This window comes from Telopea speciosissima, chromosome 9 (assembly GCF_018873765.1).
Source record: "Telopea speciosissima isolate NSW1024214 ecotype Mountain lineage chromosome 9, Tspe_v1, whole genome shotgun sequence".
In the NCBI taxonomy this organism is placed as follows: Eukaryota; Viridiplantae; Streptophyta; class Magnoliopsida; order Proteales; family Proteaceae; genus Telopea; species Telopea speciosissima.
Window position 1 is genome coordinate 413,247 of NC_057924.1, and position 56,594 is coordinate 469,840.

At 41.7% G+C, this 56,594-nt stretch overlaps 4 protein-coding genes and 1 pseudogene across 6 annotated transcripts; 4 read left to right on the plus strand and 1 right to left on the minus strand.

Annotated features, from left to right (window-relative positions):
- The first annotated feature begins 411 nt into the window (after positions 1-411).
- On the plus strand, positions 412-31,850 carry LOC122639412 (pre-mRNA-splicing factor CWC25 homolog). Of its 2 annotated transcripts, none has more exons than XM_043832265.1 (7): positions 412-694; positions 940-1,069; positions 21,452-21,616; positions 22,511-23,381; positions 23,918-23,924; positions 27,794-27,809; positions 31,840-31,850. In XM_043832265.1, the coding sequence occupies exons 1-4, from the start codon at positions 507-509 to the stop codon at positions 23,363-23,365; spliced, it is 1,338 nt and encodes a 445-aa protein (XP_043688200.1). In that variant the 5' UTR covers positions 412-506; the 3' UTR covers positions 23,366-23,381; positions 23,918-23,924; positions 27,794-27,809; positions 31,840-31,850. The 2 variants fall into 2 exon arrangements, with proteins under 2 accessions (XP_043688200.1, XP_043688201.1); XM_043832266.1 differs by having other exon boundaries at positions 21,455-21,616.
- LOC122640186 (PRA1 family protein G2) lies at positions 29,250-29,911 on the plus strand. The gene has a single exon (XM_043833340.1). The coding sequence runs from the start codon at positions 29,250-29,252 to the stop codon at positions 29,829-29,831; it is 582 nt and encodes a 193-aa protein (XP_043689275.1). The 3' UTR covers positions 29,832-29,911.
- Positions 31,438-34,653, minus strand: LOC122639410. Of its 2 annotated transcripts, none has more exons than XM_043832262.1 (2): positions 31,578-34,653; positions 31,438-31,543 (listed from the first exon to the last, which is right to left on the minus strand). In XM_043832262.1, the coding sequence occupies exon 1, from the start codon at positions 34,643-34,645 to the stop codon at positions 31,610-31,612; it is 3,036 nt and encodes a 1,011-aa protein (XP_043688197.1). In that variant the 5' UTR covers positions 34,646-34,653; the 3' UTR covers positions 31,438-31,543; positions 31,578-31,609. The 2 variants fall into 2 exon arrangements, with proteins under 2 accessions (XP_043688197.1, XP_043688198.1); XM_043832263.1 differs by having other exon boundaries at positions 31,443-31,541; positions 31,573-34,653.
- Positions 34,654-35,361: 708 nt separating this feature from the next.
- LOC122640187 lies at positions 35,362-41,276 on the plus strand (annotated as a pseudogene).
- A 3,947-nt stretch (positions 41,277-45,223) lies between these two features.
- LOC122639411 (WPP domain-interacting protein 1-like) lies at positions 45,224-56,035 on the plus strand. Its single transcript, XM_043832264.1, has 2 exons — positions 45,224-46,548; positions 55,305-56,035. The coding sequence occupies exons 1-2, from the start codon at positions 45,288-45,290 to the stop codon at positions 55,955-55,957; spliced, it is 1,914 nt and encodes a 637-aa protein (XP_043688199.1). The 5' UTR covers positions 45,224-45,287; the 3' UTR covers positions 55,958-56,035.
- The last annotated feature ends 559 nt before the right edge of the window (positions 56,036-56,594 follow it).

Sequence of the window (56,594 nt, forward strand, 5' to 3'; positions counted from 1 at the left end):
TCAACAGGACCCCACAAGGAGGCGATGAGGGGACCCACAAGGGGTCAAATATGGTACCCAAAGGCTCCACTTCTTGGAAAGCAATTAAATGTGGACTAGGTGTTGCTAAGAAGACTTAAACCACCGAACAAGCACCTGACGCAACTCTCCCAAAGGAGTAGCATGCCCTGGATCGACAAACACCACTTGTTAATCGTTATGTGAAATGGTAAGATATCTCTTCATTTCTTTTTATTTATCTTTTTCTCTAAGCTGTGGTCTGTGTGTCAGGCTGATCTAAAACGGTGAAATCTGAACCCGGCCGGGTCAAAGCTTGTCACTCGCTTTTACTTATAAAGTCTAAAGGTATCTCGCAGGCCAAAATTCCAATTGGAATGGTGAACAAGTGATATCCCTGAATCCCTGTGCCTCACTTCCTTTTACGAAGAATCTATCCATCGCCATCGCGACCAGCTTCTCTATCTCAAGTCTCAACCTTCCGTGTCTGTGCGAGCTGTTGAGGCAAAATGGCTTTGAAGTTTCTGAACAAAAAGGGATGGCACACGGGAAGCCTTCGCAATATAGAGAACGTGTGGAAGGCGGAGCAGAACCGCGACGCGGAACAGAAGAAGTTGGAAGAGCTCCGCAAGCAGATCCAGGAGGAGAGAGAGCGCTCTGAATTTCGGCTTCTCCAGGAACAAGCAGGCCTCGTTCCGTAATTTTATTTCCCGATCTCTGACCTTCCTCTTCTTCTTTCAACCCTCCCTTTCTCTCTTTACACTAAAATTAGGGTTATTTTTTTTAATTATCTCTTACTTTAGGCATGCTTTATCTCTTTTCCCCTAATGATCATGTAAATAAGCAGATGTCCTGTGCATGTCTGTTATGCTTCTCGTCTTTCAACAAAATTCGATCCAAAACAATTTGTTCTCTAATTTTTTATTTTGTTCTATTCTGCAGAAAGCAGGAGCGATTGGATTTCTTGTACGACTCTGGATTGGCTGTGGGCAAAGGTCACTCTGATGGATTCAAGGCGCTTGAAGCTTTGCCTAAGACTCAGACGGATACAACTTCCTGCTCTTCCTCCAAGGTATAAGTTTTTAATTTTCATGTAATCGAACGAGGAAACAAGAATTGTTGGTCTCTCTCTTTTCCTGTTGGGGGTGGGGGTGGGATGGACTGCGCAATTTTAGTGTACTTTTTCTGTTTTTTGATAGGTAATATCAAAAAACAACTAATTGCCTCGATTGGACAACAACCAAGAGAGCAAGAACAAGAAACCTTAGGACACTAGAGCAACCCTGTTGACAAGATAACATTCAATGAGTCCATAGGGGCTGCGTTCCAGTTCTCCACCAAATATATGTTCCGGTGTGAGTTCTTCCACTTTAAGGGCATATAACATAAAAGATTCACCACATCAGATTTTATATCCTCAATGATAGTGGGATATGGCCTTGTTTTGCTTTCAGAAAAGTCTGAAGTTTCTCTCCTTCCCAAGTCCAAATATGAGAGATGGTTGAGCAGAAGGCTAGCTTCCCAATAGGCCCTAAGACACCCCCAAAGGTGAAAGATATCTTCCCAAATTCGAAATGTAAAACTGTACTCAAAGAATAGGTGATCTCTAGATTTTTAGATTCCAATCCAGCCCAATAGAAGCAACAGAAGGGAGAAACTTGGATCTTTCTCTTGTGGAGTTGATCCACCATTGGCAGTTCGTCGACCATACACCTCCAAGGGGTATAAGAATGCCTAGGAATGTTATATTAGAACTAAACAGCTGTAGGGCACTCCGCTTTAGGATTGTGACGTCAAAGGAGGTCCCACGCGGATTTAGTTGTGAAAAGGCTAATGGAGGGAGGTTGTCCATAGAAAAGAATCCGAGGCTGAAGAAGCCACTCTTTTGATATTCCCAAGTTGACCCCATACCTTAAGAAGCTCCATGGAAGTAGACGGACTGGGTTACGAATCTCCATCCTTGAGAATGGAATGCACAACTGATGATCGGTCAGATCTTGCATTATATCGAATGCGATCCTTGTATCTGCTGAGAAGAACCCCTTCCGGGTGCCAAGGATCTAGCCATAGCCTCCCCATGTCAGATGATATGTTGGATCACTGCCTCGACTCAAATTCTGTACTCGAGGATTTTCCTTTAAACAAAAGAGCAGTTCTTCAGGGGCTTTAGTGTCCAAAGCGAGTTTTCAAATACCAGTGTTGCACCTATCTAACCCCCAAGCTGTCTTTTTGAGGAGCTATCCACCATATTTGCTTCATGATGCTTGCCAAATTTATATCTTCGATCCTCTTCACCCCAAACCTCCTGCTTTAGGCTTGCAAATGGCATTTCAAGCGATATTGTGAATTTTTTCTCCATTCTGGGTCCAAACCATAAGAAATTGGAGAACATGGACTCCAACTTGGTTATAACTTTTTCTGGCATCCCAAACAACCCGGTCCAATTAATGTACCCTCCTTAGAGCACATAACTAATAAGTTAGAGTTTCCCTGCAACAGTTAAAAAATGTAGTTTTTCACCCTTCTAACCTCTTCCTCACCATTTCAAATAAATGGGCACAACACTCAGCCTTGAGCTTGCCAGAGATCAGAGGAATCTCAAGGTACTGGATAAAAAGCTCCGAATCAGTATTGTCTGTCAAGCTCATTAGCTGTTCATGACCCTGTTGAGATACATCCCCCAGAATTATTAAAGACTTAGACTGATTTAGATGGAGCCCAGAGCACAAAGAAAAGGAAGCCAAGGTGATGCAGCTCCAAGAAGGAAGAAGAAGAAGAAGAAACCCTGAACTTAGGGTTTGAATAGGGAGCCGTATGTCACGGCCTTAGACCTTACTAAGCAACCGCGCCGGCACTTAGCACTCACACTAGCACTAAGTCAGCCTTTCCACAACTCTAGCAAGGGACTTGGGAAGAGAACTTAGAGAACACAAGAGAGTTTGAGTGAATGGAACTTGTATTGCACTAGAAAGCTTGAGTACAAAGCTTGAATACTAACTTGCTTGATGCCTTGGCCAAATGAGGCCACCTCTATTTATAGGCAACCAAGCCTATGATGAATGGCTATGATATTTACATGTGTCCTCCATCCAACGGTGGAGAACCTTCTAGAATAGAGTCTAGAATAATCCTAGATATTTACAAGAATGCTCTAGAAGCTTGCTAGATCTTTCCTAGCTTCTAGAGGTTCCTCAATACTTCTAGAATGAGTCTAGCCTCTTCCAGTATGGAGAGTTCTAGACCTTGGTTCTTCCTTGGCCCAAGGTCCATGTCAATGGGCCTTGCAAGTCTTAGCCTTGGGCCATAATTAGGCGGGCTGTGACATTCTCCCCCACCTAAGTTGGCGACGTCCTCGTCGCGTCCTCCTCGTGGAACCTTCGTATTTGCTCCTGAAACTGCCATAGAGAGTCCGCATGTTCCCAACTTGCTTCGCTCTCCGGTAGCTCTTTCCACTTGACTAAGTACTCCCTACTAGGAGGTACTCCTCGCTTCCGCACAACTCGGTCTGCGATCATGTACTCAGCCTCCTTATCGTAGGAAGTTGTGACACTCATTGGTGCCCTCGTTGACGTTCCACGGCTTGGGTCTTCCATGTCTCCATGATAAGGCTTTAGCATGCTTGCATGAAAGACTGGATGGATCTTGAGCTTAGGAGGTAGGCTCACCTCATAAGACACCTTGCCTACCTTCCTTGTGATTTCAAATGGGCCCTCGTACCGACGAACCAGCCCCTTGTGTACCTTCCGTAGGGACTTGAATTGTTGAGGTAGAAGCTTCACAAGTACCATGTCCCCAACCTCAAACCTTGCTGGCCGTCGTGCTTGTCGCCCACTTCTTCATCTTCTTAGTGGCTTTGTCTAAGTATGACTTGGCCACATCCACCTTCTCTTGCCACTCCTTGGCAAACTTGAACGCCGATGGGCTCTTCCCTATGTAGCCTGTCATCACCGTATGTGGCGTTAAGGGTTGCTGTCCTGTGGCAATCTCAAATGGACTTTGATTGGTTGCCTCGCTCCTTTGGAGATTGTAGGAGAATTGGGCTACATCAAGCAACTTAGCCCAATCTCGTTGGTTAGCACTCACGAAATGCCTCAAGTAAAGCTCCAACAAACTGTTGATGCGCTCCGTCTGTCCATCGGTTTGTGGATGGAAGCTTGTAGAGAAGTGTAGTGCCGACCCCATCAACTTGAACAGCTCCGTCCAAAACCTCCCTGTGAAGCGAGGATCTCGATCGCTGATGATCGATCGTGGCACACCCCAATACTTGACGACGTGCTTCAAGAATAGTCTTTCTTGCCTCTTCCGCCGTGCGATCTCTTGGTGCCGCCACAAACGTGCCATACTTAGAAAATCTATCCACAACCACCATGATTGACCCACACCCTCTCGACTTGGGTAGGGCGATGAAGTCCATGGAGACACTCTCCCATGCTCTCTCGGGTATTGGGAGTGGCTCCAACAATCCCCTAGGTGGTTCTTGCTCCACCTTATCTTGTTGGCACACAAGACAAGTCTTCACATAGGCCTCTATGTCATCACGCATCCGAGGCCAATAGTACGCGCTTCCAACAATGCTCGCGCGCGCCGTTGCTTCTGGGTGACCAGCCCATTTGGTGTCGTGGCATTCCCGAACCAAATTTCTCCTCAAGTTGTTCCATTTAGGAACATATAGTCTTCTCTTCTTGGCGTAGAGCAAACCATCTTGCTCCCAAAACCTCCGTGTCTTGCCTTCTTTGGCAAGTGCAAGTAAGCTCTTAGCCACCGGGTCATGTTGTAGACCTTCCTTGATCAAGCCCATGAGCTCTCCTTCCGGTTGGCTAAGGGAAGCTAACTCCGCCTTTCTACTTAGCGCATCAGCCACCTCGTTGGCCTTGCCCGGCTTGTACTCGAAGACGAAGTCAAATTCCGCCAAGAAGTCTTGCCATCTAGCCTGCTTGGGACTTAGCTTCTTCTGGGTCTGAAAGTAGCTAGTGGCAACATTGTCCGTCTTTACCACGAACCTCGACCCCAACAAGTAGTGTCGCCATGTTCTTAGGCAATGCACCACCGCGGTCATTTCCTTCTCGTGGACGGTGTATCGCCGCTCCGTGTCATTGAGCTTGCGGCTCTCATATGCAATGGGGTGTCTTTCTTGCATCAATACCCCTCCAATTGCAAAGTCGGATGCATCCGTATGCACCTCGAATGGCTTGCCATAGTCTGGCAAGGCAAGCACTGGTTTCTCCATGACGGCCTTCTTCATATCATCAAAGGCATCCTGGCATGAGTCTGACCATTCCCATGCCTTGTTCTTCTTTAGAAGATCGGTGAGTGGAGCTGCCCTCTTTGAATACCCTTGAATGAACCGCCTATAGTAGTTCACCAGGCCAAGAAAAGACCTCAGTTCAGTAACCTTTGTAGGTGCCTCCCACTCCTGTATAGCCTGCACCTTACTCTCGTCCATCCTTAGTGTTCCACCCCCAATCTTATGCCCTAAGAACATCACCTCCTCTTGGGCAAAAGAACATTTCTCCTTTTTAACATATAACTGATTGCCCTTCAGCACCTTGAAGACAATCCTCAGATGTTGCACATGTTCCTCTAGGGTGTTACTATAGACCACGATGTCGTCTAAGTACACCACCACGAACTTGTCGAGGTAGGGATGGAAGACCTTGTTCATCAATGTGCAAAATGTGGCTGGTGCATTGGTGAGGCCAAAGGGCATAACCAAGAACTCATATGAGCCATACCGTGTCACACATGTGGTTTTGGCTTCATCTCCCTCAGCGATGCGGACTTGGTAGTAGCCCGACCGCAAGTCTAGCTTAGTAAAGTACCTTGCCCCACCAAGTCTATCAAATAGATCAGCTATCAAAGGAATGGGGTATTTGTTCTTGATGGTTACCTTGTTTAGCGCCTAGATAGTCGATGCATAATCAGTGACCCATCATGCTTCCGTTGAAAGAGAACCGGGCGCCATATGGAGCTTTGGACGGGCGGACGAACCCAGCATCAAGTAAGTCCTTTAGCTGCTTCCTTAGTTCCTCTAACTCTGGCGGCGACATTCGATAAGGTGCCATGGCTGGTGGCTTGGCACCGGGCTCCAACTCGATCGCATGATCCACCTCCCTCCTAGGTGGAAGTCTCTTTGGCGACTACGGTGGCATGACATCCTTGAACTCCTCGAGGACCTTCTCCATTGGCTTGGGCAACACCTCCGTGGGGCTATTCTCCTTTTCCTCAAGTAATGCCGCAAGGTAGGTGTCTTCCCCCTTTTTGACCCCTTTCTCCAAGCCGCATAGCGAGAGTAGCTTGGGGCCTTCTTTGGTCCCTTGACCTTGTTGGGACCATGCATGGTGCACCTTCTTCCATGATGCACACGGTCTTTGATGAATGGCATGGGTATAGCCTTAACCCTCCTTAAGAACTCCATACCCAACACCACTTGAAAATCATCCATAGGCACCACCGACAAGTCTACGGTGCCTTTCCACGTCCCGATGCTCATCTCGACCCCTCGAGCGACACCTTCAATGGGACGAGCTTGGGAGTTAACCGCCTTGAGCCATCCTCCCTCCTTGGACACCTTTAGTCCAAGCTTCTTTGCCTCCTCCATTGAGACAAAGTTGTGTGTGGCGCCTGTGTCGACCATAGCTCGCGAGGGCTTCCCGTTGATGTGCACCTCCACATACATAAGCCCCTTCTGAGAGGTAGTGGCCTTGACCTCCGTCGCCTTGGCCTTGATAGCACCCAGTTGTTGTAGAGACCCCATGTGTGCTTCCTCTTTACCCTTCTCCAATAGGGCATTGAGAGCTTTCCTCTTGGGGCAATCCCTAGCCCAGTGTGGCCCGTCACACAAGAAGCACTTGTCCCTTGGAGTGAACTTATCCTTCTTGTCAAACTTGGCCTTACCCTCCTTGCTTGTGGTAGCCTTACTATTTCCTTCCTTGGGAGGGTATTTCTTGGGACCTTTCTCTCCCCCACCATTTCCTCCATTGCTCTTCTTGGCCTTAGCAGTATCTTCTCTCCTGAACTCCACCAATGACTCCGCTGCTGCTATGGCCGAAGCAAGATCTTGCACGCCTCGGCGTTGTAGTTCTTGCGCGGCCCAACCTTGGAGACCATCCATGAAGTTGAAGAGAAGTTCTTCATCGGTCATACTAGGGACCTCAAGCATAAGTGTTGAGAATTCCTTGACATAATCCCTAATAGACCCAGTGTGTTTCAGCCTTTTAAGGCTCTTTCTAGCCAAGTAAGCAGCATTTTCTGGGTAGAATTGCTTCTTTAATTCCTTCTTGAACTCATCCCAGGTGTCTATGGTGCATGTACCTCTTTCTATGTCGGCATGCCTCCTTCGCCACCATAGAGTTGCTGTATCGGTGAGGTAAAGTGTTGCGGTCCGCACCTTAGTCGCCTCGTCCTCGAGTGCCATCGCCTCGAAGTACCTCTCCATATGCCACACAAAGTTGTCGACTTCCCGCGCATCTCTCTTCCCATCAAATGGCTTGGGCTTTGGTACCTCCACCCTAGGTACCTCACGCGAGGTAGTGGCTCCCCCGGCCGCTGCCCTCCTACACATTGCCCAATCCGCTTGTACCTCATCGATGCGAGCATCCATCTTGGCCAATGCTTCCCATACTTGAGCCTTGAAGCTGGCAAACTCTTCCTGTTGGGCGTGCACTATGGTGTTGAGAGTGGTTTGTAGGGACTCCTTGAGCTCCCCCATTTGGCTCACTAGCTCCTCCTTGAGCTCCATCATGTGGCCTTCGAGCTCCTCCCCACTTTGCTCTACAACATCGAGGCGCTCCTTCACCTCGGCCGTTGCTAGCTCCACCCGAGCTAGGCGTGGCTCCATAGCTCCACTAACGTCCACAGACTTGTCCTTGCCTCTTCGCCTCTCCTTGGTGGGAATGGCCTCCCTCCCACGGGCATGCTCACTCACCATCATGTCTAGCACTTCCGATTCGTTAGCCATGATGTCGAATCTACAAATATCCTCCCTCGCAACCGAAGCTTTGATACCACACTTGTCACGGCCTTAGACCTTACTAAGCAACCGCGCCGGCACTTAGCACTCACACTAGCACTAAGTCAGCCTTTCCACAACTCTAGCAAGGGACTTGGGAAGAGAACTTAGAGAACACAAGAGAGTTTGAGTGAATGGAACTTGTATTGCACTAGAAAGCTTGAGTACAAAGCTTGAATACTAACTTGCTTGATGCCTTGGCCAAATGAGGCCACCTCTATTTATAGGCAACCAAGCCTATGATGAATGGCTATGATATTTACATGTGTCCTCCATCCAACGGTGGAGAACCTTCTAGAATAGAGTCTAGAATAATCCTAGATATTTACAAGAATGCTCTAGAAGCTTGCTAGATCTTTCCTAGCTTCTAGAGGTTCCTCAATACTTCTAGAATGAGTCTAGCCTCTTCCAGTATGGAGAGTTCTAGACCTTGGTTCTTCCTTGGCCCAAGGTCCATGTCAATGGGCCTTGCAAGTCTTAGCCTTGGGCCATAATTAGGCGGGCTGTGACACGTAGCCTAGGAGTTATATTTTCATACTTAGTTTATTTTTATGTTTTTTAGATTGAACCGGGTTGACATTGGTTGCATCCAATTGGTTCAATGGGTCCAATGGGTTTAATTTAAGTGAAGAGCTCCTATTGGCTAATAGGTTCTTATATCCTATTGGCTAATGGGGAATCTTCTTTTAAATTAATTGTTTAAGTTAGAGTCTTTTAATTTAAGTTAAGTAGGGGTAGTTAGGACATTTTAAGTTTTAAATTAGTCCAATTAGATTTAAACCTCTCCCTTCCACGATTTTGTGAAGGAGAGGCCTTTAAGTTGTGATAGGATTTGGCCTTAGGCTTTTATTATAAATAAGAATATCGTGGGAGGCTCCCCCACAATAGATTTGAATTAAAAACACTGATTTCGTGGCTGGTTACTGCTGCTGCTCCTTGCTCTCAAGAGTTTATGCATCCTTGTGGTTCTATCAAGGTGGAAGGGTGGGTGGAATCCTGCGACTCTTTACGCCGGGACGGCTGGGAGGATTTTTCTTCGAAGGTGGCTTCATCCTTCAACCATTCAAACTGCTGTTAGAGGATTCGAGAGTGAGTTTGAATTTATTATTTTCTGTTTATCCTTTCTTCCCTTCCCCAATCAATTCCTTTTCTCTTCTGTCCTATTTTCATAAACCGTAGAAGACTCTAAACTCTGATTCAGATCTGCTCCTCCATTGGAATCTGATCAGATTTGGACCATAACTTCCCCTCATCACCATCTCCACTCGACCCTAGCTGCTGCCCATTCTGTCCATCCAAACCCTAAGATCCCTCTTCTCCATTGACCCTAAAAACCCTAATTTTCTGCTGGGACACATTCAGCCATCAGAAACCTTCCATATTGCAACCGAATCTTCCCCCTAGCCCCTCTAACAGTCGACCTTAACCCCTGCCCCTAAATCCTACTTTAAACCATAATTTTAGTTGTTTTTCCTCATTACAAAACCCGAAACCCTAACCCTAAATCTGCAGAATTTTGAAACCTAACCAAATCCAGATATTTTTATATCATAATGACCCTCAAAACCTGCAGATTAAAACCCTATAAACCCCATTCCCAAATTCTCATCCTAAACCCTAATTTTGCCCTAAAACAGCCCCTAATCAGCCCTAAACAGCAGGCTTACCCGAAGCTTGGTTCTACTTGGTTCCTAGTGGGATTAATTCCTATTCTAGGACTACATTATTTTGGTATCAAAGCCATGGACGAACATGGCAACCCGGTGCTGCCACAACCAGCCGACCCTATGGCAACCATGTTAGAGATGTTCCGCAAGTTTACAGCAGATCAGAAGGCTACAAGTGATGCAATCATGACTAGATTGCAACACTTGGAAGGACAGAGAATCCCTCCTGATAGGGACAGCAACTTGCCCATAGAAGAGGACAGGTACCAACCCCATTCTGTGATACAGAGGCTGCCTGACGGAGATGGGAGCCCTAGAGATGATTATAGGGGTTATAGAGATGGACACTTAGGTAATAGGGACAGATTCAGGACTGACCGAGATGACAGGAATGATAGAGATTATTATGGAGATCGTCGGGACAGACCTAGATATGCCCGTGAACCTTTTCGGGAACACAGAGATCACCACCGAGGCTACAGAGACAGAGATAGAGAAGACCGGGACAGAGACAGAGGTCGGCAGCCTACTTTTGAGGAGTATATGAGGTCCTACTTCACTGGAGACCAGGGTACTAATCGACGACATACAGGAAACCAAAAGGTGAAGCTTGAGCTGAAAGAATTCGATGGCAACTCCGACCCCCAGGTGTTTTATGATTGGCTTGCTGCAATAGAAGACTATTTCGACTGGTATGATCTATCTGAAGAAGGGAAAATGAAGTTAGTCCGTGCTAAGCTTATCGGACCTGCACGTGAGTGGTGGAGAACTGCTGAAAGAGAGATGGACTTTAATGGTACTGCACCCCGCACTTGGGAAGACATGAAATATGACCTGAGCAAGAAATACTTACCAAGGCACTTCAGGTCTCAGTTGCAGGATAAGTTCAACTCCCTCCGCCAGGGACCCATGACTGTAACTGAGTACATGAGGCAATTCGATGCTCTTTCTTCTCGCACTGGCATTAGGGAGGAAGGCATCCAAATGCTTTCCAGGTTCAGATTGGGTCTATCAAGTGAGATCAACAGGACAATTGGAGTGGTTGACGTGGTAGATGTTCGCGATTGTTTTGAGAAGGCCTTGAAGGCAGAGGAGTTACTAGCTTCATGTAAACAGCCGGGTTCTACTTCCAAGCCGGCCTACATCAACAATAGCACCTCCAAACAAGGTTCCTCTCCAGGCAACACCCCTCGCCCTGCTGTTCCCCCACGTGTGGATGACAAGGGCAAGGCTCCTACGGGCCGAAATGACCCCTTCACTTGTTACTACTGTCAAGACAAAGGGCACATTGCTAGGGACTGCCCGCATAAGAAGAAGCCCATCAACGTGGCTGAAAAGGAAGAAGTTCAAGGTGAAGACGACGACCAAGGCGCAAATTGTATTCACCCACTCCCTCCTGATGATGAATATGATGTGGCTAATTATCTTGATGATGATGAGTTACGAGGTGTTCATGTGGTATGTCAAAAGGCTGCTGTCCAGCCAGCATGGCAACCTTCTTCATCCTCCAAAGAGCTGCTGTCCGCATATAAGACTGCACCATCCGCTGAAGATGAACTCAAGCAACTCGATCCTGATTTGGAAGACCATTCTGTGATCTCCAGCCATTCATCGGGGATGAATGCTTTCAAGATGGGGAGAGTTGATGCAGCTCCAAGTAGGAAGAAGAAGAAGAAGAAACCCTGAACTTAGGGTTTGAATAGGGAGCCGTAGCCTAGGAGTTATATTTTCATACTTAGTTTATTTTTATGTTTTTTAGATTGAACCGGGTTGAAATTGGTTGCATCCAATTGGTTCAATGGGTCCAATGGGTTTAATTTAAGTGAAGAGCTCCTATTGGCTAATAGGTTCTTATATCCTATTGGCTAATGGGGAATCTTCTTTTAAATTAATTGTTTAAGTTAGAGTCTTTTAATTTAAGTTAAGTAGGGGTAGTTAGGACATTTTAAGTTTTAAATTAGTCCAATTAGATTTAAACCTCTCCCTTCCACGATTTTGTGAAGGAGAGGCCTTTAAGTTGTAATAGGATTTGGCCTTAGGCTTTTATTATAAATAAGAATATCGTGGGAGGCCCCCACAATAGATTTGAATTAAAAACACTGATTTCGTGGCTGGTTTTCTGCTGCTGCTCCTTGCTCTCAAGAGTTTATGCATCCTTGTGGTTCTATCAAGGTGGAAGGGTGGGTGGAATCCTGCGACTCTTTACGCCGGGACGGCTGGGAGGATTTTTCTTCGAAGGTGGCTTCATCCTTCAACCATTCAAACTGCTGTTAGAGGATTCGAGAGTGAGTTTGAATTTATTATTTTCTGTTTATCCTTTCTTCCCTTCCCCAATCAATTCCTTTTCTCTTCTGTCCTATTTTCATAAACCCTAGAAGACTCTAAACTCTGATTCAGATCTGCTCCTCCATTGGAATCTGATCAGATTTGGACCATAACTTCCCCTCATCACCATCTCCACTCAACCCTAGCTGCTGCCCATTCTGTCCATCCAAACCCTAAGATCCCTCTTCTCCATTGACCCTAAAAACCCTAATTTTCTGCTGGGACACATTCAGCCATCAGAAACCTTCCATATTGCAACCGAATCTTCCCCCTAGCCCCTCTAACAGTCGACCTTAACCCCTGCCCCTAAATCCTACTTTAAACCATAATTTTAGTTGTTTTTCCTCATTACAAAACCCGAAACCCTAACCCTAAATCTTCAGAATTTTGAAACCTAACCAAATCCAGATATTTTTATATCATAATGACCCTCTAAACCTGCAGATTAAAACCCTATAAACCCCATTCCCAAATTCTCATCCTAAACCCTAATTTTGCCCTAAAACAGCCCCTAATCAGCCCTAAACAGCAGGCTTACCCGAAGCTTGGTTCTACTTGGTTCCTAGTGGGATTAATTCCTATTCTAGGACTACATTACAAGGTGTTAAGAACTGCTGAAATGGAACTATAGTCTGCTTTCACAACTATCACAAAATCATCTGCAAAGACAAGGTGAGAGAGAACTAAATTTTTACAATGGGGGAGAAGCTAAATCCTTTTTTCTATGGAGACATAAGGTCTCCCTGCCGAATGTCCCCACCGGCTTCAAAATATCTTGTAGGATTTCCATTGACAAGGATGGAGAACATTGCTTACACAACACACGCCTTTACCCTATCAGGATCAAACGCTTACCAGTCATCCAAAAGCCTAGACTTGTGAAGAAGGCGTGATGTAGATTCATCACCGAAATGAGCTTATTTTATTAGGAATAAGTCTAGGGTTGGGTCAATTTGGATCCTCTACTGTAGAGCTGCCCGGCAGGACTGTGCTGCCCAGACACGGTGCTGCACGCAATGTCCGCCTTACCCCTGCCCAAATGCCTTGCCCGAGTGGGGGTAAGGCGGTCATTGCGTGCAGCACCATGTCTGGGTAGCACGGTCCTGCCGAGCTGCTCGGCAGTAGAGGATCTGGATCCGGGTTGGGTTATATATATGTTCGGTCTTTGATCCCATGGTTTTTCTATGTAAGAGGCCACTTTTATGGGCCTAAAATATGGGTAGTAAGGTTACATACGAGATTAGTAAGTAGATTTCCTTGGTTAGTGGTCATGTGATCACTTAAGTGATCATGTGACTTGGTTAAGTGGTCATGTGACTATTTAATTGTTATTTTAGTTGGGTTGGATTAGGACTCTATAAGTTCAGCCATGTTTTGAGTCTATTTGCTTTAGTATTTCAGTTTCCTAGTTAGTTTAAGTTACCTAATAGGTTAAGGATTGGGTTAGGCCTTTCCTTTTTAGAGTAGAAGTCTATTTTGAGTCTTTTATATAAGGCTGTAAGGGGGCAAAGCCTTGAACATGAATTTGATTAATGAAAAAGTTTTTGTTTGATGCCATAGCTGCTGCTCTGCTCTATTGAGTGTTGCCTTGTGAGTTATATCAAGGTGAAGGGACTGGTGGATCTCTTGTTGACTCCTTACGTCTGGTAGTACTAGGAGGATCTTCTACTCATCTCTTTGCATCTTGTAGATCAGGAGACCCTATCTTCTCCAAGCTACTGCTACTGTTGAAGATCTATTTTTCAAGTAAGTTTACTATTACAACATACATCCTTCGTCTTCTAATCCTCCAACCTAAGCCTACCTATCTCCAATCGATCCTCTAAACCCTAGATTCCATCACTTCCGTATTTCCCAAAACCCTAACCCTAGTTGCTGCCCAATTACATCTAAACTACTTCTACTCCTCCAAAACCAATAAAACCTAGTTCATTAGACTCTCCTAAACCTGCCTAGCTTTATCATGTAACCCTAACCCTAAATTTGACCTAAAACCTCAATTCTGCCCCCCCATCGAACCAGTTGTTCTATAGGTCCTGGTTGTCTAGCTCCTAGTAGGTTTCCTACCTATCTAGGATTATATTAAGTGGTATCAGAGCTATGGCGGAGGGAAGCTCCAACCAAGCCTCGAAAGACACACCTTCTCTTCGTTTTTAAGACCCGAGTTCGTCTACCCCATGGGAGCACAACCATATTATTTGTTGATGAGAGGCGACGTGACAACATTATTTCACAATCCGTGGTGGATAAGTTGTCCCAGTTAGGAGAGATTTGCATCATGCCTATAGGTCAAGTCTTTGTTGAATTTGAGCGTTCCTCATACTCTGACGGTGGTTGGTGTCAGCCGGTACCATCTCCAAAGAGCTTTATTGCAGTCGGTTGTGATTAGTTGGACGAGCGACAAGGTTAGATTGAACCTGAAAACAACTCGTGTGTCCTACCTGATCGACACCGTCTATACCATTGTTTTACTCTAAAAGGGTTACAACCAAAGGTGACCATATCGACTGTACAGCCACAGGGAATGCCGAACATGTCAACTCAAACGCAAGTGGCATCTACTGTGTTTGAAGTTTCACCAACAACTGATGCGCCAACAGAAGATTCTACTAAAGTGGTTTATGTCGAAGAAACCAATGTAGAAAAGGCTGATACAGTAGAAGATGAAGAGGTGGAGCTACTGTCTAAGAAGATTATTAACAGTGAAGACTCTATGGATAGGGCATTCATGGGTGATTCAGAGATCGAACACATAGAGTTTGTTATGTCACCATGGTTCTTCGAAGAGAAAGCTCCACGTCTTGAAGACTTTATCCTTAATGTTCCTGCATCACCAGAATTTTGCTTGGGAATGGTCAAAGTTGTTACTCACATGTTGTTCCCCCCTCCTCACTACAAAATTCAAGGATGGATTTTTTCAAGATGGGGAGAGTTGATACAGATTCATCACCGAAATGGGCTTATTTTATTAGGAATAAGTTTAGGGTTGGGTTATATATATATGTTGGGCCTTTGATCCCATGGTTTTTCTATATAATAGGTCACTTTTATAGGCCTAAAATATGGGTAATAAGGTTACATGCGGGATTAGTAAGTAGATTTCCTTGGTTAGTGGTCATGTGATCACTTAAGTGATCATGTGACTTGGTTAAGTGGTCATGTGACTATTTAATTGTTATTTAAGTTGGGTTGGATTAGGACTCTATAAGTTCAGCCATGTTTTGAGTCTATTTGCTTTAGTATTTCAGTTTCCTAGTTAGTTTAAGTTACTTAATAGATTAAGGATTGGGTTAGGCCTTTCCTTTTTAGAGTAGAAGTCTATTTTGAGTCTTTTATATAAGGTTGTAAGGGGGCAAAGCCTTGAACACGAATTTGATTAATGAAAAAGTTTTTGTTTGCTGCCATAGCTGCTGCTCTGCTCTGTTGAGTGTTGCCTTGTGAGTTATATCAAGGTGAAGGGACTGGTGGATCTCCTGTTGACTCCTTGCGTCTGGTAGTATTGGGAGGATCTTCTACTCATCTCCTTGCATCTTGTAGATCGGGAGACCCTATCTTCTTCAAGCTACTGCTACTGTTGAAGATCTATTTTTCAAGTAAGTTTGCTGTTACAGCATACATCCTTCGTCTTTTAATCCTCCAACCTAAGCCTACCTATCTCCAATCGATCCTCTAAACCCTAGATTCCATCACTTCCCTATTTCCCAAAACCCTAACCCTAGTTGCTGCCTAATTACATCTAAACTACTTCTACTCCTCCAGAACCAATAAAACCTAGTTCATTAGACTCCCCTAAACCTGCTTAGCTTTATCATATAAGACTCATCCCCATTACCCTAACCCTAACCCTAAATTTGACCTAAAACCTCAATTTTGCGCCCATTAAATTAGTAGTTCTACAGGTCCTGGTTGTCTGGCTCCTAGTAGGTCTCCTACCTATCTAGGACTACCTTAAGGCGCAACTTTATTTCCTTAAACTGGCCCTGAGCTACGTGTCGAGCCAGGATTTGGGGTGGGATTTTGGGCACCTTCTCTACACCATCAATACTGGTCCCAACAATCTTCCCCCAAAGACGCGCCACGGTACTGTTGTAGCCCTCCCGGGGAGACTCGAACTCATGACCAGGCTTTGATACCACTTGTCAGGATCAAGTGCTTACCAGTCATCCAAAAACCCGAACTTGTGAAGAAGGCGCAACTTTATTTCCTTAAACTGGCACTGTGCCACTTGTTAAGCCGGGATCTGGGTTGGGACTTTGGGCACCTTCTTTGCACCGTTAATACTGGCCCAACACACCAACTAATGAATTTTGGTGGGTACTTGATGTAGTCAAGAATTGGATGCTGCTAGGGTCGAATTTGGTGATGATGTATAAGGACAAGAATGATGAAAATTGGTGGTGGTGAAGATGGCGATGGATAGATAGATGTAGAACAATTAAAATAGTTTTAGACAACTAGAGTCCCACCCAAGCAAGGTTGATAAACTCACAAGCATGTTCTCAAAGAGAAGAAGACTAAGTCTTTTTTTGAAGAATTCTGGAATGGCAAAGCAGCCTTCCACGATTTGAATTTATAGGAGAGGAAGGAGTTCCAAAAACCCCTTAGATACATGTAAGCAATTAATGGACTGTTGGTATTCCCAACCCATTACATAGAAAATAGCCCCCCATGCATCTAGGAACAATAAACAAGAACCTAGGAACTAGAAACAAGAAAACAATAAATCTGCCTAGGAATATAAAAAGACACTTAAGTACTGGACTACCTAGATATATGAAAAGACTCTTAAATAAACCTAGGAACTATGAAAATAAACACTACTAAGCCTAATCCCGTTTGCCTTCTTTGTACCCACATTTGAGGCCCATTAAAGTGACCCATTACAAATAAAACACAATGAATCAAAGGCACAATGTATACATAACCCCACCCAAGGCTTATTTCCAATAAAATAAACCCATTATGTGACTTATCTGCATCAGTACTCCATACAACAACAACAAGAAGCTCAGCCTTATCCCAACTAAATGGGGTCAACTACATGGATCCTTGCAAAATAAAGTCAGGAAAACTGACTGAAAGTAAGAGGGGTGAAGAAATGCAGAGAAGAATAAATGAGAGATGAAAAGTGAGAAATTAGAAATGAAAGTAAGAGGAAAGAGGCACAGCCCAGGAAGTAAGGAAAATCTCAGCTAAATGGGGTCGACAACATGGATCCTTGACCTCCAATAGGCTCTATCTGAGGTCATACTTGGTACCATGGTTCAAAATTTTGTGATATATCGCCGATATATCGGCATATTTCAGAAATCTCGACACTACCGAGACGAGATGGGCTTCCGAAATGAAAAATATTCGAATTTTGGTATATTTCATGAAATATCGGTATATTTCGTGAAACTTTGGTATATTACTTAAACAATGTGTATTTAATTATTTATACATCAGGGTCCGACCGTATACTGTCAATCAAGGATGCAAACCCACAACACCACTTTGAGTTCATTTTTTTTTGCAATATGAAGGTTTAAATGTGTTTATTTAGCTTAAATAAGGGTGTAGATAAAGTATCAAGCCTTAATATGGCCAAAACCCACCAATATGGAGTGCCGAAATATGGTAGAAAAAATACCATATTTTGCCGAAATTTCGGAAATCTCGACCAGCCCGAAATGGCGAGACGAGACGAAATTTCGAACTATGCTTGGTACAAGGCCCAGAGTAGTCATTCCTTGTAACCTCTCCTATGGTCATTTTAAGCCTGCCCCTGGCTCATTTAGCTCCTTCAATCTAGATCAGATCACTCCTTACTGGGGTGTCTCTAGGCCTCCGTTCAACATGGCCATACCACCTCAAAGTCTTAAATAACATTCTCAAAGCTTGTCATTATGCTGGGAAACTCCTAGATCACCTCTAATACATTCATTCCTTTATCCTTCCTAGTCTTGCTGCACATCCACATAGCTTCTCTATATGGCAGTTCTTAACTGCCAAACATTTCGCTGCATACATCATAGCCACTCGGACAACAGTCGTATAGAACTCTCCTTTAAGCTTTGAAGGAATACGCCGGTCACACAGTACTCTAGTCGCCCCTCTTCACTTCATCCATCCCACTTTAATTCGCTCGGAACATCATCATCTATGTCACCTTCTTTATTTATGGTTGACCTCAAATATCTAAAATAGTCACTTTGCGGTATCTCTCTCTCCTCTATTTTCAGTATGTCGGCGGGTACCCCATACAAGACATAATATCAAACAAGAATTGTCTATTCAAGGAGTCATAGGACTTATGCAATTCAATGTTAAGGGTAGTTGAAGGTGAGGAATGCTTTTGGTCCAGGCCTCTAAACACATCATGACAATGATAACTGCTGATTGGTTACGAGTAACCAAATGATCGACTACAACTTGGAGTTTATTGCCAAATAAAGAGTAAATTGCAAAGAGAAATAGGTCTATACCCACTAAACCCTGAGAGCTGGTCAGATTTAAGGATGAGGCAAATAAAAGTGGAGTTTACTAACTGGGGCATAATAGCATGAGAGTAAAACCATTGCACTGCATCAACAAGATCCAACATCCAAGCCAACGATGTCCCTAAGAAGTCTTGAAGAATTGAGCATTGAAGTAATCTGGGCCCGCGGTTTTGTTGTCTTTTGAAGAAAAAGTCACAACTTTGATTCTGTTTGCCACAATAAAAGCATTGGCGGGAAGATTTGTCAAAAGATTGGTAATTGGTACCCCTTCTACCAGTGCCACGGCCACGGCCCTTGGATTGGCCATGACCATGATTAGTAACAAAGGTTGTCTTTGGTAGCAGTATCAGATTTAGATGGATTAGCCAGGCAATTGATACGGGAGAACACTTCATTGAGAGGGAACTTTCTCCCTTGTGAGTAGTTGACCTTTCACAAACTGATAATCAGGGTGCAATCCAACCAGAAATTTAGCAACATGAAACTCAGCCCCTTCTTGTTTTAACTGATCCAAATTGGTAGTGAGTGACTAATGTATCTGGAGTTCTTCAACCGTGCCCTTATAACTGGCAAAGTATTCGTTCAAGGATTTATCCCTCTGTTGGATAGTGAAAATCTTCTCATAGAGATCATACATTCGGGAGATATCCTTTTCTTGAGAACAATTTTCATGCAAATCATTCCAGACATCCTTGGCAAGGGTGTGAAACATCACATTGGATGCAATAGCTGGCTCAACACCGTTCCATGGCCATATTTTAATAATAGAGTTCTCACGCGTCCACTCATCATGAGCTGTGATTGAGGCAGGATCCTTTGGATCAGCAGTAGGAGGATCATCAGTGATGTATTTTATTTTTCCTTTGGTATGAATGTATGCATGCACAACCTGGGCCCATAAAAGATAGTTTGAGACTCTGGAGAGTTTTATAGTAGTAATCTGAACTTGGACATTGTCCATTGGTTGTTTAGGGTCAGCCATAAGGATAGCTGAGCAAATCTCAGTAGCAGCAGCAGTATAGTAAGGCAATTGGTTCTTGAATCAAACCAGATTAGGGTAAACAAGAGACCCAAAAACAGTATCAGCAGCAGCAGCAGTAGAAATGAGACAATCGGCTTCTTAAATATGCCCAGACTAGGGTTAAAATACCCAAAAAGTAGTACAGTAAAGCAACAGGCAGGGATAGGGTTTTAAAACCCAAAACTTCCAGCTGTAATAGTAGAGTTAGGGTTTGAAAACCCTAAAACAGTAGCAGGAAACCAATTGGTAGCAGCAGTGATGGCAAAGGTAGGGTTTGAAAACCCAAAATTAATAGCAGTGTAAGTCAATCGACAGAGTTAGGTTTTGAAAAACCCTCACTAAACCAAATATCAGTAGAAAGTAAGAACCGAAGGCTGTACCTGAAGAAGGGAACAAGATTCCACCAAGTTATTGGATCAATTGGAGACAAAATCACCTGATATTAAGCCCTCAATAGGGTACTGCGGGGAATAAAAGGTAGAAACTTCGAAAAATAGGTTGAATCTGCAGTCTTCAAGTGTAGTATTGATCAACTGACTGGATCAGAATTAGAAATAGAAGTAATTTCGAGTAAGCAGCTTCAACTTGAGATTCTACAATCGATCTTGCACTTCAGGTAAGCAGCTTCAACTTGAGATTCTCCAATCGATCTTGCACTTTAGGTAAGCAGTAGTTAGTAAACCCCTAGTTTTCAATTGAAAACTCCATCCACATAGCAATATGCAGCATAGGGTGCTGCACTCCTTGAAGAAAACAAGGCTTTGGAAGACTCTCAAACCAGAACCGTAAGTGACAACAACCTAATGGTTGTGCTCTGATACCGTGTAGCAGATTAGAATACTAGAATACCAGAACCGAGAGGGTGGAGAGAAGAAGAGATGGAGAAGAGGAATGGGGACTATTAGTGGCAATAATCAAGCATAACAGTTCCCCCCCCCCTCCCCCTCCCCTCCCCTCCCCCCCTTTTATGTCTTTATTTATACTCAGATTACAAAGGAGGATTCCTAATCACATTAGGATCCACAAATATAAAATTAGAAACTAAGCTAAACCTAGTTGTAAACCATAATAGACAATAGAAATAGGAGTTAACTAGGGAGGAATTTCGACTGGATATTGGGATATCCTAGTCGAGATTATCTGCAGCCCTAATTACTCGATACACTTTAACAAAGAATATATGAAGTTACTGTGAGTTGGTTATTGACAACGCAAGGAAGCTGTAGCTTTTAATTCAAGAAGTCCCTAGGTCTCTCTTTCTTCTTTATGTGTGACTCATGTCATGAGGGATATGAGGTAATAGGCCTCGTATGCATGTCGGCCTTTTAGAGGAGCCTCTGCCGTAGGTGTCCTTCCTTGAGCTGTTCATGCTCAGTGCCTTTGGAAACTGATTGGGATACACTGATATTTGGGTTTCCATTTTCTGTTATGAAGTCAAGTTTTGAGATCTTTGCTTCTATCGTTTGTTTTTTTCCTCTTGTAAAAGAAACATCTGATCGCACCATTTAGAAGTTGGACAGAAATGAAAAAAGTATACAATTTTCTTTGGCTTTCTCCTTTAGAAGTCAGTAGGAATTTTTTTTTTCTGTTAAATTCCCTCAGGTTGGCTTAATGCCCCCAAATTACTATCTTCATTTTTGTGTCTGGTACTTTTTTCAGCGATAACTTTAATACATTCGTGATCTGACATACATTTCAGTTTCGTCATTCTTTTCCATGGAGAAGCTTCGTAGGCTTCTTTATAATTTTTATTTGAATCATTGTCTTGATTTCAACAACTTTGGTTTATGCATCGTCTTTGCAGTTTCACCTTCAAGTATTGGTTTATGGCATTGTGCTTAACCTGTTGATAGCTGATTACAAGTCCATATAGTTTTTGCAGCATCTTTTGGCAGTTTATGTTTCGTTGGGAACATGCATAAAGCCTCTCTCTACATTTCTGTTTTATCAACAGGCAACTGTTGCAGGAGCTCTATTGGAGGACAAGCCTCAATCCGCCAATGACGCATGGAGGAAACTCCACTCTGATCCCTTGCTTCTGATAAGGCAGAGAGAGCAAGAAGCCCTTACTCGAGTTAAGAACAATCCCATTCAAATGGCCATGATTCGCAAATCAGTAGGTCCACTCTCATCTTTTCTTTTAACCTTCACACACACACACACACACACACACACACATATATATATATATATATATATATATATGGAGTAACTTGTTGTCACTAAAGTAGTGAACTTGCAAGTTATAACCTTCCTTTATTGCCTGTTGTCTTATTTCCAAAAGTTATTTAATGCAGGGGTAATTCTGTCATTTCACATGTAAACTGCATTAAATAACTTTCAACTTTTTCATGTAAATATCATTAAATCCTGCATTAAATGAATTTCAACTTTTTGAAATTTTTTTTATCCCTGTATTAGATATTGCATTAAATAACTTTTGGGAAAAGGACAAGGGGCAAAAAAAGGATGGTTACAATCTTGATTACAACAAAATTTTCCATATATATATTGTTTATTTTTTTTGGTGTGTATGGTTAATATATTGCCTTTTTATATTTTGAAGAAAACCATATTTTGGAGCATGTGCTTGATAGCTTGGTTTTAAGAAATGGGAAATTACGTAGAAGTTGATCTTTGGATGTCAAATGTTAAAAGTGTGATTAGTAGCATTATTACTTATTAGAACATGTGAAAACTGATTGTATTAGCTCTGCTAATGATTGTCATGGCATGACATTGACATGTCTCGGGCTGTTCCAATGATATGACGTGATGTTGCCCCTTCATTTATTAGTTCTGTTACTGTTTATTTCTTGAGGAATCAATTTTTGTCTTGGAAAATCTGTCCATTCCAATCAGCCTAGGTTGGAAATTGACTTTATTTTTTAGGGATTGTGGTGTAGTGGTCCCTATCTGCATGAGGCATTATGCTCCTTCTCCAATACCAATTTTCCATGCCTAGTTAGTTCATAATCTTGCTGCTAAAGACCTGAGTTGATCTTTGTAGGTTGGAGCAAATAAAGACAAAGGGCATAAACATCGTAAAACGGAACGCAAGAAGATGCATAAAGATGATAGATCAATGCATGAGAAGCCTTCATCTTGGAAAGGCCAAATGGAATCAGAGAAGGCCACCAGTGACAGGGATAATAGAGTAAGGAGTAGCCATGACAAGAACTCAAAGGGTGAGAAGAGGTCATCCAAAGGTTGGTCAGATTCAGAACATGCTGCAGATGAAAGGGTGGAAAAAAGGAAAAACAGTCATCACAAAAAACTGAAGCATGAGGTGCATTCTTCCAAAGGCCTGTCAAGCTTAGAAGCTTCCACGAAGAAAGGGGAGAAGAGAGGAAAGAGTAGTGACAAGAACCATCCCAAGTTAAAGCATGAGAAGCAATTACCCGAAGAATCATCAGATTTTAGACGTTCCTCAAAGGAGTACAGGAGTCATCAAGCAAACGATAATTATAAGAGTCCTAATTCCATCAGCTGGCCAAAAACCAACTGCACCAAAATTGGTGCACCTACGGCATTATGTCGGCGGAGTTCATCCAGTAAGCACTTAAATACTGCCCCAAAGCTTTCTGAAGAGGAGAGAGCTGCCAGGTTGCGGGAGATGCAAATGGATGCCCAGCTGCATGAGGAGCAAAGATGGAAGCGGCTGAAAAAGGCCTCAGAAGATGATGCTCGGGAAGTGAGACAGGTGGATTCATCTGCTGGACAAAGCTTCCTGGATGCTGCTCAGAAGAGTGTTTATGGAGCTGATAGAGGGGCCAGCTCCACCATTGAGGAGAGTGTGCGTCGTCGAACATATTATCTGCAGAAACAGTCAGAAGCAGGTGAACACAACGCTTTTCGACGATGAGTGTATTCTTCAATAACAACGCTTTCATCCTACATTCACTGTTGATTTGGTATTTCACTGTGATTATAGTGTTACACTTCCTTCTGTGACAAGATACTTGAGGGGCATGTTCTAGCAGAGTGGCATGATAATTTTGCTCTCAAGTAATCAGTTTGATAGCTCTAAACTAATTAGTTTGGTAGGTTTTGCTAGCTTGACTGTCTAATTTGGACAGCTAACATGGCCTGGCTCATAAAGGCTATTGAGTTAAAATAGAGGGGACTGTCAAATACATGAGTTGTGACTTCTTGTCACGGAAGTGGTGAACTGTGAAATTGTAACCTTTTACGGGATTGTCTAAATGACATCTCCATAGTTGTATTTAGAACTTGGGAAAAGGAAGCATGGTGTAGATTCTTATTCATGTATGCCCTCTCACATACCTCCCATGGGTCATACACCCTCTCTCATTAATTTCTCTGGAAACCATGAATTCTGACTTGTGAAGAGCGGACAATCTATAGGGAATCTGTTTCTTTCAATAACTATGAGCTCGACTTTCCAGTATGTCTTAACCAGTGTCCTTACTCCCTTAATTCCCTTCTTCCACTTCTCGACCACGCAAACAAAACCTGCACATTTTTCCTGATCCATTAAAAATGGGGCCGGTCGTCGGTGCAAAACTCAAAGAAGGTTCTGTTTGGATCTTGTGTCGATTTTGGAACGAAGCCTGTGGTTAACAATGCCAATTCCACGGCCACTAACAATTCCGATGTTGGTGAGGACTACTCATTGGGAGAGTTTTAGAATGCTTCTAAATCTGACACTTAGTCATTCCCATCTGATGCTTTTCCTGTTGCCAATAACAATTCCATGGGATCAAAATGAGACATCCAATTTTGATTGTAAAGTGAATACTTTTGAAAATTCCTACCCAAGATTTTTCTTCTTAATCAGTCTCCTTGACAAATGACAATCCATTGGCGTCGATCCGCAATTTACATTGCTTTTGTCAGAGTCTGCCTCTTCCTCTGCAGCTACTACCTCACATGTAGATCCTGTTGAAGTGGATGATTGGGGATTGGGTTCAGAGTTTGGAGGGAAGCCAGAGTTATAGCCGACCTTGAAGCTCTTCCTCCCCCTCAGCTGGGTTCACTGCATCGGTGGCGAAGAATAAGGGGCTAGATAATCACAAACAGGGGCAGTATGCTAATGCCATCAAGTGGCTGTCTTGGGCACTAATGCTTCTAAAGAAAGCAGGCCACACTGCCACCTTGTGTTTCCTCTAATTTCACTTCTGGTCTGGAACCGTAATTGCTGTAGAGGATTACTCTCTATTACGTATCTAGCGATGGTAAGTTCTTTTCATGCTTCGGTAATCCGAGGACTTTCACACAAAACAAAAAGGGAGCAGATACAGACTGAAAATGATGTATTACGATTTTACTATAAACTACTCGAGGTGAGCAATCTACAGTACAGAGCAGAAGGCCCAAGAACAAATCCCTTAAGTCTACACCATTGTAAGAACAACACGAAAAATGTAAGTAAAGTAAGAAATAAAAGTGCAAGTTTGAATCTTTGATTGAAGGTCCTCTTTTCTCCTGGTCCCTTTCCTTTATTTATACTATGAAATTGTAACCGCCTAGTTTATCACGCTTTGATAAGTCGGGGCCTTTATCTTGACGTGTCGAGGTTGGTTACAACCGCATAACTGACGATCAACTGTTTGACCGATCATAACCGTCAAGATTGATTGATTGTAACCGTCGTGACTCTCTGGCCAACTGCGCCTACCATGTGTTTGATGACCGAATATAATCATAAATTATTCGGTCTTGTTCTTTGGCCGATTTAGTTCATGGCCGAACTTCCCTAAATCTGGAGTTTGGACCGAGCGAAATTTGGGTGTAAACAACGCCCCTCGCAAGCTTTGAGAACGATCTTGCCTTAAGTCATCGAAGATTGTGCCAGTATTAGTCTCGTCACAAAAATATATTCTAAAGTGCTGTACGGCCAGACGATACGGGTCTTCCTTGAAACGTGTCCCTTACGACATGTGTACCAATCGCAACTGACGCTTGAGGCTTTTCACTCACCCTTCGCCGCTTCCCTAGGAAGTAATCATTCTCCTTCTCACCTAGGGATTCTAACCCTTTTTAAACCCCTCCTTCATCTCTGCTTCTTCACAATACTATTTCCTTCTGAAACTGAGATGAAAACAGGTGCTCTCCTTCTTCCTCTTAGCTTGCCTTTCTGCGTTTAGAGCCACAATGAGCCAATCTAAACCCGATGTGAGTGACTTTAAGTCGATTGCAGATCGTCTTCAAGAGAGGCGTGCCACCCTTCATCCTGTTGTAAGTCTAGAGGTATTTACCCCCCGAGATGGTCACTTTGTTATGGGTCCCCTCTTTGAGAATCCTTCTGCAACTGATTCCCTTTAAAATTTTCCAGCTCATCCAGATGCTCCTCTGTTCTTTTGAAAGGGGACACCTAGCTCCCTGATGCTCAAGCTTACCGCCATTAAAAGGCATTGGCTCTCTAGGTATGATGAATGGCGCGAATGGATTGAAAGAATGTCCTCTGTCAAGGGCGACACCTGGAAAGAACTTGGCATTTCAACCATCTATTATCATTGTGATACTGACCTTCTTCAGGGTGCCCTTCATTTATGGTCTTGATCGACTAACTCTTTTCATTTTAGTTTTGGAATGTTGAGCCCTACCCTCTTAGACATCTGTGCCCTTCTAGGTCTCAAAACCAAGGGTGAAGAGTTCAACGGTGGCTCTGATTGTTCCAGGATTGACTGGGATCTAGATTTCACGAAAAAAAATCCATGTTATACCTCCTATTTGGCCCGTTACCGACAACGAGAAGGGCCAGTTAATAAGCCTGAATATGTGGCTTTTCTTTTGTCTTGGATCTGTCGTTGCCTTATTTGTACCAGGGCTGACAAGATTACAAAAGCTTACCTCAGTCTAGCCAACGCTTTGGCCAGTGGCCGACCGATTAACCTTGCTGCTTTTATCCTTTCCTCTCTATATCGCGACTACAACGATCTTGTTGAGTCGAATTTTACTCATAGGGGAAGTCCTTTCTGGGTTTTCCAGTTGTGGTTAAGTGCTTATTTTCCTGAATTTAGCTCTCCCCCGAACACTGATGAATATCCAGCCGTTGGTTTCAAACTACTTTGCTTGCCAATATCCCGATCTCTATCACAGTGCTTTCGTCTATTTTTTGAACTTGATGATGACCGATCTACAGCCCTTTTTACTCCTTTTCACCACTCTGAGAGTACACCTTCTTGGTTGGTTGAGGATCTTCATGACCCCCTTAAACACCAAGATCTGTGGGCCTCTTTTTTGCCATGTTGAGACCTCCATTTTGGAGTTTACCTTGAGCTTACCAAAAACAACATGTGCAGTACAGAGCCTTACAACCCTCAATTGTGGGCTCGTCAGTTCGGCCTTGTTTAGGTCATTCCTTACCCCTATTTTTTTTTTACGCTGAGGAGGGCTCTGACCATTAGGTACTAAAGGACTATGATAGTATTTGTGACATCACCTTAATGAGCCAATTGGCGCTCTCTGATTTTCGGCCCCGCCACATTGATCATCTTCCTGCGGTATCAAAAGACTTTTCATCTTGGTGGTAGAAGTACTACTTCTCGGTCCAGAATGATCAAACTGAACCATTCGATGATTGTCAATCTTCTACTTCCGGTCGACTTGACGCCGCTACTGACAAATTTTTTGAATTGACACAAAAAACAAAGAAACGGTCATCACAAGACTAAGGTAAAGACGTCTCATCTCTCTACAAGTTTGTTGTAGAGTATGAGGAGTTCTTCCAAATAAAGTATCATCCCGATTGTCTTGTCCTAAGTATGCGTTTGCCAGATGGCAAATATCCTTCGCAATATGGATGGCATCTAGGGGGGAAATTGGGGGAAGGGGATGTGACATAAGAAATTAGCTTTTTGCAGTCTGATATTGCTTCTAGGTCTTCAATGCCTTCTGCACTCCCTAATAGAAGTCCTGGGCGGAGTGGTAGACCCTCTCCTTGAAGAATTGATGAGAAGGTTGCTGGTGAGAAGACTGCTACCGAACTCACCTCTATCATTTCAAAACGCATACCTAATTCCTCCCTTGTCCCAATTTAAAGAAGCATCTAAGTTAAGTTTGTAAAACCTGGGTTTAGATGGTGTCCAGGTCGTATGCTTCAAGGTTTTTGTGGGTGTAAGTACCGCGGTCCTTCGGGACGAAGGTTTCCTCAGCCCTTTGTGGTATATGGCGACATAAGGTTTTGGGAGATACATGTGTGTGTGTATGGATGTGGATAACATTGTCAATGTATAATATCGATAAATAGGGGATTGAGATCATGCATTAAAATATGCTAATATAATGAGAAGTCGCCACCTAGGGTTAGGGCCTAGGACCCATTAAGTGTAGCCCTACCCGTGGTGAGCGGAATCGGGCTACGTGACTCTATATGGTCCGACCAAAGGTTCGGGTAAGGGGTCAGGTTACGAGTGTGGGAAGGTGTTAGGCACCCACCTCGCCTAGCCGAAGCCGGTCTCTCTGTGTTAGATGCTACATAAGGACGAATGTTCTCTCTCTTTTATTACGGGGATGGGGGATATTATGAACTACATTCAGATGCTATGAATTGAACTAAAGCATAATAAACTACATGATATATATGAAAAATGCGGACTAAAATAATAAAATATGAAAGGACTACATTGGATCAACAAAAATGCAATAATTATACCTGTATGGTTGTATTCCCCTGGCTCAGGGGAGATAGACGAATGGACCGACATTCATTTATACACATGTTAGTAATCACCAAAATCTAAGTCATGGTTATCCATGCAACAAACGTACGATATGTGAATTGGTAAATCAACTAAAATTGCGTTCTTGTGGGGGACCTAATTAAAACTCACATCAAACTAAAGTTGGAGAGCAGAAAAAAAGTATCTAAAGGCATTTATTTATATAAATATATATATCCACCTTGTTATTTCATAAATTTCTCTAGATACATTTCCCTCTCATGTGATAAGGTTTGATGCCAATCTCCTCCTCGATCTTTATGTTATCTATCTCTCTTAGTCTCTAGCTCAAAGTGTATTTGGTGGCATGACTCATGAGTCCCCTTGTCATCGATGGCGGTTTCAGGTGAAGTATATTCTTATTCTTTGGTCTCCATAGATTTTTTTATATTTAAAATCGATCAAGATTAGCCAAAACTCTAGACTTTGAAGGAGAAGAAGAAAAGGCAAAGATTTTCAGGTTTTTAAAATTTCTTTTTTTTAAAAAAAAAATTGATTCAAAAAATATAGATTCCATTATGTGGTATTAATCAAAATGTCGATTTTGATTGAAAAATTATCTTCTCCAATTCCTTAAAGTCTGGCAGTGCGGCAGTGCTAGGTGAAGATGTCGACACTTGGTAGTTGCCGCATCCAATTGTCCATATCAATGAGTTTGGACTATTGGATGCAAAAGCTGCCAGCTATCAACATCTCCACCTAGCATTGTCGCAGGAATTGGAGAGTATTATAATCCATTTTGATTTGATTTCTGAAACATGACTTTTGCGGTAGGGTTTAAAAATCAGGAAATGAGATTTGAAACAGGATCGGATTAGAATCGGTCAGAATTGATAGAAATTGACTAAGTCAACCGGAATCGGGATTGACCTTCTACCAATTTCAATCCGGACAGGGCTGGACCGGACCGGACCGGACCAACGCGACCGATCCTATGCGATTTTTCAAACCTTTTCTTATTTGGAAGTTGTAAGTTGTATAACAAATGTTCTTCCTATGACTTATTAATTAGCGAGAGTGGAAGCACCCGGTAAACAGAAACGAGAGAGAGAGAGAAGGCAAATGACATCAAGTGGCAGTCCCAACGTCGCAACCAACACAACCATCCCAATCTCCGGCGATGACGTCATATCTCGATCACTATTCAACCTATCAGCTTTCCTTTCTCGATGCCGCCCGTGGCAGGAATTCGTCGCGGCCGGCGTTTTCGACATGCCCGAGCCCTTAACAAGTGCTGGCGATCGACTTCGGAAGAATGGCAACTATTTCCGATTGAATTATGGCATCCTCCTCTTAGCCTGTTCCGCCCTGTCCCTCTTGGCCAAACCTATTGACCTGCTTTTCGTCCTTGCGGTCTTCGCCCTCTGGTTGATCTTCTCTGTCTTCCGCGAAGATCCGCTCATCATGTGGGGTTACCACGTGAGCGATCGCATGGTCCTGCTGGCTCTCATCTTGCTATCATTTTCTGCCGTTTGGTTCACGGGAGTCCTCCACAATCTAATCGTCGGTCTTTGCATTGGGCTACTCCTATCGGCCATTCACGGGGTCTTCAGGAATTCCGATGGGTTGTTCATGGATGAGGGTGAAGCGGCGTCCACGGGTTTGATCGGATCTTCCAGTTCTAGGGTTGACGTGATGAGATGAGATCAATTCAAGATCAAATGATCTATAGAATTCATGGCTCATAAGGAGGAATATTGCCAATGCAAATTACTTGCTTCTTTCTTTTTCCCCCCTCTTTCCCCTTTCTGGATTTGATCTTCTTGGTAATTTACCGGAACCTGATTTGGTTTTCTTTTTCTTCCCCAAAAAAAATACATATATATATATATATAATGTCTTTGGGTTTCTTTTTTCATTTCATATTTCAAATTTCAAGTGAAGATCGTACGCTGCTACTCAGCGGAAGAATATTCCCAATTCACATAAAGGAAATGAACGATGAGGATGAGCAGTTTACGACCCAGAAAGAAGAGAAATGATGCGGTTGACCTCTCTATTCTTCTCCTTCTCCTTCTCCTTCTCCTTCTTCATCTCAATGGAATTCTTTTTGTTTGTGTGTTTGTTTGTTTGTTTCCGACTGTCCAGAGAAGAGAAGAGGACCTCGTAGAGAAACGATGACAGAATTAATGTGTGATTGTAAGAGTAGGTGGAGGAGTGTATAGGACTGATTCTGTATGTGTTGACTCTGCTACTTATTAATTGTGTATTGGTCTCAGTTGTACTCACTCGGTAATTAGCATCGGATGAGAGTTTTTGTGATCGATGTTATGTTATGTTTGGTAGAGTAGAAAACAAAAAATGTTTTAATGTCCATCTCTTTCTTTGACTCTCTTTCTTTCTTTCTGACCCTGTCTGCACTCTGCACCTCTCTCTCTCTCTCTCTCTCTCATTTGGCATATAGCATGTGGCATGTATTGTATTGTATGATGGGTGAAATCTCAGTTTCAGTTTTAGCATGTGGCACTCTGTTGAGAGTTGAGACTCATTTTTCTACCTTCCTGGTGATAAATCTCTCTATGCTCTCAGAAACTTCAGTGAACAAGTTAACAACAACAACATCTAATCAACCAGAAATTTTCTTCGATTAGTCAGCTATTAGTCCCACCAACCCATCTGATTCAATCTTGAAAATATGGAGTAGCAATGGATTCAAGAGATCAACTTAATTTGACCATGCTGCCGGGGGTGGAGAAACTGGGACTTCTAGCAATTGGGTCCAGAATTCACAAGGTGGATGACATGCCCATGGAGTGTCCAGTGAGGCATCCAACGGCTGGACTGACTGGACGTGGGCAGGCACACATTCTGGCAAAGCCCCAGTCAGCCCAGCCATTGGATGCTCACTGGGCACTTGGGGAGGTCGCTGGAGAGGAACCCGACAGTCCTACACCACCACAACCCCACACACACAGGTCGCGCATACACACGCACTGTCTTCACCAAAGAGATTACCTAAATGGGATTCCAGGATTTTAACTGTTTTAACATTCATTTCATAAACAAAGATCATGTCACATGCATTTGCAGCCCAGCAACCCAAATCTGTTTATTCTACAAAAAACAAGACCAGTATAAATGATTCATTGGGGAGGGAGGGGGGAAGTGACAGAGCCAACCCACCCTCCCATGTCATGAACCCAAACAAGGTATTGGGTTTCATCAAAGGGGACGCTTGCAATGCTCATCAAGAAGAACTTCAAATAAGGCAAAAAGATTAAAAAAAGAAGAAGAATATAATGTAAGACAACTGAAGAAGATGATGGAAATGCTTCCAATAGCTAAATATTTTGATTGCAAGTGCAAGGTAGACAAAATGAAGAAACCCCGCATAAGTGAAGATTTTACCTACACCACCCACCCTTCCCCCTCCAAAATAAATAAATAAATAAATAAACCCCTTCTTAATTAGAAAGAGAATTTCACATCTTACTCCTCGACCTTACCAAGCTGGCCAGAGTTTCCTGAGCGGCCAAGGTTTGGGCATGATTGTGGCCAAGCATCACAGTCCTGATACTAATACAAGTCCTGCAGAGCTCTTCACCACTATAAAAATGCCCACCTCTCAACAGCAATTTAGCTCTGGTTTCAAGCAATGTAGCCTTCAATAACGTCACATCCTGCCAAACATACTCATCAACCTTCTGGTTAGACTGTAATTTTTTCAGAAAAAACGAACCATGGCACCGGTCCTGTATCTGAGACACAAAGGACTTCTCGACCTCTTCAAGGACGTTTGTACAGACCTTCAGAAGCTCCAATGCAGAGTTGCACCGTGAGAACATCATAAAAGTCCGGATTGCTAAAGGAAGAGCTGTCTTCTTGATGAATAGAACCATATCCGTTGCTTTCAATTGGACTAGCGGGGGCTCAGATTTGAATCCAAACACCAGAAATGCAGATGCCCAAAGGTTGTCAGAGTGCAGCACTGGATTCCCAATCTTTCTTACACCTTGAACTGTGGCCTTGGCAGCAGGTATGCCTCCTTTCCTTCTTGCAAAGATTTGGGTGATTGGGTGGAACTGGATCCAACAACCAGGCTGTCTATTTGTTCTTCTCGCTAGGCCTAGTTTCACCAAAAGAAGAGCTGAATCCGCTTCACTCCTTCGAGTTCGAGGCACCAAACAGCAGCAGCTACACAAGCAACAGAATCCCAATCTGAGACGTCTTTTCCACTGCTGGAACCCGTTTCCAGTGACAGGTATCTTCTTGGCTGCAGCGGCAAGTAGGTTTACTGAAATAGGAGCTGGGGCAAACCAAGCACCAGCAAGGAGCATTCTTGAGGCAAGGAGGTTCTTTTCCCCATTGGTTTCGTCTAAGACAGCCAAGCAAAATGCCAGAATTTTCATCAGGAAAGGATTATTTTTATAGAATTGCTCCTCATCCCCTGCGGCGGATAATGAACATGAAGAACCTTCATCCAGAGAGAATTGGTCCACAGCTTCAAAGAGAGCAGATGGAGAAATTGCAAGCTCGGAGAGCATTGACCCAATTAACCAGAGTCCATAGCTTGACCTTCCCAATCTCTCAATGAATTTGCCAAGAAACTCTACTTCATTAGTTGGGTAATCCTTCTTCCTCTTCCCTATGACCAAAAACATTGCATCAGGCAAGGGCAATGGTTGAAGCTGCAATGGATCAAAATTCATCACCTTAGATAGCCGGGTTGTGAAAATCACATGGGATGCTCCAGTGTTCCGCCTGGGTATCAAGTCATGTAGATCCTTCCCTTCCCACCATTCGTTCTCGGACTCGAGATTATCAATGATCAGCAAGTATGGCATGTCCCTAAACAACTCTCTCTTTACTCTCTGGAATGCATCAAACTCTTGCTCCTCAAAGTTTCGGATCCTCCCCCGTTCTTTATCTGGTTCTGCACTCACATCTAACCCCAAATTGAGGGACAAGTTCAAGATATTCTGCCTAAAATACCGAGATTCTCCACCTATCCATAGAACCATCTTGTATCTCTGTGAATACCTGTAAGCAAATTCAAGTGCAAGCTCGGTCTTTCCCACACCTGAAACCCCATTTATACACATCACATTACTGAGACTCTTGTTGTTCCCGCCCCTTGATTTCTTCTGTTTCGGCCTCTTTGACGAGGGGCTTCTTCCAATTCCTGGCTCAATCCAAGCCTCTAAAGTAGGCTCCCTACACTTTCTCATCTCCAAATTAATATATCGCCCCCGTCTGGTTCTTACAGTTTCGGTCTCCTCATCCCCTCCGAATCCTTCCAAAATCCCCTCGGGTCCTCCTTTGACTGAAGAAGGTTCATGCTCAACACAATCCCCACATCCAAAGAAAGCAGCCTCGATGTCCATCAGCTCCTTCTCTCTTCCCACAAATTGTCTGTTTCTCGGGAAAGGTAACTCTTCAAAACCTTGGATCTCCTTCTCCGCGATACTCTTCCTCCCAAGCTTTGTTCTTAAAACTCCAGAAGCTGTAGATATACAGCTTCTCCAGTTACTCTCATTGGCTTCCAGCTTGTATTCATGGGACTTCATCAAGCTGTCCATTACTTCTTTCCAGTCCTTGGCATCACAAGTGCGATTGAGAAGGCCAATGATCTCTGTAGGGTCCGTTTCAAACATCAAGGGGATCAGGTTCTTCTTCTGGGCAAAGAATCTAATCTCCTCGATTGTCAGATGATTGAGAAGGCTTGAACCCGTGACAATCACAACACCAAAAGTTGCAGAGCAAATAATTCTATCAGCAATCTCGTGGCTCTGAGTATCAGAGTACTTGGCTCTGTCAGCAACAAAAGAAGCAATTCCTTGGAGCTCAAGCTCTGATTTAAGCCACTTACAGAAGCGTGAGAGATTAGAATCATGGCCATGGAAGCCTATGTAAACATCACAGCTCCGTAGTTTTGCATTGGAGGAGGGAGAAACAGAGCTTTTAGCAAAGGAAATACGGGGTACGGGGAAGGAGAATGAGATTCGTGGGGGTGCCGCCGGTTCAGAAACTGGAACAGAGGTCACAAACTTGAGCTTCTGGTCAGTTGGGCCATCGGAAAAATCGAATCTTTCCGGTGGGGGTGTGTAGGAAGTGCTGGGGATATCATCAGAAAGGGAACCACAGTAGGAGAACGGTGGAGATGGATGCGTTAAGGGAGGCGTCGGGTTCTCTGGAGGTGGTGAGACCAAAGCCCTTGGAGATATGTAAGGCGACTGCAGAGCCGAAACGAAGGCAGATGAGGGTGGGGAGATGAGAGGAGAATCATATGGTGATGATTCATTAATTGAGCTCTTCTTAATGGGATTGGGTGGAGTTATAAGCAAATCTGTAGGAGAAATAGGGGAAGATTTGTTACCCGGTTCACCGTCGCCGGAACTTGCTATCTTGATGGTCAGAGGTTTAGTTGGTCCACCAGAAGCAGAAAGGTCTTCCTCCGGTGCCAAGAAGAATTCCTGAGAAGATTCAGATGGTAGTAGTGGTACCGCAGTTGCATCCATGAAGCAGGGAGGGGGGGAGGGAGGGTGTTAGGATTTCGAAATATTAGTGGTGATTTGAAAATCAGATATATACTTCACTCTGGATGACTAACACATTTTCCACTCTAATCTAATCCGATATATATTGTGGAAGAAGAGTGGAAGGTGATATGGTCTCTTCCTCTCCATGGTTGTTACGTCGTTGCAGTTCATCTGGATAGTAGTACTGGATCCATTAAAACATATATAGAAGTACGCAGAAATGCAGAAGATAGCAAACACACCAACAGAAGAGCCAAGCGCAGAAGATAGTATGTAAGTAACCAATCAATCCCCTTTGTGGACGAATCCTCCCAAGCCCAAAAGACTCAAAAAAAAGCGAAGCCTTTTCGGCCGCTGGACATTAAAAATTGAAGGAAAACCACGCCCAGAGAGCACAAGAGACCCTGGAGATACAAGAATCTACTGCGCGCATCAGAGAAAGAAACGCATCATGAGAAAACGAAAACAGAGCAGGAATTAGATTCAATAATCTTCACTATACCTGAATATCTTTTAATAACTATTCTGGCAAAGTTTAACTATATAAGAATGAAGAAGAAAAGGAAAAAGAGAGAGAGAGCTTCTTCTGCAAACTCAAGAGTACAAGAGCTATACTATCTCTCTCCTCTGCTATTATATATACGGGATTTCAAATAAACAAAGCTGTAAATTTCGAGAGAAAGGGAATCTGATGCATGGGCTTGATCTGTATTTGAACTTAAAATATTGAAACTTGGATGCCTGTAAAAGGGTAGTTAACGGAATAGGGGTACCAAACCATAGGTGCCTTAATGGTTGTGAAATTGCTATGTTTTTTTTGGGCTTTAAAAATAGTTCAAAATCCTGGTCCGGGGCTCCTACTTTTTGTTTTATGTGTGCCCTTGTTGAGTCATTCGAAATTCTTTTTTCTTTTAACGTGGGTTGGGTTGGGTTGGGTTGGGTTTTCAATAATTTTCAACTCTGGTTTTTTGGGGTCACAGGTACTCTCAGTCACAGAAGCCAAAGAAAGACTGGTCAAATAGATTCAGAGGAGGAAAAAGCTGCATGGGGAGGAGAACCCCAGCCAGGATTCAAAGTCAGGCTTATCTCCTCCTTCGCTGCAGGTTTGAATCTCCAAATTAATCTTAATAATAAGAAAGAAAACAAAAGCCCCGGCCAGTGCAAATTTTGGCAGTCCAGTCTCTCTCCGAATTTATACGGTTACGTACAGTTGGTACATAAACGCAGTAAAGACCAATCGGAAGATCAATAATTGTGCTAAGACCACGAGGCCTCGCTCGCTTCAGACCTCCTTCAGCAAATTATTTTTCTTTTTCCCCTGTTGTGGGAATTGAACCAGAACTAAGACTAAAAGAGGAACTTCACTTATCATCGGTTCTAAGAATCGATTAATCTTTTGGGATTGATGTGTAGTTTGTGTGATTACACTTTCATCAAAAAAAAAAAAAAATTTTGTTTATCATCTAAAATTTTGTTTCTATATATTCTGACGTTGTAGGGTTCATATATATTCATCAAATCAATTTGGATTTTCCATTTTCTCTCTCAATAAAAATTAAATAAAAAAAATAGACGTAGAAGAAGAAGAATTAACAAACCATGTAGCTGCCTTGCTTTATGAGAGGCACCTGCATAAGCGAGAGTGCATATGAGATGCTATGATGTGTATTGTTGGTGTTTGGAATTTTCACCTTGGAATGGGGTTTGAGCAGTCATTCCACACCCAGCCGTGTCTAGTCACTAGTGTCTATGCCTTGGACAAGACCTGGTGGTGTTCTTACATCCAAAAATTATTTTATCTAGTTCCTACATGTACTTGTGTCCAGTTCACTTATATCTCTACAATTATTATTTATTTGAGGGAGAATAAATTGATCAAGTGGCATAGGGAGCATACCAAAAAAATGTTGTAAAATAATATGATACATGGGAAGACAACAAAGTCATTTCATATAAGAAGGAGAAAAATAGACAAATGTATCAACATACATTGCCCTCTCGCACGACACAGAAAACTTTTTTCTATTTTTTTTTTTTAATAATAAAAAAACTATATTAAAAACTAAGGAAAACGAAAAGAAACTACATTATCTGAAATGTTGAGATTGAGTTTTTTCAGTTCGAGCTTTTAGGGCTAGGTTGTGGGATATAGAGATTCGATCCCTAACTTGTTTTAGAATACACACATTGGAGAAACATTTTAAATAAAGTCTTAATGTCTTTTTTCTAATTATAATAACTGTATTTATAAACCTTTATCGGTTAGTGCTATACTTTTTGTTATGGTAAAAAATATTTGACTATAGCTGCTACTGTAGGTCGTGTAGCAAAAACCCATTTGAGAGAGAGAGAGAGAGAGAGAGAGAATATGTTAAAGATCACCCACCCACCGTTGCTGCTCAAAGTCCCTCCTTCTCCTTCCCTTAGATTCATCTCCTACATGAAACCGTTGTAGCAGAATATGAGATGTATTCCTTTCTCAACAGTTCTATTTCATTCTGATTTATAATTTACTTCACAAAAATTTCTAATAAATCGTTGTTTAGAATCATAGTAATCTACAAATGAAACTGAGTATATTGTAACTACAAATATAGATTAAAAAGTTTACTACTATCACTCACTTATTAATAATTAGGATAGTGGCGGCTATCAAATTGAAATATTGAAAGAGTTTGGAACCTTTTGAGTTCCTCTTGTTGTCTTCATGGTAAAAATCTTGCCAAACAATTCAATTATGAGAAGATTAAATTCAAGTTCAACTGAGTCAACCGATTCTGAGAAGATTTCCAACTCGAAGTAAAATTAAAATTATCAGTCCGATCCCAATTGACCCTAATTTTTGAAAACAAGTTTTGATTGTTAAACCAATTAAGTTCAAGTTTATTAACTGAGTCAATCGATTCTAAAAAGGTTTCGATAGGAATATTGATTCTAATTTTTTTTGTTTTTTTTGAATAAAAACGTTACCAAACGCAGCCTATATTTGTCACATGTAACGAACCCATATGAATCAGGCACCATATCGGTCATGACTCATGATTAATACTAATACGGCCAATCCACTACCGATTCTTAAAACCATGGTTTAAGGACCAAATAATAAGTGTGACGACAACAACACCGGGAGGAGCACCAATTGAGCAGTGAGAACAATTAGTTAGTTCAGTTGCATGACATTACATTATCTCCCCTAATAACTATTATTATTAATTAATTATAAATCATAGAGCCGGCTGTGATTAGCACATATGACACACTCATCACCGAGGCCATTGGGTGGGTACGTGGAACTGGAAGTGAGAACTCCCGTAACTGCATCTCTACTTAAGACCCAATCAACCTTTATTTATACTACTTAATAATCTTGTTAATTGTCTAAACTCTAAACCTCATCTTCAATTCTACCGAAAAAAAAACCCTCATCTTCAACACCTCCGGTGGGAGTGGGACATTAATTATTCTTATATTTCTATTAGTGCAAAAACACTTTTTTTTTTTTTTTTTCTTTTTTCTTTTTCTATAAGTGCTCATTGCCATGTGACGTGGGATGCACTTAACCGCAGCAACGGCAGCATCATCTGACCACCAATCTTATAAATAAAATCGAAAGAAAAAGAATGTTGCCTGATTGCGTAGCTCCAACACCTAAACATGCTCCATTTGAAATAGCCACCTCGCCTCTTATAAATTGAAAAATCTCTCCTAATCGATTCCCCTATACATTCCCTCATTGTCCCTACACTGATGCAAAGTCTCAAACATGATTTCAGTAATCAAAAGTGGAGCAAGTGTTTCTATTCAAATTGGAATTGGTCGAATCAATCTGATTCTGACTCTATAATAGTCTTTTTAATAACCTGTTATTCATGTTTGATTTTTATTTTTAGCCATTGTTTCTTTTTTTCTTTTAGTAAAACAATGAAATTTACCGTTTATAGCAAGATCCATAAGCCTATTGAATCAAAAAACTCTCGAAAATGTAAATTTTTGAGAAATATTTTTTGCTTTTTTTATCCAATATTTAGGGTTCTGATTGCTTTCGGGCCAATTCCGACCGCTCCCAATGGAGGTCGACCCCAACCCTAGTATCGGAAGAAGCAAACACCCCCACTCGTTGAGGGTTAATGTTCGTCTCCTATAATGGAAAAATGTTCGAAAATGCCCCTTATGGTTTTTTATCCCATCTCATGGCAATAATCACGTACCCAGGGCGAAGGAACCCTGGCTGAAAAGAAATCCCATCCTTTTGAAGTAGCTAGGAAGCACCATTCTCTCTCTCTCACTAGAAGCCATAGTTTTAGTGGTTGGTTGATTGCTGCATTACATGATATCAATTACTGCAAGCAGGAACATTTTAAAAACCCTATCATAGATTCTGTTTTCTTTTATTATCAAATCATCTCATATGCCACCATAAAAATCCTGTATTTTCACAAGTATATTACCTGAGAAGGGTTCGTTCTGATCTATTCATCACATGCGCTCTTCAAAAGCGAAAACAGGTTTTATAGTCATAACATTAGATTTTTGCAAAGCCTACAATAATGTTTCCTTAAATACATTTTCTCAAAGCTTGGCTTTTCCAATGTTTGGGTGAATTGGGTTATGGAATGTATTTCACTTGTATCCTTCCTGATAAACCCAAAATCGTATCGATCAATCGGAAGTCACCACGTGTCCTGACCCAGAAAGGTGGGCCGACTCAGGACCAATGGAGAACTAGACAGGCACGAACCACGGATGGACTCGACGAAGACGAGGCACAGGTGCGGACACCCTCGGGCACCACCTCCCCTGGGTGCGGCCTCCCTTGGGCGCAGACCCCCTTGGGCGCAAACCCTTGGACGCGGCCTCCCTTGAGCGCAGACCCCCTTGGGTGCGAACCTCCCTTGGGCGCGGACACCCTTGGGCGTGGCCTCCCTTGGACGCGGACCTCTATGGGTGCGAACTACCTATGGTCATGGACCTCGGATAGGCATAGACCCAAACGCGGGTACAGATCAGACCGCGGACGTAGACCCTGATCTAAGACCAAGCCACTACCACCATTGTCACCAACTAGACATGTCTCATCACAAAGGACTCTAGGCCACCGCCTATCAGTCACGTAGTCTAAACGGACTCATATACCGAGAACCTCATCTACCACGTAGATAGGTCTATTCATCAAGGAAACCAAGTCTATCAGGACACTACGTCTCACGGGAAGACAACTATCAAGTCTATCAGAACACTACGTCTCACGGGAAGACAACTATCAATTCTATCAGGACACTACGTTTCACTGGAAGACAACCAATCAAGGATGAACCCTGCTACTCAAGGACTCTATCAACTACGAAGACTACTCACCATCAACCGGGACTCTCCACACTGCCACACCACGCTATAAAAGGGAAGGTACTCTACCCAACTTAACTCATCTTGAATCCTAGTTATTCAACTGTCTGCTCAGGAGATCTAACTTTGGCATCGAAGTGTCCTAGGCCGGAACCTCACCTGTTCTCCTTTGTCACCCCCGATCCTTTTGCAGGTTACGGTACTCGAAGGATAGCCTAACGATTTCTTGATGCAACACTTCCATATTAAAGTCAATGGTGTTGTTATTGGTAGAGTCATTTCCCAACGGGGGTTGCGCCCTTAGCTAACCCTTATCTTTTAAGTTTGAGAAAATTACTTGGACACCCCCTATACTATGGCCATTTTGCTTAGTCTCCCAATGTTTGAAATAATTACTTGAACACCCCCTGTAGTTTACCATTTCTTTCAAGTAGGTCAAGTCCATTAGTTTAGTGATGATGTCATCGGTTAAATTTTTTGTAATGCCTAAACTACCCTAAAAGGGTACTGAAGTGACAGATTTACCCCCTTCTTCTTCTTCTTGCAACCAAAAATATTGAACTTGACGAGAGAGAAACCCCCAATGAAGTTAACTTGAAGAAAGAGCAGAAGCTGCTGCGAGGGTGGCCGGTTCTGATCTCAATGAAGTTAACCGGGAACGTTGTCAGTACGAAGAAGCACAACATCCGACCGGCGTGATAGAAACCATTCAAGAAGGCACCAAGTCCATCTTGAAAGCCGTTAAAGAAGCTGCCACTGGCAAAGCTCATGACCCTACTGATACGACCAGAGAAGGATTTTACGCCGCTGGTGATCGTGACAAAGATTCCATAACCGATAAGACCAGTGAAGCAAAAAATGCTGCTGTCGATAAGATGGGAGAGTACAATGATTATACAGCTGATAAGGCAAAGCAAAGCAAGGACTCCATTGTTGAAAAGGTGGGGGAGTATAAGGACTATGCGGCGGAGAAGGCGAAGCAAACCAAAGACGCGACCATGGAGAAGGTGGAGCCATGGAGGAGTATAAGGACTACGCTGCTGAGAAGGCGAAGCAAACTAAGGATTCTAAGACTGGCAAGGTGGAGCAAGCCAAGGAGAAGGTTGGGGAGTACAAGGACTATGCGACTAAGAAGGCATTTAGCAGTGGAGAAGAATTGAACCTGACGAGAGAGAAACCCCCAATTGCTTCCTTCATTGTTCCGCCTCTATCTCCGAGAGACCATCTGCGGCTACCGCTCCTCCTTCTCCATCGTCGTCAACAATAGTATCCAAACCCTTAATCAATTGGGGTTTGAAATCAATTAGGGTAATTGATTTTTAGATTCAAACCCTTAATCGATTTTCAGGTTCAAACCCTTAATATGACAATCGATTAAGGGTTTTGGGTTATTTTGATTTGAAATTTGTTTAAGAAAAGAGAAATTTCTTGAAATCCATTGGGGTTTGAAATCAATTATGGTTTGAAATCAGTAGGGGGTAGGGTTGGTGGGGTTGCAAGAGGAGGAAGTAGAAGAAGAAGAAGAAGGGGGTAAATCTGTCAATTTCACTGTTTTCTTTTGAATAGGTGATAAGGGTAAAATGGATATTTCCAATTAAACACTAACAGCAGACTAACACCGTCAGGTTTCGGGGGGTGTCAAGTAGTTGTTTCAAATGTTGGTAATCGTAAACAAAATGGCCATAGTACAGGGGGTGTCCAAGTAATTTTCCCTTTATTTTTTGTCAGAAACTTCTTTCCACTAAACTTAATGGATGCATCCATGGTATAAAAACCAGCAGGGCGGGCCCTTGTATCTCTCATTTAATGTGATTGTATGTTATTTGCAAAAGCTAACCAGATGACTGCGAGATTTTACTCTCCCGTTTATCTTATTATTGTCTTGCCTTTGGTCAATCAATGAACATTAGGAAATCCAATATTCTCTTTAGTAATAGGGTTCCTACGAAGATTCAAAAAATTATTTCTCAAACTCGGATATTCCAATGGTAAGTAATATTGGAAAGTATTTGGGTCTTCCTATCGAATTTGGGTGATCAAAGAAGACTCTCTTTGCTAGCATCATTGAAAGGGTTCAGGTAAAATTATCTGGTTGGAAGGAATCTATTCTATCCTTATCTGATAAAGAAGTCCTAATTAAATCAGTGGCCACTGGCATTCCAACATATGCAATGGCAATGTTCTCTCTCCCTTGTTCAATCATCGATAACATAACAAATTTCATTCATCATTTTTGGTAGAAAGACAACAAGGCGAAGGGTCTATTTTGGAAGAAATGGGATGTTCTTTGCTCCCATAAAGCCCAATGTGGTCTTAGTTTTAGAGACTTAGGATCTTTCAATCTTTTACTCCTTGCCCGCCAAGGGTGGTGCATTCTCTACAATAGTGACGCTCTCTGTGTACGGGTAAAAGGAAAATACTTTCCATTATCTTCCTTTTTGGAAGCCCGAGTAAAACCCAAATCTTCCTGAGGTTGGCTAAGCATTCTTCATAGTTGTGAGACTCTTTTATATGGTCTTAGGAGGAGGATAGTTAATGGTTTTTCAACAAGGACTTTTGATAATGTTTGACTCCCTTCCATCCCGAGGGGCCGCATTTCTAGTAGTCATCTAGTATCTACTTTTAATTTAGTGTCCAATTTAATTCACCAACCCATAAAGGATTGAGATTTGCATCTTATCTCTATTTTTTGCAACAGGGACGAAACATTAGCCATTGCCCGGATGCCTCTTCCCCTTGAGGATATAGATTATGATAGCTGGTTTTGGTTACCTTCGAAAAATGGTAAATTTTCAATTATATCAGCATACCAAATTAACTTTCAGAATCAGATCTAAGGCCCTTCATCTTCACATGACCCCTATTGGCATTGGCTATAGAGTCTCAAGATTTTACCTAAAATCAAACTCTTTTTATGGCAATGCAGTGTCAATGCGCTGGTGGTCTCTTAGCTTCTTTTTGCAAGGGATTTGGAAAGATCCTCTATTTTCCCCATTTGCAAGTGTCAAGAGGAATCAATTGTCCAGTCACTAGTTTTACGACCTTTTGCCTCTGATTGATGGCTCCTTTCACCCCCTTCACATTGACATTCATCTTTTTAAGGGGGGCCCGGGGGGGTGAAGCTTTAGGGATTGGACTTGTTTTGCTCAAAATCTATCCGATCATTACCTAAATAAATCTGATTTTTTTTCCCTTAATGTGGTCATCTTTATGTTGGCAGATGGACATCTAGAAATAGATTTATGTTTAGTTTTATCAATCAAGACATGCCTCATCTTATGTCCTATGTTTACTCTTTTTTGGAGGAAAGTTTGATTATTATGCAATGCGATCATTGTTCTAGTTGTGTGAATATTTCTCGTACGCTCTCTATGGTGCAGGTTTTTTCAACCTGTGTTTCAATTTTTGTTGATGGCGCTTTGTCAATAGTCTGTTCTAAAGGTGCATGAGGAGTCTTCTTTTTGGATCACATGGGGGGATTCATAGTTGTTCGATGTAAGGCTTCATGGGGCAACTCCGCCTTTACCCTTGAAGCTAAGGCAGCTAGAGATGCGTGTGATTGTCATGATTCGTTGTTTTCAGATGCCACACCTACAAATCTTCTCTGATTGCTGATCGATTGTTCTAGCTTTCAGGGCTCTAACTCATCTCTTGATTGGGCATCTTCAATTGTTGTAGCTGACTTTTTATTTCTTTGTAGTAATTTTTCTTTTGTGTCTTTCTAGCGAGATTGCATTAAAAGAGTCCATTTGTTAGCCAACAAGGCTTCTAGGTTTTCTACATTTCGTTTTTGGTGGGTTTAGCCGCCATCTATCCTTGTACATCTTTGGCAGAGTTTCTCTGTTTACGATTTCATCTTGTAAAATTTTGTGTTTTGATGATCCTAAAAAAAAAATAAAAATCATGTATTTGATTTAGAGATTCCAAACAATTTCCTATTCCAATGGTTTTTTGAAACTCAATTTTGGGATTAGGAATTGGGTCCGGTTCTTCTCCCCGCAGTACGTCACAACATCATCCATGGTTCTTCCAAGGGAAAGATTATGGCATCAAATTGTTCTCTCATATTTATGGGATTGGAATATCTCTCCCAAAGGTGTGACATTTCTGAGGCAGAACAAGGAAGATAAAAAGCGACGAGGTTTAGGGAAAGAGTCATTCATGGACACGTAATGTTGTCATGTCATGTCGAAGGGTAATTTGAGACTATCCAAAAAATTTCAAGATCAAACTCCCACCGAGAAAAGCAGGAACATGGCCGCCAGCAGGACAAATGTGGAATAACCGCGCCACGTGTATGGGGCCAGCTTTGTATCTGGCAAGGTTAAATCTTCCCATGTTTCCAAAACATATCGATTACATACATACATACATTCATTTCTTCTTTCTGTATTTTATTTACTGGATTATTAAAGGAAGAAAGAAAGAAAGAAAAAAAGAAAGAAACCAATACGAATCTAACTTAGTTCTCTTATTCAGGAACTTGGGGTTAAAACTTCAAAGTTCGAAACCTCTAAAGCCGCAAATCCAACCACAAGTTTAGGGTTTCTAGTCATCTCTACTTCCACCAGTCCATTCTGCTTTCACCATTTTAAACATCATTTTAAGTTGATGGCTAGCTGCGCTGCTTCTGCTGCTTCGTAAATAACGAGAAGGAAAACATAGAAAAAAATTTAAAATAAAATAAAGGAAGAAAAGGTATAATCCTCCGTTGCCCTTTCTCTTTCTTTATTTACCGCAGAATTCGAACGCCTTCTTTCTTTCTAAATTCTAACCTGGAAAAACAAAATCTTTCTCTCTCTTCCCCCTTGTCTCGTTCGCTATATCATTCTCTATCTTCATAATCAAATTTCAATTTCTTTCGTTAATTCACAGGAATATATTATTTATATTGAAATTGTTGTATTGGTATAATGTTTATGTGCCTGATTCTCACATTGCAGCGGAAAAAAAATCAAGATTATCTTCGATGAAAGAAGTAGTGTGAATTGATCTAGATTTACAACAATGGCCATTGTGCGTTCCTGTCTGAATTTCCTCGATTCACCCATGACTTTGAACTGTCAATGTTCTTATTAATGTTTTAGTTTTGAGAATTGGGATGGAGTAGCAGTGGGAGATGCCGCTAGAGAGAGAGAGAGAGAGAGAGAGAGAGAGAGAGAGGGAAATTGGTAGACACTATTGGTAGGGACTCGCCGATGAGGAGTGTCTCTTGTTGCATCGGAAGAGTAGTAGTAGGAGAGAGGGAGAGAAGTGGTTGACCCTTTCTTTCCACCTTATGCTAGATTTAGTGATGGATTTAACGGAAAGTGGGGGTGCAGCAGATATATCTCCGGAGGACAAGGAGGAATCCCCAAAAGACACGACGCTGCCACGTTTCGATGGGCGTAAGGCAGAGAATGGATCTTGTTGTGGTAATCAAGTTGTGGGCCTCGGCTGTGGAGAACGTGTGGATATTAACAAGTCGCCGGGCGAACCGAATCCGCCGAATGGGAAACCAATCGGAATTGGAATTGGAATTGGAATTGGAATCGGAATTGGAATCGAGGAGCAGCCAGTGGAGCTTCAGCCACCTTCGATTACCACCGCCACAATTGAGTCTCCGCCACAATCACCATCACCACCCCCACCCCCATCGGGAGTCACGCCAAAGCTTCCAACAACCACCGCCAGCAAAGGTTATGGTCTGAGGAAATGGAGAAGAAAACGCAGAGATTATCCAAAGGACGAAAGCGGTGTTATGGATCTCAATAGGATATTGAAGAGGGGTCTTTCCATTGTTGCTGAACCTGCTGAGATCAAGCCTAAGAGCGAGGGATCTGTTGCGTCGTTTGCTAATTCATCCGTGAAGAGCCCCTCTGTTCCCAGTGTTTCTGCCATCAAGGGCTCCAATTCAGATTCAAGGTTGGCGGCCGGGTCCACTTTCCCCGTCTGTACGGATTCTGAGAACAGCGAGGAGGACCGAAGTAGCAAATCTTCCACCGCCGCCAGTGCCCCCAAATTGAGGTACGATGTGCCTCTATCGATGGGAGGATCCTCCTCCTCCTCCTCGCGAGACAAAAGCAAGATCAGGAATCTGAAGGGGAATACTTCAGCTGGTGCTGGTCACAAGGTCCAACAGGGGAAGAGTAGGATTGAGACCAGTAAAAAGCCTAAAGCAGAAAGGTTTAAAATTGACAAGGAAAACTCATATTCGAGCCTGGAATCCGACTCCAGAAGCTCTAATGTTCTCTTTGCACAAATGGAAAGTTTTTCTCGGATTAGTAATGGCAGACACAGTAAAATATTATCCAACTATGATGGAGAAAACAGTGATGAAGCCTATGTAAGTGAGATGCAGTCTAGCGAAGAAGTTCCAACGGATTATGGCAAGGAAAATGGAGTAGAAGTAGAATTTGTTTCACAACATGATGTAGCTGCTGATGTATCATCGGAGGTGAAGGAAGAGGAAAGTGATGATCATCAGCCCACAGCAGATCAGGATCCTTTGGCTGATTCTATTTTTTCACTGCTGTCAGTGCAGGAGTCACTTGAAAGAGGTGGGTCTTCCCCTCTTTGACTGCCTTTTCCTTCTAGATTCTGAAGTTATTATTGTTGTTTTGTTGTTTCTTAATGCTTTGCTATCATGTCATCCCTGATTTCATGTCATAGTGTCTTTACTGTGAATGTATCAGTCTCACTGCTCTTTTGTTTTTTGGTGTTTTAACTATAAATTTTATTTAATGCTCTCAGGTAAGTTTTCTCCAGTATCAGTCCATCAGATGATGTAGTACTGTAACTTAGAATATGAAATTAGATATTTCCAGAAGGAAGGAGGTCATATGGTGGTTCATTATCAAAACAGTATACTTGGTTTCTGCTCACTTCCCAAGTTTCCCATTCTTATGTGGTTTATCTTTCTTCCTTTCCTTTTCTTAATTTTTCTGTGATGTTTCTCAGATTTTATTAGTTTCTTGGCATTTATTTGCCCCATCTATTTATGTGTACTAAATGCTACTATCCTCTATGACGAAAGATCTTATAATATTTTTATTTTTAAGGTTATAACGGAGGGGAAAGAGTTTACATAGGCACCATCTGTTTCAGTATGAAATCAAAGAAGTTTTGTTCTCATAGATTATAATCTTTGTTTATTTTTAGGGATGCTTTCTGTGGCGTGTGCGTGTGTGTTTTTGTATTGATTACATAGAATAGGGGGGAATTTTCATGCAAAGTTTCAAGGGGATGGTACACCAAAAGGTCACGAAGTCCTCTTGCAGCAAAGGGAGGTTGGGCGGGGGGGGGGGGGGGAGAATCCGTGGCACAAAGCTAGCTTGGTGGACCTTAAAAATATAGTATTGTGCTACTGTAAAGATAAAAAAGCTGATCTGATCAATGACTTTAGAAATGTCAACTTTGTATCTCTTTAAACTAGCGTAGTTCACCAGAAAAACTGATTAGGATCCTGGGTCTCCTTGCCATTAGTTCTGACCAAAATAAGCCATAGTATTCTCTTATCACCATGGAAAATGAGATTTAAATGAAGCTCTATCTGAGCCTTGTTTTCTTGTGATGCATTAGTGATTGAATGGCTTAACATCTCAGCTACCATGGGGTGTAGGCTCAACATAATCTGGTCCAGATCTGGAGAAATACAATTAGCAGGCCAATATACAAGTTAAATAGTCTAGCCTAGGTTCTTTGGTTCTTTGTTGTTTGCATAACTTTGGTTCTAGGGGGCAGGTGTTAATGATTTAACCTTATCATAGAAGGGAGTTCACTATGTTCATGTAGTGTAGGGTTGTCCCCTTGATTTCTTGTGGACTGTTCCTGTTTCCCTGTCACTGATTCTTTCTAGTTCTTAAACAGAATATTTTATTCCCTCTAATTTATTGTATTTTTCAAATTTTAATTCTTTCCTTTGTTTTTCGGGCTGCCCAGGCAAATGCCCAGGTTCGAGTCTTGAGACCGGTCATTTTACGGAAAAAAAAATGCTGAAGGTTAGGAAAGTCTCCAAACTCACACCTCCTAGGACCCTGCATAGGCGGGACCAGCACTAGGTAATGACCCTTTTTATATCAAATCTCAGTCCAATTGCTACACAGTCGATGATTCCTGGAATACTCTCGTTTCCTCACTTCTAAATTTACTTTTCCCTAACATCTGTGGAGAAATCTGCAGTGACCTAAATGCAATCTTTTTATTTTTTTTCTTCAATATTTCCACCTAATCTTTTTTCTGATAGATTTTCCACCTCAACTTTTAGCCACAGTCTCTAGCTCTCATCCTTTTCACCAATTTTCTGACTGCAGGATGTCATATCCAAAAGGTAATAATAAAAACTCCTTAAGATGAACTTCCAACCTAAATTTAGATACCTAATTCCCTCTTTTCTAAAGGCTTAATACTCAATTCAATCTTATTATCACTTTTCTTCCGTTTTGGTTTTTTCTTTCTTTGTCAATATACTGTCCAATAAGTATCTGAAAATATGATAATGAGATCTCTCCTCTTAAGAACAACGGGGGGTATCAAAACTTTGAATTTTTTGCTTAAATATTGATTTTCAGTGTTGTTTTTTGCAATGATTTGTGCATCTAAACCCTAATTCTTATTTTGGGATTTTTTTTCTTCTAAAAAAATGCTTGTTAATGTTTTGGTAATATTATATATGATGGAGGGTGATGAGATCTATCATCATCCTTAATTTCAGTATTTTCTAAAAATTTGTTAGAAATTTTTTTTACTTTTGGGTAAATTAAATAAAAAATATATAAAGGCCAATAAATATGGAAAAGAAATTATGCTAATGGGTGTTCAATTGTCTGAAAATTTTCTGAAAAACATGATTTCTTTGGTTACCCTTTATTTATTTATTTATTTTTTGGATATGTTGTATTTTGTTGGGTTTTTTTTTTCTTCCCCGTTTAATCTAAAAGCAAAAAAATGGAATAACTAATGATTGATGTTTATTTTTCTAAAAAGCAAATGTACAGGATGAAATATATTATCGCTTTTATTGCTGCATTTTAGGGAATTTGATGTATCTTTTAATTGTTTTTTTAATTTATTTTTGTTATATAAAAAAGGGAAAAATCTGGACAAAAAAAATATGATAATAATTGGTGTTAATTTGTATGAAATTTTTTCTGTGAAGGTTGCAATATATGACTTCTTCGATTGCAAATTTTTTTTTGGGGGGGGGGTTATAAAATGATCCTTTTTTTTCCGTACTCTTTCATAACATAAATATTGGAAAGAGACTGCTGGTGTGAAAACAAGAAAGATTCATTTGTGTCTATTTATGGCTTATTATCTTATGCTTATGTTTGGTGTTCCAGAAGATGCCGCCAAAAGAGGCTAACATTATTTGAACTTTTATCAAAAAACATCTTACATCTCTTGCTTATTTATAGTGTTTTATGCTTCAAAACTTCCTTTTGTATTTATTCTATGTATTTCATGCATTTCTTGACCATTTCCATGGGTATCTTTAGCATATCTTGCATCTCTCCAATATGATACGATACATCTCTTAACATAACCCTTCCGATACCCCGGTACTTTAAACCTTGGGAGCTATGCCCCATTTGCTTTTTTTTTTTGTCCCTCTCCGATTCTCCAATACGTGTCTGAAATGGCTGTGCCCCATTTCCTGCTATGGAGACAGCTTGATGAAGTCTCATGAATACAAGCTGGAAGCTAATGAGGGTAACTGGATTGCTGGAGAATCCAATTGTTTCCATTTAAGGAACTGAAGAGAAACAGATCCACTTCCAAACTTTTTTTCCCATGTATAAGCTGGCCGCTTCAGAGATGTTTCAAACACCTTTTCATTAGAATGACCTTGGATGCGATTTTGGAACAGCCTCTGATGGTCGGTGCTATTTTGGCCAACATGAGGGATCTGCTTTGCAATTTACCATTGAAATTTTTATGTTGGAAGTTTTTTCTGTGCCCCTTCTAAATGCAATATCCTGAAAACTGAAGAAAAAGAGAAATGAGTTGCAATAAAGGAACAATCTCCTGAAAACTGAAGGAGATTGTGGTCCAGATCTACAAAAATAAAGGTGATATTCGGAGATGTAACAACTATAGAGGCATAAAACTAATGAGTCATACGATGAAGTTATGGGAGATGATCATTGAAGCCCACCTGAGAAAGGAAACTAGTATTTCAGAGAACCAATTTGATTTATGCTAGGAAGATCCACGATGGAAGCTATTTTCCTACTTATTGGACTCATATAAACATATAAGGAGGGCAAGAGGGATCTCCATATGGTCTTTATTGACCTAGCAAAATCATACGATAGAGTCCCTAGAGAGTTAATTTGGTATATATTGGAGAGAGAAGAGTGTCATGTAAATACGTGGACATAATTAAAAATATGTATGATTACATGGTGACTAGTGTAAGAGTTGTGGGAGGCCAAGGTAGGGAATTCCCAATTATAATTGGGTTACCTCAAGGATCAGCCTTAAGCCCGTATTTGTTTGCACATATCATGGATGGCTTAACCAGAGTCAAACAAGGTGAGGTTCAGCGTATGCATTTTGCAGATGATATTGTTTTGGTGGATAAGATAAAAGCAGGGATTAATGTCAAGCTAGAGCTATAGAGATCAACACTGGAATCAAAAGGTGTTAAGTAGAACTAAGACGAAGTATATGGTGTGCAACTTTAGCCACATTAGGACGGATAATGAGGGGGTGATAATCGATGTGAGGGATATCCCACAAAGTGATTATTTTAGATATCTGGGTTCTATCATAAATAAAGAAGGTGACATAGATGATGATGTTGTTCAGAGGATTAAAATGGGATGGATGAAGTGGACAGGTGTGTACGATGTGTTGTGTGATCAGTGTATTTCTTTAAAGCTTAAAGGAAAATTTTATAGGACAATCATACGACCAGCTATGATGTATGGTGCGGAATGTTGGGCAGTTAAGATGTGTCCTATGAATAAACCAAGTGTAGTGGCGATGAGGATGTTGAAATGGATGTGTGGCAAAACTAGGAAGGATAAAGTAAGGAATGGCCATTTTAGAGCTGGACTGGGAGTAGCTCCAATCCAGGATAAGCTCCGTGAGAGTCATTTGAGTTGGCATGGTCATGTTCAACGGAGGCCCGAGGATTACCCCAGTACGGAGGAGTGAGTTGATTCAAATTGAGGGAACCAAAAGAGTCAGGGGAAGGCCTAAAATTACCATAGGTGAAGTGGTGAGGAAAGACATTCTTAGCCTAGGTCTCATATCTTGTATGACTTCCAATAGAGCTGTTTGGAGAGCTAGGATCCATGTGGACAACCCTGTTTAGTTGGGATAAGGCTATGTTGTTGTTGTTGGTGGTGTTGTTCCTGAAAACTGAAGACATTTCATTAATGCTATATGATACATGGAAATGAATGCTTGCTTCTCATAGTCTATTTTATTTTGTCTGCATTTGGTTGGATGTAATATTGAAAATTAAAATATATAAGAAGGGAAAACCAATAGCATAACAGAATCAGTAACATGTTAGATATTAATAGAAAAGAGAAAAAATATCTCCTTTGCCATCTAATTCTACAAAATCTAAGTACTTCATTTGAAAATTTTGTGTGCTATATGTCTTACATTGAGTTAGTTACAGAATTTATATTTGTATTTATTATAAAGTTTTCATTTTTTTTTAAACTTTACAACATTTAGAGCCAATCATACGGAGACTTCAGTACTTAATTCAATTTGTTTGAGTTAAAATTTTGAGGCAATCAAAAAGGAATTCAGTAGCATAGTAATATATTAGAATCACTATCATAATACTATCTAAGCGAAATGTTACAGCCTGATTGAACATAAAGAAAAGTCATTTACAATATATTCTTCTATTTTTCAGGGTTCAGATGAATCCAACACACCATCCCTTTATTAGATTTTACACCTGTGCTGTGCAGTTTGATATTCTTTAACCTTTGCATTATGTTTCAGATTGCATTCTTTTTTCTCTTGCATAAGCTTTTACATGATCTAGGACTCTTTCTATCGAGTTGAGCTGGATGTGTGAAAGAATTCCATGAGTTACTATCACCTTCTGAATCTCACTTCATGTTGTCGATTCTTTCTGTGCATAACCCTGTGCCACAATGCACATTTTGGTAACTAATATAATTACATCTTGAAACTTCTGCCTGTAATTGAGGGAAGATTCTATTATATTGTGAGATTCACAAACATGGACAGGCACACTGGATATGTGAAGTCTGGAGTGACACTCTTTGGTGGATGTCATAGATTCCATCATTTATGTACTTGGATATGTGATCCCACATGTGTGATCATGGGGGCTATTAGCTCAATGCCTGTTTTATGCTTCACTTGGTGATGCAGGTACATCCGGCAGTACAATAGAAAATTCTTTGGGTTATCCTTACTAATATTAGAATTACTGGTGGTATTATTGATTTTGGGGCTAGATGTATGGTGCTTACATGGTTTTCCATGTTTACTTCTTTTATTGCTTAGTGTAGAATATCAGTTTTGGGCGTCAAGTTAATCTGTTTGGTCCATTTGTATTTGCAATTTTAGAAAGTATGAGTCGCATGCACACGTGCATGTGTGTTTTGTGTGTAAAATTCAACTCTGTTATATTGGTTGTCAAATCAAGGTCACTCTTTTTTTCTCACCACTTTTTCCTAAATTATTGATCTTTTGACTCTTTAATCTGTGTCATATCACTCCTCCTCAACAGCACTCAATGGCCTTTGTTGCAGATGTCCTACCACATCAGATGCCTCTCCTTCAAGTTATCCTCTACCGAGGCCATTCCCATATCACCTCAATTTTTTTCATTTCTTGTTTTTATCTTTCCTAACTTTTTCTTCATCCATGTTATCATCCTCATCTCAGGTACACTTTGTTTATGGGTTGTTTCTTTGTCGCCAACTTTTAGCTCATATGTTAATGTGTCTATACTAGGAGTTAGGGTTTATGTGCCATGATTTAGGTTCAACATGTTTGATGAATTGAATTTGACGTTTCCTGGCTGGAGATTGGCATCTTCTTCCTTCACTCTTCCTGGTTGGTTGGTGCCAGGTTGATTACAGCATTGGTTGGTGCCTTGATGTCTCTTATTTCTGCTTCTTGTTATGTATGCTGAATTTTATTTGTCTGCTTTCGCTATTGGCATCCTTCTAAACCCAGGGCCAGTATTCCATCTATAAGCCCTAGTTAATTCGCCCCATTTCGTGCCACTTATTAGTTGGTTTGCTCCTAGTTTCCTATTTGGCTATTTTCTTTGTCTTGGCTGAATGCCTTTAAAGCTGGATGTGGAGAGAACAGAGAAATATAGGAGAAAATGTCTCTATTCTTCAATATCCTAATCTCGGCTTATGCAAAAGTGCAAGTTTTTATTTGGATAATAGCACAGAACTTGACTTCTGACTGACTAACTACACTGTTTTGATAATCTCCTCTAGAAGCTTTGCCTTGTTTAGTGTTAATGTATGCATTTGTGCTTGCCTTCCCTAACAGTTCGAGCTTTTAGGTGAAACGGTAGCGCAGGGAGGTCAAGTGTTCGACTCCTGGGAAGTGCATAAGAAGAGTTTTCCCGACATTTCTTCTCCCTCTGTACCGCGTAAAGGAAATGCCGCTTGAGCTCCACGTGCATGGACCATGGGATCTTGGCCTGCACGTGCGGGGGAGTGTTGATGTATTCATTTATGCTGCCCTCCCCTAACAGTTTGAGCTTTTACGTGAAACAGTAGCGCACATTTTGTTTCACAGACACCCTCATCAGAAACCTACCTTTGCGAACTCCATTATTTAATTGATTAGAAGTTCTGGAATTGTTGGAATCTTGTAGGATTCTTTGCAAGTCGATTGTTGGAAGGTCGCCTTGCTTGAAAGCACAGATGTCATAGTTGACCAAAATTTATTCTTGTGCTAATTTTGGTTGCTTCCTGAATTATCTCCTAAGTAGCAAGCTGCCATCTTGGAAGTCATATATCGTCTTGAAGCTTCATTTTTTTGTGGAACCAAGCTTTGAATAATTAGCTGTTAGAAATCCTTTTGTGTATTTATCTACTGACTTAGAACCTTATTGTAGATGGGATATTTTAGTGTGTGTGACCTCCCTCTCCCCCTTCCCCCCCTGGCAGAGAAAATAACCCTTAGCGTGTGAAGTGTGTAAGGTTCTGTTAATTGTATCTGGTAGATAGTGTTCCATCATCTTGACCTTCATTCATTCTATCTATTTGTGGCAAGCAGAATCAAATATGCTAGATATTCCACTCTCTCCTTATATAGAAAGGAAAGGCTGCCTTCTTCTTAGGATAGAGAGCCAATCAGAGTAATCATCCATGGACATGGTCTAATCAAGAATAGCCATTAGACTTAGTTTCCCAAAAAGCTAGCAATCTCAGTGTAATTTTTCTTGGTTATGTATTTGCCCAATAATTTTCAGGCCTCTCTTTATCTAGGTTTCTTTGGAAGTCTCAACTTATTTCTTTTTAACATAAGAGCTTCCTTTGTCTCATGTGCTACAATCTAAGGTTTAACCCATGTAATTTGAAGTCCTTTCCGAACTAGTTGTTGACTAGCCTGCTTTAACTAGTCTGTTTTGGTGCTTTTGTTCTTTCGCAAATACTAACTATATGCGAGACCTTCTGAATTGACCATACTTGGGTTTGAGTGTGAATCCTTTGGTTCAAGTATGCAGAGATATCATTGGAAGGACAGGCATGGACAAGGATATGCATCTGAAGGGTACATGTTTCTGATGCTTCTTCCGCCCTTCTCATGATTGGCCCTGCTATGGGAATCACTGGGATACATTATGGAGGTTCCACTCTTATCCACGGTTGTTCAACGTGGAATATTTCTGTCAAAATTTTGCTTAGGGTCTCATGGAAGCCTTTTTTTTTTTGTTTTGGGGGTGGGGGAGGGGGTTGGGGGGCGATTTATATTCAGCTGACTTCGCTTCAGATTATTTATGGTAGAAAGTACTTGAAAGTATTGATATACATTGCTGATTTGATGTCCCTAAAGAAATAATTGTTTTATGGAAATATCTGGCCTATATCGTTTTATCTTCCACTATGTTTGCATATGGGGGAAAAAAGAAAACATCAGATCCTTCCTTTCTTGTAATCAGCAAAGGATAGTTTCCCACTAGGACATTTGTTTTCAAGCACTTGTTTTTATCATTCGCATACTACCTTATGTTGTTTCTAATTAAATATTCCAATGTATCTGTATAGTCCTTTCTACAATGGACTTGTTTCCAAATGATTTTTTTTTTTTGGTGATGGAATTTTGTGTCATCTTGCAGAAGTAGAAAAGTTCAGAGAGATCGGGTGGGAAAATGTTTTTCAGGCTAATGAGTCCATTCCCAGTCATCGCTTCCGTGCAGGGTTTGCTTCCGTTGACCCAGAAACCAGTGAAGTTCAGGTAAATGGATTGAAACAGAGTGTAAGTCGTCCTGTGAGCAATCCTGAAGGGGCATCAGCTGTCCTCAAGGTGAAGGAAAGTAGAGTTGAGTCATTGAAAGAAGAATCAGGGAGCACTCTAAAGTCCACACAGGAATTTAGACAGTTGGAGATCGAGCTTGAGGATCTGATTAAGCAAAAGATTGAAGCTGAAGTCGAATATCTGGTTATTACTAGATCAACCCAGAATTTGAAAGTTGCCACAGTAGACCGTGTCTCACTCATTGAGGAACAGAAGTCTTTGGTTGGAGAGCAAACCCAGATGCTTCGAAAGCTCAGAGATGCAGAAAGTAATGCTGTGTTTTTGAAGAGGCAGGCGGAGGAGTTAGAGGCGTCTTGTGAGGAGTTGCTGGGGACTGAAGAGGTTTTGGGGTTGCACAATGGGGTTTGTAAGGTTACATTTTGCTTTCTTATCCAGTTGTTTTTGCTGTTTATAGCCTTGGGGATATTTCTCTTGCAGCTGTTGCCCCATTCTGCGGGGTCTGTACCCACTTAAGCGTGTAAACAAGAATTCCGTTTTGTATTCTCGTGACTAGGAAAATTTCAATGTTTTTTAAAAATTTCTAGACAACAATTTCCTTTTCTTCCAAATCTTGCCACCATGAATAAGGCACCTTTCTTGTTTCCTGATGATTTATTATGTTTATTTCTTCTTATTTCAATTTAATATGGATGGATGATTTACTACGTACGCACTACTAGTCTACTACAATGATTTACTTCTCTTCTTCTTCTTCCTGTGTAACACCACCCGCCCCCATCCCCTGCTACAACCCAACCCAACCCAACCCAACCTCTTCGTCTTTTTCCTATAACACCACCCACCCCCATCCCCTGCTGCAACCCAACCCATTTTGTAACCCAACCACCGTGCCCCTTCCCAGCCTACCTACGACATACAAATCCCAGCCCCCTCTCCCTTGTCTGCAACCCCCCTTTTCTTCAACCCAACACTCTATCAAACAAACCTTCTAGGACACATGAGTGTTCTTGCACTCGCCTCTGTTTTCGACGAGAAATCTGTCCCCTCAAGGCTGACTGTCGACGACATGTTGGGTATGTGGAGTGCATAAGAGTCTGCATCCAAGCGAATGACCGAAAAAAAGTCTGCATCCAAGCGGTTGAAGCAGGAA

Bases quoted from the DNA above. Each gene is read 5' to 3' on its own strand.
- LOC122639412 (XM_043832265.1), top strand. From the start codon at position 507: ATGGCTTTGAAGTTTCTGAACAAAAAGGGATGGCACACGGGAAGCCTT. The intron at 695-939 runs GTAATTTTATTT...TCTATTCTGCAG, and splicing joins GAACAAGCAGGCCTCGTTCC to AAAGCAGGAGCGATTGGATT. The intron at 21,617-22,510 runs GTAGGTCCACTC...TGATCTTTGTAG, and splicing joins TGGCCATGATTCGCAAATCA to GTTGGAGCAAATAAAGACAA.
- LOC122640186 (XM_043833340.1), top strand. From the start codon at position 29,250: ATGACATCAAGTGGCAGTCCCAACGTCGCAACCAACACAACCATCCCA.
- LOC122639410 (XM_043832262.1), bottom strand. From the start codon at position 34,645: ATGGATGCAACTGCGGTACCACTACTACCATCTGAATCTTCTCAGGAA.
- LOC122639411 (XM_043832264.1), top strand. From the start codon at position 45,288: ATGCTAGATTTAGTGATGGATTTAACGGAAAGTGGGGGTGCAGCAGAT. The intron at 46,549-55,304 runs GTGGGTCTTCCC...GTCATCTTGCAG, and splicing joins GCAGGAGTCACTTGAAAGAG to AAGTAGAAAAGTTCAGAGAG.